The sequence below is a fragment of the Embiotoca jacksoni genome, unplaced genomic scaffold (genome assembly GCF_022577435.1).
Source record: "Embiotoca jacksoni isolate LCO1_2020_lvr unplaced genomic scaffold, fEmbJac1.0.p SCAF_19, whole genome shotgun sequence".
Taxonomy (NCBI): Eukaryota; Metazoa; Chordata; class Actinopteri; family Embiotocidae; genus Embiotoca; species Embiotoca jacksoni.
Genome location: NW_027185329.1, coordinates 1,093,473 through 1,163,951, shown reverse-complemented (window position 1 = coordinate 1,163,951; position 70,479 = coordinate 1,093,473). Strand labels below are relative to the sequence as shown.

Genomic DNA, 70,479 nt, shown 5'->3' with positions numbered 1-70,479 from the left:
AGTTGATGGAAAAATCGACGGAAAAGAAGTTGTGTACAATATTTTTCCTGTAAATTGGATATTTTCATACTGTATGATACGGGTTTCAATTGTTATATGTGGGTATTATTAGCTATTATTGTACATTGTAGAGTCTTTTTTCAGAGATATATTATGAATGATTCGATATTTGTCGAGTATTTTTTGTTGAAGATGTATTTATCGAGATGTTTTATGTGAATGTAAATTTTGTTAAAGACGATATTTTATACTTAAGTGTTTGCACTGCGATGATATTGACGTTTAACGATTGCAAAAAAAATAAATAAAATAAAGCCAGTGGGGGACGTGTCTCCCGGAGTAAGAGCGCTCTTCCTGTGCTCATTCTCACACACACACACACTCACACACACACACACACTCACACACACACACACACACACACACACACACACACACACACACACTCACACACACACACACACACACACTCACACACACACACTGTGCATATGGAGAGGCCATCAAACTCAGTTTTAAAGTTACATAACGGCAGAAAAACAGGAGCTGATGTAAGACGTTGGAGGCTACAAAGTGAAAGTTAAAATGCTTTAAAATGTCTATAATTTTGCTGCAGATTTAAAGGAAGCAGGACGGATATCAACATGTAGAATATCTGCAAAATTACCAGAAACTTTAAAAATAATAATATCCAACGTGATTCCTCTGATGCTTAAGATCACGACAATAAATGACTTGGTTTGTTCATCTAACCAAAGAAGACTGAATTAAATGATATAAAACTACAAAACTGCAATCACAACTTCTTTGAATAAATGACCTTTTTTAAACTCTTTGATTTTCCCTTTAAAAACAAAACAGAAGGTTCCTCAATCCAACAGCTGTTCCAGATTTGTGTCGTTTATCAGATCGTCTTATTGGGACAAAAAGACGGAGCCGCCATTATTGTTATTGATTACAACCTGTGGATTCCTGCTCATCTCACAGCCCTGTCGTCTGTCATCAACACAACAACACTTTAAACTGGAGATATTTCTGTGGAGAGCGTTTCAGACTGGATGTAATTTAACCTGTTTGTTTATTATCAAAACTTTTTTGTGTTTTTTTTCTTCCACATTTTTTTTTTTTTTTTACCGTTTTTACCTCCAATCTTTGTTTCTATTTGGTCGCTGTGTTTCTTCCTTTTTTTTGTTTTTTTGGAGTCACTTCCTGTTTTATTTTGTAGGAACTCCTCTGTCGTGTACTTTATTTCCGACCTCTCCTCACCTGTGCCTCGTCAGACTAATCAGCTCATCTGGTGCATTTAGCTCAGCCTTTCTCTTCCTCAGTTGTCAGTTGTTATTTAACGTTTTTATTTTTTGCCTTTTTGTTTCCGCCTCCTGCTTTTTTGTTTGTTTTGTGATACGTTTTGGGTCCCTCCTTTCATATTGTGTGTCCCCCAAAATTATCAGGTATATAAAAGTCCTGCTCTTTCCTCTGAATACACACGACGCTGGACCTGCTGAATTAATGCGAAAAACCCGTATTAGAGACGACAATACGATCAGTATTATTGATCAAAAAATAATGAAACACATAAACTACATAAGTGTGATAACAGGATGTATTTTTCCATCCGATAAGGCATCAATCTGCTTCTCTTCATCCGTCACCAAATCCCGCAGAGATAATCGGGATTTGCTGACTCGGCGGTGAATGATTGCATCTGAGCTAATTAATCACACGCACGCTGCTTTGTTCACGCTGAGGTTTCGTCACCGGACCGAACCTCACGATCAACGCTTCGAACTGCGATCGCGTTCAGATGCGGGAAAGTGTTTTGTGAACGGAGATGTGATCGCTTCACTTTAATTTCCACCTTGCAGGTTAAAACGGGACCAAACAACTCGTACCATCTTTCAATGGACTCAAATGGATGCAGCGTTTGTTGTGCTTTATTTCTGTTGCAGAATATTTTAGAATAGGTTCGATAAAATCAGTGTTTATAGACTTTGATACCAGGATGTTATTTACTTTTTAGATGGAAGTAAATAAAATCTTCAATTTGACCCAGTGAATGAGACACGGAGGCTTTTTAATTTTTTTTATTTTAAAAATTCTCCCTTAAAGTTGTGGAGCTGCAACTTGTCAAAATTTGAGGATGTTTTTATCAGCAGAACATTTTGAAGAATAGTCGAGGACTTTGAGGAGCAATGTGCAGGATTTAAGAGGCATCTAGTGGTGCGATTGAAGATTGCAAGCAACCTTTTTGAAGTATGTAAGAGAATCACCAAAAAAACAAAACAAAAAAAAAATCACTGAAACTTTAAGGGGTTAAAACTGCTCAGGCGACGGAAACTGATCTTCGAGCTGCAGCCGTGTTTGTGTTTTTGCACATCAACTCTGGTGTTGAAAAGATGACGGTTGTTGTACGATTTTCACACCTGAAAGTCCAAAACAAGGTCTTATGTTTGTTTGTTTTTTTAAGTTCGAAACATTTCATTTTACGTTGCGGTTTCAATTTAACCGGTGAATTTTTCTGTTTGATCGGAGAAGAATTCATGAAAAAAGATAGATTTTTGATGCCACTTTATTATCTGTATTGTTGGCGTTTAAACCAACACTTTTCTCTCAGAAAATACATTTTGAAAATGTGATGTATTTTTGTTAAGCCGATTTATGAATTTTTTTCCCGAACTGAATTACAGTTAAATATTTGTTCCTCCTCCTCTCTTCACGTCTGCTTCCACCTCCCACTTCTTGTCTAAAGAGCAGCGACACGCTGCCACAGCTTCCTATAATAAATCTTCCGTGTTTCCCGAGGCGTCTCTCACCTGCTGCTCTGCTTACTGGACAACACTTAAAAAATAACTCTGAACATCCGGACCGAACGAGGAAAGTGTGAAAAGCAGCCGAGGTTAAGGACCTCAGGGGGTTAAGTGGGTTATGTACAGTGATGATGGCGGCGGTGGGGGAGGAGAGGGAGGTGGGGGGGGGAGGGGGTGGGGGGGGAGGGGGTGCAGAAGAAAAACAAAACAAACGTGGGGTCTTATCATTGTGTCTGTGGAGCCGAGAGCGAAGGGATGTTTCAAGTCCTGTCGCAGGAAGGACCGACGTTCAAACATTCATCAGCGATGTGAAACTGTGTGTTTGTGTTCAGCATCCTGAGTGACAGGTTGTCATGGTAACACAACAAGATCGTGCCCCGACATGAAACCGACAAGGTTGGTGTTTTTCAGCGGGTAAATGCTAAACCAGTTTATACCCCCCCCCGCCCAACACACACACACACACACACACACACACACACACACACACACACACACACACACACACACACACACACACACCCTCCTCCTCCTCCTTCTTATTAGCTTTGTGATTCATGCTGATTGTGTGCAATTACCACAGAGGATGTCAATACTCCACTTGTTGATAACCGAGACATTTACACTACTGTGTGTGTGTGTGTGTGTGTGTGTGTGTGTGTGTGTGTGTGTGTGTGTGTGTGTGTGTGTGTGTGTGTTCACCACCTGCCGGACTCTCCCGATACGATCAAACACGCCCGGCTCACACACTCTTTGAGATAAGCGACGGAAACGGGCCCCTTTTTTTTTTTTTTTTTTTTGGTATCGTGGGGCCTCGTTTTACGGCCGCCGCCGACCGGGACCCTCCGCCGGGTTAACGATAGTTTCACTCCCCCCCCCTCCCCCTCGCGCCCTCCCGCCCCGCCCCGCCCCCTTCGCCCAATGACCCCCGTGTGTCATAACATCCCTTTACAGTAAACCCCGGCTGGAATTTGGACACTGGAGCGTGGGAGGGAAAAAACAAAACACACAAGCCGACTGCCAAACAGTCCTCCTCCGAAACTACGTAGATGTTCACCTTTAATATTTATGTGCAGACGTGTTTGTTTACATCTGTTTGTACATCTGTTCGTGTCCAGGTTTTTAAGTGGGTGCGTTTTTTTTTTGGTTGCGCGAGCTCGACATGAAACCCGAATGACGTCTGCAGAGAAAAAAACAACTGATAAAGAACCCTGAAAAAGTGACTCCGCCACGATGCAGCTTTAAAATACTCATTTCTAAAGCCTTGTATGGGTTTATTAATGGATGAATAATTTATGAAGCTGTAGCTGGTTGACGGGGTCGATTAAACGCTGATGATGTCGTGGGTATATTCTGCTTCACATTCAGTTAGTATTTCTTTTTTACGGGTTTTACGGAGAGTTTGAGACGCTAACACCGGCCCGACGTTAAATAACGCAACGTTAAACTACATCGATAAAAACATCTCATCCATCATCTTGTCAAATATAGCAATATATCTTATATCTTATATCCTCTCTAACTCCCTCTAATAAAACTGTTGTTTTTAAATGTATTTTCCTATACAGAATACGTCATTTTTAGAGGCTATGTTTTGTTGTCTTCAGGTACAACCCCTCCTACCCCCCCCCCCCACCCCACCCCCCTTTATCTGCATATTTAACCCAGACCATTGACTGTATGAAAAGAAGTTTACGTAGCTGATCGGGTCTGAAAAATGGTTCCGATGCAGAAGTGCATGAAGCTGCGATACCACCGAGTGCCACTAGAGGTCGGCTCCAAAAAGGCCTCCATAGACTCAGTTCAACTTCTCTGGTGTCGTTAGTTAAAGTCGTTTCTTCTTATTAGTTTTCTGGAGGTCCATCTGAAAATAATCCCTCATTCATTAGAAAGTCAATTTCAAAAAGCCGTGTTGTCGGGGGGAGGGAGGGGGGTCTGTTTGATTGACAGGCCTGCGGTGCTGTCAGGTTACAGCTATCGGTGGGCGGGACGTAGTATCGTCGTATTCAGATCCACCGCTCGCTGCAGGCTTTTATTGAACATGAAATCATTTTTATTTATATTGAACATTACCGAGGACTTGAAATGACATCACTGTTTCTGATGAGAGCGTCAACGCTTCACGAGATCCATCAAATTGAAAGGTCATCTGAAGTTCAGACATTCGAGGCTGTTTACGCCACTTTTCGGTCGCCCGGGGAAACCGTCACACAGGACGATCAGGTTTAGAGTTGAAGCACATGATTCACCCCGAAGGTTCAAGGTTTGATCAAATCATATGACTCACATCAGACCCAGAAATTTCACAACCGAGCTTCAGGAGCCCAAAAAAAAAAAACCACTCCAACTCGTTTCTGATTCGAAAAAACCCAAAACATCCTCCATGAGATTGTTTTCTCTCCTCAAGGATCCCCACCACCACCACCACCACCACATCCCCCACCCCCACCCCCACCCGTCCCTCTCCCTCCCCTCCAAGTGCAAGAACTGTTATTCTCAGCTTCGTACGTTGTGTTTTTCGTCCAGCGCACAGATACGCGCAGGGTCAACGAACTCCCGCGTTGCGTAAGAACAGCGGCGACCCCGACGACCCCCGTCGGACCGATCCCGCATGTTCGGCCTCTTCCGAACGTCCACGCAGATGGAATGCGACGAGCTGAGAAGAAAACACCTTAAAACATGCAGAAAATGTCATAATAACCTCCCGGAAAAAAAAAAAAAAAAAGCGGATCACGGTGATCTGCAGTAAACTGATAACACCCCCCTCCACCCCCTCCACCCCCCTCCGTGGAAAACAGGACCTGGATAACATAACTTTGACCCACAGACTCACATCAGGAGACACATATTTTTCTACTTAATCAAGTCATGCAGACAGTTCAGGCTGCTTTTTAGGTGTTTGAAGGTTTTTGCTTTAATCCACAAAGAAAACAAGAGATTTTGTATTTTTTTTTAACTCGAGGAACGACTTTAAAGACCAGCTGATTTCTTCTGTGGATTATTAAGGACATTGTTTCTGGAAATTAGGGTGCTGTTGAATATTGGAAATAAAAGTAGTTCGAGGAGGCAGAAAATAACGCTCACCTCTACTTTATTTAGGGTCGAATCATCAACGAATATGAAAATCTCGACACTTTTGACCCAAATTTAGGCATAAGGTAGTGATGCTCAGGTAGTTTCAAAATAAAAGTGGGTCCAAACACCCTCGCTGGTCATTTCAGAGCACCTTGGAAACCACTGCATTCACCTGGTATCGCTGCGTACAGTCGATTCAGAGGATAAAATAAGAGGCTTTATTATTTGTTTAAGCTCCATCATGAAAACAAAAACTAGAGCTGCAAAAAACTGATAACGTGTTATTTGGGTGAACTGATTACTTTTTGTTATTGTTGTGTCTTTCTTATAATCTACGAAAAACTGTCCTTTTTTCTTTTATTTTTTTTAAGTGTAAAAAAAAATGCAACCGCTGTTTACATTAATCCGGCCCTTCGAGAAGATAATAAAGTGAAGAGAAAAGCGGAGTCAAAGAGAGTCAATGCAGTCAACATCACAAAGGTGATGGTGGTGGTGGTGGTGGTGGTGGTGTGTGTGTGTGGGGGGGGGGGGGGGAGAATTATGCCCCCCTCCCCCATCCTCCTCGCTCTATATGATCTTTCGCTTTTTATTTACTGCTGTGGATTCTTTGAAGTGGATGTTCAGGACAGATTGTTCTATTGTGAATGAAGAAAGGATCAGCAGACACAGATTCGGATGGAGGAGGTGGAGGGGTTGGTGGTGGGAGGGCGGAGGGGTGGGGGGGGTGGGGGCAAGTCTAAAGTAGCAGAAACTCCCATTTGGTTGCATGGTGGACATAATAACAGCTAATCCTACCAACACAGATCTCCTGACCCATTCATGAGACTGTTTCCAGTTCACTTTGCCAAGTGCAATCCTCTGGCTCGGACTTCCTCCTCCTTCTCATTAGAGCCGCGGCGAGAGAGGGAAGCACTGCAGCTAAACACACACACACACACACACACACACACACACACACACACACACTCACTCAGAACCAGAGAGAGAGAGGAGGAAACTAAACACAATGGATGCTGGCGCATGGGAGACTGGATTTCCTGGGTTTCCCACACACGAGCGTACAATCACAAGCTCGCAAACATCGACGCTGGTTCGGTAAAAACACGCCGTCCAACACGCACGTGAAGCCGCCGCGCCGCACGCCAAGACGCGCCAAGACGCGCCGGGTTTTTCTAACCGACAGACGCCATTCACGGACCTTAAAGCGAGGCGAGAGCGGCCCGGGACGCCTTCGCCACCGATGTTTTGTTTTTTTTCCTTTCCAGAGCTCAAAATCTACGATCTGCGCTGCCCGTTTGATAAGACATGAATTATCCGATTAAGGAAATCTTGTGAGAAGGAGGAGGAGAAGAAAAAGAACAACTTTGCCGGGGATTAGTGTCATTGTGCCGACTCGCATCGCATTCCTGGCGGCTGATTCTCAGCCCCTGGGAGAGGACGCACCGGTGAACCGGACCACGCCTCCCAAAAATAAAAACAAAAGAAAATCGGAATCGACGCGTTCCTCATCCTTCACGGCTCAACGCGGACCAATTAAATACGTTACGAGCTCTCGCGTCGCCGATCGATTACTTTGCGACGCAAACAGGATGTTTGCGATGTTTACCAAACAACACGTCATCGTACCGAAACAACCGAGCGGGTCGTTCGCCCAAAAACTAGCGTTTGACTGTCGCGTTCGAAACCTTCGTCGTCATGGGCGACGATAATAAACACGCGGTTAACGTCGTGATGGTTTAAAAAGTGTACGTTATTTACGCAAATTAGTTCACGTACGTTAACTTAAATGAAGCCAAACGCTCAACGACACGGGACTCGAACGCTGGTCTCGTCGGGGAAAGTCCTGTTTCCTCCTCACACAGACTTTGTCACTCTTTATATTGCGTCGCCTGACTTCGTCCTTAATCTCCGCAATACTGGATAAGACCACCAGAGGGCATAAACGCATAATGAATGATGTTGTGAACTCGTATTCAGACTTTATGACTTCTTTTTGAGTTTCTACGAACTTTTATAACTCACAGAAAAGTTTTAGTTTTTTGTTGAGATCAGGACTCCTGCGGCGGTCCGAACCAATCGACTGCTTGGGATCATCGGACGCCTTCGCCGACGTTGTCACGGAGATCTAAACAGCTTAAAGCGGCTGAAAACAAAAGGAAAAACATTTGCGTCACGGTCGGAGAAACCTCGTGTAGTATTCACGCAGGTGTGCATTCTTGACGCGGGTGTGAGTCCAAACAACCCTGTTTTTCTGAGCTAATCCGTCATGGATCCCCCCCCCCCCCCCACCCCCCACGCACACACACACACCTTCTTCTGACGCACCCTCAAAAAGGGCAAGGTTTAAATCACCATACATGGATCCCGGAGGCTTGTGTGTATATTTGTGTGTGTGTGTGTGTGTGTGTGTGTGTGTATATTTGTGTGTGTGTGTGTGTGTGTGTGTGTGCGTGTGCGTGTGCGTGTGCGTGAGCGGCCGCTGAGACAACAAGACCGTTTTCCCCCGCTGCTCATGTCGAAGGTAAACATTCCAGCGTTGGGACGTTCAATGCCAAGCGCCGTTTCATCTCCTCATCATGTGACACCTGAAAGAGATGGAAGACCCTTCTCGGTTCTGCGGGCCAGATGGGGGGCAGGGCGGGGGGGAGGGGGGGGGGGGGTTCTCGAGGTCACGACGGGGGTTCCCCGTTCTGTACTTTTGTTGTTGTTGTTTTTTGTTTATTGTATTGCGATAACGGCACTTTTGTTTGAGCGCTCTGTGATCTGACAGCGGGAGGAAAAACAGAAAAACACCCTCTCACACATGCGGCTGCTTCCATGAGACGACTTCACATGTTTTCGAAGCCGCGTGTCTCAGCCTCTTTATATCAACCCGCTGATTACAAAGAGGGGTCCCATGCTGTGCTGCTTTTAGGGCCATGTGAGGCCAAGTCACACATTATCACAGGGATTGTTTTTACACTGCCGGCCTCAAGAAAAAAAGACTTTTAGGGTCAAGTAAAAAAAAAAAAAAAAAAAGAACAGTTGGGTCAGATGAGAAAAAAATAAAAATAAAACGTCCGCCAGCTCCCAGCGGCCCCCGGAGGCCACGTTCCCTCGCAGGCTGCAAACGTCATCCTCGAATTACAGTTCAGCCGAGGACAGACATAAACATCAGGCAACACGTGACCCGGCTCGTAAAATTCAAACTTTTTCTCACTTGAAAAACTTAAAACAATGTAAAAAAAAAAAATAATATTATTCTCCAGCACAAATTCACGTCCCTTAATATCCTTTTTTAACATAAGTAAAAAGATGTATTATAAGTATTGATAGCAACATGCACTTAAGCATTGAAAGTGGAACTGCAGATTTCAGTGGTTCAAAGTACACTGAAAAATAATATAGTTTCCATAAAGATTAGACTGCTATATGCATTATTAGTAATAATCCAGTAATATTAAAAATACTTAGTGCTATTCTGCTGCATTTGGTATACTTTTATTTTGAAATCTTTGCTGATCATCTTAGTTTTTTGCAAAGACAGGGAGGGGTAAAATACAATCAGTTTCATCATTAGGCCACAATGAGACCTTTAAAACTTCAGCAAAATATTTTACATTTTTACTTTGGCCTGATCAAGTCTGTAAATTGAAGAGTAAAGAACCTTAAGTACCTTAAACCTTTAAGTACCTGAAGCTGCAATACCGCCGAGTGCCACTAGAGGTCGGCTCCAAAAAGCCTCCGGCTCCATAGACTCCCATTCAACTTCTCTCATCAAATCCAAAGTGAATAAAATGTGTCCATCAGTTATCTCGGTGTTGTTAGCTAAAGTCACTCCTTCTTATTAGTTTTCTGGAGGTCCATCTGAAAATAATCCCTCATTCATTAGAAAAGAAGATTCAAGAAGACCTGTTTTTGGGGGCGTGTCTGTTTGATTGACAGGCCTGTGGTGCAGTCAGATGTAAAATCAAACCTGCACTTGTATTTGATTGCGACTATAAAGTGAACACAGTGGAGAGAAAGTTGGAATATTTCCATCCTTTTTTGAGATTTAACAGAGTTGGAACTGAAGTTTTGAGTATTTAAATAAAAGTCGGTCGTCTCCGTATGACGAGCAGGAGAAGTGCTATTTTGGTTGTTGTGCGCTGAAGGACTTCCTGTTCAGGGAGAGAAAACAAATAGCATTTGAACATCCCGCGAGGACACGCTGTACATGTCCCGTTTTATTGGAGGACGGATCGAACGCTGCGTTTTTTTTCTTTTAACCCCTCGAAACTCACCGAACGATCGACGATCGAACTCAGAGGAACTTCTTTTTTAAATTCTGGAGATTTCTTAATATGACAGACTGAACTTTAAAGAGAGGAAAGAGTTGTTGATGTGCAAAGAAAGGTGCATCGTTGGTCAATTAAGAACAAGTGTGGAGCCTCAAGAAGCTGAATTTATCCAAAGATCTGCTTTACCATTATCAGGATGTTTTATTTATTATAAAACAGTCTGTCTGTGATGGACAGACGACCTGTCCAGGGTGGACCCTGCCTTCGCCCTAAGTGAGCTGGGATAGGCTCCGCCGCCCCGTGACCCTGTTCAGGATAAAGCGGGTGTAGATGATGGATGGATGGATGGAATATCAGAACTGAAGTGACTGACGGCTCTTTAAAAACACACAAAAAAAATGATCTCTTAAAAGTGTTTTTTCTACTGTTGTAACTTTATTTATGATCATGAACAGGCTTTTATTTTTTGATTATAAAATGTCAGAAAGTAGTTTTAGATGGCCTGCAAAATGTCGCCTGGTTTATGCAGCAGAGGTCGAAAGACTTTTTGAATAATAATAAAGATAATGCGACATAATTGGATGTAACATAATCAATGATGTAGCTGGTTGAATTGGGAGCTAATGACACATATTTTAAAGTAGTTTAATCTTAAATATATAAAGCAAATGCAAAATAAATGTGATAAAAGTGCAAAATGCTCCTCTAAAGTCCAGTAAAACGGAAGTTTAAAGCACTTTAATTGTACTTTTCCACCACTGTTCCATTCACCTGCCCGACAGGTGTGTGACGGAATCCACCTGAACGCACGTGCAGGTGTGAGGATGCCAGAGGGCTCTTTTGACTCTTCAGATTCAAAACTCAAAGCTTAGAGAGAAAAAGAAAAGAAAAGAAATCTGGGCGTCAGTGTGAGCGACATGTTCGCACCAGCTGACAGATGATGCAATCCAGTAGCGCAGTTGCGTGGAGACGTGACAGCGAGCAGCCCGCTGCACCAGAACATCAATCAGACCTGAGGAGGTCCACTCATTCAAATGTGGAAACAGACCCCGGAAATGGGTTGTGAAATGAAACAGGGGAGCACGTACTGAGATCGGAAAGAGGGGTTGTTGTTTTTTACAGATGGATGCAGTGACAGGACGTCAGATTTCCTCGTGAAAAAAAAAACGTGCGGGTTGTCTTCCACCGTGGGATCACCAAAGCCCCCCTCCCCCCCAGAGAGTAGCGAGGCGAGGACGTGTCCGTGATCATGTCAGGCAGCCTCGTTTCAATGCATTAGTCATTTATTATCGTAGGAAAAACGGGGTAATTACAACGGGACCATCTCCTGGACGGTGGCCCTAAAAAAAAAAAAAAAAAAAAAAAAAAAAAAAAAAAAAAAAAAAAAAGCCGGCTTCAAGTGCGCGCGCGATGGCACACAGACAGGGCTCGCATACCACAGAGTCGCGAGCGTAAAACGGCAGGCCCTCGCCATTTCCCGAAACTTGCCCTTTTCTTTTTATGATCCCTCTGCGATTCTCGTGTCAAATTAGAGCCGGTGGGTTGGATCTCAGCGGGCCCACGCTCTCCGCGCGCATCGTGGGCGTGCGTAATGTGCGCTCATTATTAGGGTTTTTTTTTGTTTTTTTTTTCCCACCACCCAAAGTTGTGTAAGATGTTTGGGAAGTACAGTTAATGGGAACCCCATCATGAATGGACGACGTTGTTCCCAAACAAGAGGGAGCTCATTTGTGGCCGAGCAGAAAAAAAAAGAAAACAAGGAGCCGCTTCACTCCTGAGAAAAAAAATAAAAAATAAAACTCAACCAGAATCAGTTCCCGCGTGACGCTGCGTGAACTTATTCTCATTTCAACTTATGAAAACAAAATGAAAGAATATCTCCCTCTGTCTGTCCGTGTTGTTACTGTAATGTGGCAGTTTGGGGCTAAAGTAGTTTAGTTTCGCACGCGGGTGAGAAAAGGGGAGGGGGTTGGGGGGGAAGGGGGTCCTTGATTGCAACATCAAACACTGGCGTCGTCACTCGTCATACGTGCAAAAACACTGCCTGTTCCAAAATAAATATTGACGTGATCGTTGTATTCAAATGAGCTGGCTGACCGGACATGGATGGGCCAATCAGAGCCCATCGTATCATTACACCTTCTTTTCAGAAATCATTCATAACGCCGATGCGTCAAACACTCACAGAGGACCCGGCTATAAATACGGCTGCGCGCAACGCACAGTTAGACATTTTCCCAAAATCAAAACGAAAGACACAACTGAGCAAGAAGCGTGGGAATCCGGCTTTTTAAACCTTCTCTCTACCTTACGCGTTCTATATTTAGTGTCCAGATGACAATGTTGGCCGCGGCTGGATTATATCTGAAGCGCGTCGTGCTGGCAGCGCTGTGCTCCGCGCTGCTCACGGGGACGCTGGGGTCCCCGGTGGTGGGGCCAGAGCCGATCCGCTGCGCCCCGTGCACTCCGGAGCGGCTGAGCCAGTGTCCAGCGGTGGCGCCCGGATGCGCCGAGGTGCTGCGGGAGCCCGGCTGTGGATGCTGCCTCGCCTGCGCCCTCAAGGCAGGGGAGCTGTGCGGGATCTACACGGCGCCGTGCGGCTCCGGACTGAGGTGCACCCCGAGACCCGGCGACCCGCGGCCGCTGCACTCCCTCACCCGCGGACAAGCCGTGTGCACGGAGAGCACTGCGCCGGAGCCCACCCCGGAGCCCCAGACACAAGGTAGGCCCGTCACCTCCACGTTATTCTACATCTGTGTCTCACCACATCCTGCAAATCCTCATAAAATATTGATCACACTAAACAGTTGAGTTGAGTCCGATGTGAAGCCTTTTTTTGTTTTGCAGCCACTCTCATTCATTCATCTTCCCTTTATCCTTCCAGATCAGGGAGAGCCAGAAGCGGAGATGGAGAACGCAGCCATCATCTCGGACCCCGGCTCCAGCTACTACCTCCCCGGTCAAAGTAAGCCCTTCGACCCGCAGGCTGCTGCGGACGCTCAGGAGAGCATGAAAGCCAAACTCATCGCCATCCGCAAGAAGCTGGTGGAGCAGGTACGACGCAGCAGACACAACGATCTGCTTACATGTTGTTGTTTTAAAAAAAGGAAAAAAGAAGGAAATCCTCAGTGCAATAAAAGTTTTTTGGGGGTGGGGAGAAGGTTTTGGGGAAGAGGCCTAGTGCGCCACAAGGGGGAGCTCGTGTGCTGTTTTGAGATGAGGAGGAGGAAAGCGATTGAGAGGGGTGATGCTTGTTATTACAAGTTTTATATGCAGTTTGATGTCAGCCCACGTGCTTCCCTGATAATTAAACGGTGCTGATTGCATATATTTTTTTCTGCGTGTTAACCCCTTTGCGTGTCCTTGTGTGTGTGCAGGGGCCCTGTCACCTGGAGCTGCAGAGAGCCCTGGACAAGATCGCCAAATCCCAGCAGAAACTCGGAGACAAGCTGACCAGATTCTACCTCCCCAACTGTGACAAACACGGCCTTTACAAACCCAAACAGGTGGGCGCACCTTTTCGGAAAGAAAAAAAAAAAATTGCTGAGTGTGCAGGAAATGTCCCCGAGTTGTGTGTGGAGAGAGAGAGATTATGTCTGGATTTGTCCAGCGGTGATGTCACCCATCATCGTACACAAAGTGTGCATGAAAAATGATGTGCGTTTTTTCCTCCCCTCGCAGTGCGAGTCCTCTCTGGACGGACAGAGGGGTCGATGCTGGTGCGTCAACTCCTGGAACGGAAAGAAGATTTTAGGTTCGACCGACCTGCCTGCAGACGCCGAGTGCCCTTAAAAACAAGAGATCAACCACTGGAGCAGATCGCACCAGGAGAAACAAACAAAAAAAAACACACAAAAAAAAGAAGCAAGCCACTGATATTTGTTTTTTTTCATTTCATTTCATTTTTTTTTTTTCATTTTTTTTTTTTTAAATAGCTGTTCTATTTATTGATCCTTTCGTCCAATGGTGGTGTTTTAATTCAGGTACACTGTCACTGTCCCTCCTCCTCAAACACCCTTCCCAAAGAGAAAAAAAAAATCTATTTTTGTTTTTCTGAAAAGGAGATTTTTAATATTGATGCATTTTACTTCTACTCTTCCGCCTTATTTATTTCAATTGTATTTGCTTTTTATTTGTTATTTGTAATTATTTCATGAGTATTTATATCTTTTTTTTTGCCTTATTGTTATTATTATTATTATTATTATTATTTTTATTTGTGTATAAAGTGTATATATGTATCTTGGCCCTGAGGAACTCCACTGCTGAGTTGAGCTCGCTCTAACCCTTAAAGGAGTCGTCTGGAGGTTTGGTTTGTGACAAAAACCAAGCAAGAACAAAAAAGCACTGAGTGACCAAATGTCATTTAGAAGAATTTCTAAATGTTGTTTTTATGATTTATTTTTGTTGCCATGTCTTCTTTTTTTTTATTTTTCATTTCCTGATGTGTGACACATCAGCGCTTGTCAAAGTGAATGCAAAACTCTCAGTCGGGAATCCTCAAATCCTCAAAACAAGTCTCAGAAAACATTTCCCATGGTTCCATGGGGCTGCAGTTTAGCATGACGGGCAGCGCCTCCCTTGGCGCCGCCTCTCAGACGGGTATTTCTACATTTACCTACCTCCGATATTTTACGCGACTGCTGTCCGTTGTGTCGATGTATCTGTCCTGAAAAAAAGAAAACTTTTACTTTTTAAGTTGCTGTTTCTCTTTGAACCAAGAACACATGACCACAAACGAGCGAAAGTCCCGCCGCCAAAAACAAAAACAAAAAAAAAACGTGACGAGCGGCGGCGGTGGCTGAGCTCCGCCCACATGCTGCTGTTGGAGAGAGAATTACTGTCTGATTGTGTGAGTCTATTCCAAAGTGATTAACCGCTCACTCGTGTGTATGTACACTTTTTGTAACGGAGATGTAATGTAAGAAAAAAAAAGGTGATATATTTAATAAAAACATTAACCTCAGCTATGCGCCTGCCCGGCTTCTCTTTCACCTCAGGTGGCGAAAACAAACGCGCCTCATCGGGGGGACGTGATTGTGAAAGCCTCGTGTGTCGATGCACCGCATTTTTCTATATTCGGTGTGTTTGTGAGCCGTGTTATCGCAGGGATCTAAAGTGGAGGTCCTGCTCTAACTTTAGCCGGATCGCCGGGACACGCAGCAGCTCCGCGCTGCCTTTTGACCCGCTCTCTGTTTGCCTTGGTCGGGCGCAGGAATTTCGCCTCAACCTCTCGTGCCCGCTGCCAGCCTGCCTGGCACCACCAGATTTATTTTTATTCTTTACAAATTGAACCTTCACTTTATCCTTATTGACACATTCCAAGACTGAGGGGAGCCTGATTGCGTTCAAGGACTTCAAACCGGGGAGCCGATCCGCGACCCGATTGGAGAGTTTTGAGACCAGACGATCGGCGAACACAGAAAAAAAGGAAAACATCCAGAGGCGGCTTCTTTAAAATGTGTTCACTTTTTTTTTTTTATTTAAAAAAAGACATTAAATATTCAAATTATACTTTGAATCAAAATCATTTAGTTTCTCAGAGAAAATAATAGTTGTGTGATTTCTAGTTAAGTATCATGAAACAAAACAAAAACAAAAAAAACTAAATCTTTGAAGGATAAAGTTGAAATGAAAAACATAATAATACATTTACCCGTGAACAGAGAGAGCGTGAACCAGCAAAGTGACGTGAACAGGAGCGTGAGCGTGGCTCTGCACTGACAGACCGAGGCGGGATGGCTGGGTGTGCCCGGAGAGAAGCGACGTTACCGACAGGCGAGAGGTTCACTGGGCTTCAACGGGCCGTGAACTGTAAGCTGACCGGAGACCTGAGTGACTGACTGACACAGATTTGGCGCCCCGAGGCTGAAACCTACGGAGCCCCGGAGCGGCGAGAGGACAGAACAAAAAATGTAAATGGTGTGCAGGAATTACTACATGGAGGCCACGAGATAGCATTTCGTGGATTATATCGTTGGGAATATGTTAACTTTGAGGATGTTATCGACTTTATAGTTGGTCAACAGACAGTTGATGCAGGTGCGGTGCAGAAAGCCTGTTGTGCTGTCTCTCGATATATAAACTTATCCCGTGCGCACAAATGAATTAAAATGTGGGAACGAAATGCTATTGCGTGCGCACAATTTATATGGCCTCGATTTAGTATCTCGTGGCCTCGATTTAGTAATTCGTAGGGACGATTTAGTATCTCGTGGCCTTGATTTACATGTTTTTTCTCTCTAGGACTACTCCGGAGCTCCGTAGAAACCCGCCTGCTGGGCGCGGAGCTCACCGACGACACTGCTGAGCAACAGAAGGAAACAGTTCATCCAAAACAAAAAACAAAAAAACAAAACATTCATTAGTGATTATATTCCCCAAAGTACACTGAATCATAAAGACTTTGCTGTGCAATCGGTGAGTCACTGAATTGTTCATAAGAAAACCTAGTTTGGATCAGCTTATAGTTCTTTTTTAGATAAATAATTTTTTATTTTTAAGTACTGTACATGATGTCTAGTCAGACACATAGCTGGCCAGGAAATAATAATAATAATAATAATAATAATAATAATAATAATAATATATAAAAAGACACACTTACAAATATTAGGGAGGGAATAGCTTAAACATATTTGTGTGTATGTTCCTCCCCTTACATCAAGTCTTTGAACAGATGGGATGAAGCACCAACGGGCTGGTTGGAAGTTGCTGCTGTCTGTCAGAGGAAGTGTACGGCCGATTCTTTTCATGCTACCGAGCTACTGGGCGAGCATTCTTCGTCGGCGCTCTCTCTCCACTTTTCAAGTCTTTACACAGGATGCGGGAGAGCATCGGGCAGGAAGCTCCTCGAGGAGGACCCCGCCTCCTCCCTCAGACCCCCTACCACTCATGTGAATGCGTATTTGGTGCTGTGTCCACCCTCGTGGAGATTTGTTGGCATTCGATCATACGAAACAATTTTTTTTTTTCCAAAGAAACAAAAACAACAACGACAAAGAAAAAAAAAAAAAAGTTGCATTGAATGGAAACATTTTCTGATGGGTGTTCGCTAAGTTTGCTGTCAGAAGTCCAGGTGTAGCTTCGTGGTTTTTTTTTTCCACTCTAGGTTATTATTGTTTTCTTCCAATATCACGCTATGTCATCTGACATTACCTCCGAGGAAAAGCATGCAGATGCAGATAGGTCCAATTGTCTTTAACTGCATGCATTGACGAGGAGCGGCGCAGCTAAAGTGCTTTAAGTGCTTGTGCTTGAAGCATCGGGGCAGCTGGCACCTGCGGCAGGAGGGGTGGGGGAGGGGAGGGGAAGGGAGGGGGGGTCTCACTGGGCCCGTCCACCTTTCAAACAAGCCTACACCAGGTCGCACCGCTGACAAGAAGACGACCGGAGAGGCTCGGAGGGGTTGGAGACGGGGGGATGGGACAACTTTTAGACCAGAGAGGGGCGGTGAAGACACGAAGGACTGGAGGACCTCAGCACCAGACGAAGGACGAAGGCAACAATCAGACAGAGCGAAGGGGACGGGGGGGACGGGAGGGGGGGGGGGACGGGAGACCGAAGACAGACTGATCCAACTGGACTGAACCCGAGGACTGCTGCAAATTAAAGGAATACTCCACTGAAAATCTGTTTTTATCAGACATAAAAACCTGAATGCGTGAAAGGAAACTTGGCACAGGGAAGGTCAGCTGTCGTTTAAAATGGTGATTCGAGAAGAGTCCGTACGAACGGCGCCCTCTTGTGGTAGTCACGATGTCGGAATTCGAAATTTTCTACAAGCCTCGTGTTTGCTGATGTTTCCAGAAATGTCAAAGATGTCATCTTTGCGTTGGATGTTTAAGCTGATGTATTGTAATTTTAGTCTTGCAGAGTTTATTGAAAATGTTGATCTTCCCGACGGCCTCATCTTGTCCCTCTGTACCTTTTCCATTTCCTGCAACACCCAGCTGTTAGCTTGCTAAATTATTAGCCTCCGAGGCTTCTAGACACCCGTCCACGTTGTATTTTTACCACTTAACCGCTTGACCGCCGAGCCTACGGCGCACGTGACTTTCCACGTCGGAACCACGAGCTCACGAGTTCCATTTGAACGCAGCAACAGTCACAGAAAACGTATCATCTTCATTTTGGTTGGCTTGTAATGTATCGTGGCGTCAGTTTCATCCAATTTTGGCGCCGTTTTAGTTTTAGACACCACAACTCTGGAAAAAGCTGCTAATGAGCCGACCAATTAAAATGTCCGATTTCCAAAACTACAATTCTATCAAGACTTAAACTCTCAGTGAAGTATTCCTTTAATCGAGGGCTGAAGGGACGTTCAAAGCTTCTCACGGTTTTATTTTTCTGTCTATTTCGGTGTTTTCTGCATCTCCTGTCCATCAGACTAGCCCCTCCCCTGATCGGCCCCGCCCCCTCTGTTCACCTGCTTCCACTCTGCTCTTTGTGCTCTGTTTGCCTGCCTGGTTCTTGTAAGTAAAGCTCACTTCTTCTCTTTTTTACAACCTTTCTCGTCACTCGGGTTCCTGAACTCTTGATAAAAAGTTGTTTTTTTAAGGCACTGTAACTGCATGCTTCGCCCTGCGAAAAAGGAAGCTGAGGCGGCAAGGAAACACCGACGGTGCTGAATAAAAATCAAAATCAAAAAATCAAAGCCCTGCCCTTCCCATAATCCTTCACTTCAAAAATGGACCCTGAGCCGGAGAGTGTTTTCTGCATTGTTGAATGGAGCTGGGCGGTCGGACAACCTCTAAAACTGACACACAAACAAGCACACACTCACACGCCATCTTGCACGGACGTACACGTATGTTACACAGACACACACGGACAGACACATGTAATAGGAACTGTGTTTTTTTTTGGGGGGGGGGGGTAGAGGGGGGAGTCATGAAGAAATCCTCTTTTAAGTGAGTGGAAAAGTCCCTCCTTCTTCTCCCTCTAAAAGAAATAGTGCAGGTGATGGGATTCTCTCTGTCTTCCTCTGTCTCAGCTTTCAGCTTCATTTTTATTACTTTTTTTTTTTTTTTTTTAAAGAAAGGATGGAGGTTCCCTAAACACAGGACAGATAGCTGTGAAGGACAGGAGGCTGTGCTCCGCCCCTTTTCCCCCCTCCCTTTCCCCCTCGTTCTCGCCCCTCCCTCTCCGACAGAAATGGGACCTGAAAATCAAAAGGTCAGAGAGTTCCTTCAATGTTTACATAAAACTACATGCAAGAGCAGAAGTGGGCTTTCTTCCTTTCTTTCTTTCCTCCCTCCTCCTTCCTCCTCTTCCTCTTCCTCTCCCCTCCCTCCCCCCTTACGACATCTTCCTCCTCTCCATCCACTCGTCGTCGTCGTCGTCGTCCCTCGGTCCTTCTTCTCATTTGCTCTCCAGGTTGTAGCACTGCGTCTCGCCCCGCTCTCGGCCGTCGTAGCCGGGCAGTGGCTGCCCGTATTTGTCCACGCACCAGCAGTAGCCCCGCCTCCTGCCTTTGGATGGACGGCACTGCAGAAACGTGGAGAAAGAAAGAAAGAAAGAAAGAAAGAAAGAAAGAAAAAAAGAAAGAAAGAAGGAAAGAAAGAAAGAAAGAAAGAAAGAAAGGAAAAAAGAAAGAAAGAAAGGGAGACAATTTTAGTTTGCCTGCTGCTGCTCTGCCGCCACGTGAAGATTATCGTTTCAGGTGGCACCCGGCGGGGCCACCGATGAACACATCAGTCATCCGGCTCCCGCTTCCATCTTTAGTTCAGGGGCAGGAGTTAAAGACTGGAAAGTAGCAGAGGATTTATCACTCTGGGACAGATTGTGAAAACAGATTAGCGTTACCACGGTGAGGAATTATTGCACCCCCCCCCCCTCATCCTCTCTCCCTCCCCCTCTCCTCCCGTCACAGCTTCATCAGCACCACCTCCGGACTTGCATGTCGGGAGGCCGAGTCGTGCCTCAGCAGAAGTTTTATAAGACAAAAATGGCGGGGTGGGGGGTGGGGTGGGGGAGGCGGGGAGGGATGCAGGGAGGTTTTCGTAACGAGAGGTATCAGAGATCGGAGCGGGATCGCTGCACGCTGTCGAGTTTGCACTGATTTTTTTTTTTTTTTTTTTTTTTTTTTTTAGGCGCTGTGGAGCAGTTTACTTTGAGCTCCCAACCGCCGGCTGGGGGGGAGGGGAGGGGTGTGTGTGTGTGTGTGTGTGTGTGTGTGTGTGTGTGTGTGGAGGGGGGTGAACGATGAAGAAGCAGATTATTCCTGATAGAGAGGTGGCGGGGGAGCGAGGAGCGCTCCGAGTGCAGGAGTGTGAAGGTAAACATGGAGTTGCTAAAATATTTGCCGAGGCCCGGTCGGAGGGCTGCAGGGAAACCAGGCGCTTTGCTATTCTGGGAAACTGGCAGACGCTCAGAAATCATCTGGAGCTGATTATGGTCCCCCGCGCGCGTGCATAAACACGCATTAGCATACACAAACAAGAGTTGCATGCACTGTACCGCGTACATGCCCCCCCTCCCCCTCCCCCACACCCCCACACCTGCTTCCACACACGTGTGCAGTAATATCGGATGTCCCGCAGGGGGCCCGGGATCTTTGTGGAGTGGCAACTTTATGAGCTCCATTTGGGATTCACAGGAAACGACACAATCAGTCGAGCCGGGCGAAAAACTCTGGCTCAGAATAATACCCCCCCCCCTCCTCCCCCCGGCTCCATAGACTCCCATTCAACTTCTCTCATCAAATCCAAAGTGAATCAAATGTGTCCATCAGTTATCTTGGTGTTGTTAGCTAAAGTCACTCCTTCTTATTAGTTTTCTGGAGGTCCATCTGAAAATAATCCCTCATTCATTAGAAAAGAAGATTCAAGAAGACCTGTTTTTGGGGGCGTGTCTGTTTGATTGACAGGCCTGTGGTGCAGTCAGGTTACAGCTATCGGTGGGCGGGACGCAGTATCGTCAGGTTTCCAATCAGATCTACCGCCGGCTCCTCCCACCAGCTCGTCCAAATATGGTCACGTCGTGCTCCGAACTAGCAAAGATGGCGACAGACAAATTGCCGAACTCGAGGCTTCATAACGGCCGTTCACAAACCGACGGGTGACGTCGCTGCTGGTCGCCGGTTGGTTAGAAACTCATCAGATGTTTCTTCCGGATTTGGCCGATCCGTAGCACTTTTTTTTCTACACATCGTATCACACGTGGATGGAAGCGGCCTCAAATCATCGGCCCTTTAATCTTAGAGGTCATTGTTTGCGTCCACTCGGTACGTGCAGACGGCATCGCGGGCAGACAGACGGGCTCGGAGAGAGTGCGACCAGGTGTCTGTTTCCGGCGTGGTCGACGTCCGCGTGCAGCCTGAGTGCAATGATCAAAGGCAGCTTTATAGAGACAGAGGCCCATTAAAATACCTCCCCAACAACTACTGCAGCAGTCTGGGGGCGAGTAACGCAGCCCAACATGCCCCGTTCTCACACACACACACACACACACACACACACACACACACACACACACACACACACACACACACACACACACACACACCAACATCGGCTGGTGATTCTTTTCGGTCAACTCAGTTTTCCAGCTTCTTCTTCTTCTTCTTCTTCTTCTTCCTCCTCATCTGTCTCACTCTTGTTTTCTGTCTCACTCTCTCCGTCCGTCCCCCCTCACCGTGCCATCGTCTGAGTCTGCGGACAGCTTCTATTTTAGCCCTGACCCAGCGGACGAGACTGCGGAGAGGAGCTTAACATTGTGTTCCTCCGCTCTGGTTAATGATGATAGAGTCCTGCATGTGCCTGGTGTGTGTGTGTATGTGTGTGTGTGTGTGTGTGTGTGTGTGTGTGTGTGTGTGTGTGTGTGTGTGTGTGTGTGTGTGTGTGTGTGTGTGTGTGTGTGTGTGTGTGTGTGTGTGTGTGTGTGTGTGTGTAAGGGAGGGTTGAAAAGCCAAAGGAAAGGCGGAAGGGAGAGGAAGAGCAAAATGTGCATGTGTGCATTCCCCCTGTTGCTTGGCTACCTTTGAATTTCCGCTCAGTCTCTTTCATCTGTGAACTATTAGCAGTCATCTCAAGCAATCCTTTCTTTACTGCTTCAATCCACACACACACACACACACACACACACACACACACACACACACACACACATGCACAAAATGTAGGACAAAGCAAAAGACAGCCAAACATCCATGAGGCCTGGATGTCACTCCTCAGATTTCTAATGGAGACCCATTAAAATGCAACTCATCACTTGTTGTTTGACCAACAAGTTTGCACTGTTTTTGCAGCAGAAATTGCACATTTTCCGTACATGCTTTACACAATTACAACTTTGTTTCCTTTAAAGAGAATTCAATCAAGTCTTTTCGACCTCTTGAGTTGCAGATTCAATAACCAGGAGCTTAAAAATCCTCCCATAGAGAAATACTACCTGAAAACATGCGTTAAAGGTATCAAAAACTCTTGAAAGATGGCTGTGATGAGTTTGTAGCTTTTCTACTGAATAGGCGGTCACCATCACACATCTGTCCCGGATATGTAGACGTAACGACGGCCTACTAAACCTACTAGTAGTCGGTTCAGGGAGGAAGTTATCATCTATTAATCCTTCCATTATTAAGACTGCACCAACCGAGGCTTGGAGGTTATTGTTCTAGTTGCTTCCAGTTGCCGTAATAATTATGACGAGACCAAAGGATGGAAGGATAAAACGCAGCACTTTCACCCAGGAAACCAACCATGATATTTTCCTTAAACCTCATCAAACTTCGAACCAGAGACTGTATATAAAAGTGTTTGTAGCTTCCAGGTCTAAAAAAAGAAATAGGTCATAAACTGCAATGCCGCCGAGGGCTCCAAAAAAAAGCTCCGGCTCCATAGACTCCCATTCAACTTCTCTCAATAAATACAAAGTAAATACATTGTTTTCCACGAGTTATTATGGCGTCGTTCGCTAAAGTCGCTCCTTCTTATTAGATTCCTGGCGGTCCATCCGAAAATAATTCCATCATAAAGTTGATATCAGGCCTCAAAAAAGCGGTATGTTTGGGGTCTGTTTAATTGACAGGCCTGCGGTGCAGTCAGGTTTCCACCATAGGTGGGCGGGGCTTAGTACAAATATGGTCACTTCTGGCTCCAAAATAATCATTTGTAATTAATAACAGCTCGGGCCCATAATGGTCCATATATTTGGGACACGTTTCATAGTGACCTGCTCAATTAGCCTGATGAAGGTCAAACTGGCTGCTCCAAATCAGATCCAAAATAAATAATGAAGATTCCGCAAAGTATAAAAGTTTTTTGGGGGGGATAAGCTACGTGTCTAATTTTTAACCTGGTATGTTATTTGTAACACAATAAAAGAATATAAGCTAACTGCAGGACCAAAGCCACAAACTTTTCAACCGTTGATACTCAGTACATGAGAACCCCCTTTCATGGTCCGGTACTCTCTGAACCACGGAGTCCCAACCACCGGGTCAGCCGAGACCTCGTGCCCTACATTCGGAGCCCTGCGTGGTCCACATGGCCCATCACTAACAAAAAAACACACACACATTTCATCCACCCTGCACATTCATAATGCTACCTTTATGAGATGTGTGTGTTGTGCGTATGAATGTGTGCTCTTGTGATGCCGGTCTTTATAGCTAATAGCAGCACCGTTGGGCTTCACGGACATTAAAAAGAGCCTGGTTCTGACCACAGGATAAACACAAGCTCATAAAATGTAATGTGTTTCTGTGTGTGTGTGTGTGTGTGTGTGTGTGTGTGTGTGTGTGTGTGTGTGTGTGTGTGTTTGCAAGTGCATCGGGAGTAGCTGCAGGATATGGCTTTTTCTGAAAAAAGAATTTGCTTAATGAATTCAACTTCAGAATAATTTGTTTGTTTTAAAAGAACGGAGCCACACAAACTTTAAAATTGGAGCCTAAATATTACGTTACGAAGTTTTGTGAAGCGCAGGGCTCGACCGGACCGGCTGAGATCGATATCGAGTTGATGACTGGGTGAGGTTGAAAGACTTGGGAAGTAGAGATTGTAAAACATAATGTTGTTTCAATGGAGCACATTTAGTGTGAAGCGTCGTGACGTGCACGGTGGAGGAGGAAGCAATAACTTTCATGAGTAAGTCGTCGAAGTTGCGTCTCTTGATCAACATCAGCAGCTGAGTTACTCACGTTTTTGTGACCACTTGGGACGTGAATATTTGTGATTTCACCGTGGACCTGAAACTGGAGCAGAGAAACATCCGATTTTTGGGGGGAACAGAAAGAAGTCGCAGGGAGGCAAATCAGGTGAGCAGAGTTGATGGCGAGCTGTTTTCTTCGTGCTGTGAGTGAGCGTGTTATCATGTTGGGGAACCCTGTTGCCATGGCGCCACAGTTCAGGTGGTTTGCAAGCGATTGTTTTTCCCTCAGAAGGTCCCGGTGGAACTCGGTGTTAACAGTCTGACTCTGGGGGACGAATTCTACGGTGACACAAAAAAAAACCCCACCTGGTGTCTCCTGTCCTAACGCCCCTTCTTCGGTTTTGGACAGTGAAGCTCCGCCTCCTCTTGAAACGTGATGTCATCAGAACACCTCGCCCGGCTCGTCGCTTCATCGCCGTGGACTTTCTGAAACATCTCAAGGGTCTCTGTTGACGGTTTCACAGAGTTTGACCCGAAATCTGATGTAGTCGGTGATCTTTGGGCGGCACTGCTTTAAAAACAGCCACGATTCTGTCGTGGAAATCACTGCATGGGCTCAGGAACACTTTGTCTGTAAGCGGTCGTGCTGAAGACTTTCTGTTCCTCAAAAATTGGACCCAAAATCTGATGTTTCTCTTCTCCAGTTTCAAGTCCATGAAGTCACAAATGTTCTCGTACTGGTGGTCACAAAAAACGTGTTGAACTCAGGTACTGATGTTGATCAAGAGACGTAGCCGAGCTGCTCCGTGAACGTCACTGTGCTGCGTTGCTCAAAACTTTATGCTCAACCTTTGTACTCATGTGATGGGCATATTTTCTAACCTTTTACAGACTACAGGGTCGGACAGACTTTACTTCACATGAACACTTAAAGCCAAAAGAATATGCTCTGGACTTTGAGGGGAATTTTTGTTTTGATAAAAGCAAATTGGTGGTGGAGGCTAAAAAGTTTTTGTTCACCAAATAAGCTCTAATCTTTAGGTCTTTGCAGAGTTTTTGAAATTTGCTACATGGAAAAATTATTTCTCAAGCGAAAGTATGCAAAAGGTGCTGAACTGGCCTCAATATACAAAAAACAAAAAATGATTACTCTGCTCTTTATATTTTACAACAGCCACTGCAAAAAAAAATGGACTTATTGCATATCTGAAAGTGAGAAGGAAGCAGAGATGGATTAGAAATCCAGGGAGGGGAAGTGAAGCAGAGCGAGAGAGACAGAGTGAAAATAGCTGTCTGGGTCCCCGAAGGTTGGCCGGTTATTATAAAGCCATTGTGGTCGGTGTGTACGTTTCCACAGATCCTTCTGAGTCACGCTCAATAAGTCAGCCCTTATGGGCCTGGCGCTGTCCGGACCCAGTGAGCAAGGAGGCATAAGGGTACGCCGGCACCTGGCTCACATCCTTAACCCACGGCCGCCTCCTCCTCCTCCTCCTCCTCCTCTTCCTCTGAAACACTAAAACTCTAAAAGGGTACACAGACACTGTCGTCCCATTCACAACCCCTCCGCGGGGCGATTCCTGGCCAAACAAGGAAGGAAAACGCCAGGTGGGCGGAAGGGCAGGATGGACAGAATGATGGAGCGGGCGGGCCAGAACAAAAGGCCGGTGGACGACTGTAGGCAGGGCACAATGGGGGTAATGACGGGTGGGGTGAAATGATGAATAAGAGAGAGCGAGAGGGAGAGTGAGACTTTTGAGGGGTTGTAATGAGTTGGGTCAGTGTTGGGAATGCAACCGGGAGCCAATTCATATAACTGCTGCTAAAAATAGGTTTCTGTTGCACCGTAGCCGAGGCGAGGGACCGCCGCCGCCGCCGCTCGACTTCTCCCACCCGGCCTCGTGTTACCATAGCGACACGTACAGAACGTGCTCGATGAGCAAGTTTTCAGGCTACGAAAAAGAAAAAGCATCACCGCTTTCTGTAACTTCGTTCATCTCTTTAACTCTCCCTGAAGCTCTTATTTATTCATTTTTTTAATTCTCCTCTCAGGCTACGTTTGCTGTCGTCAGAGCGACAAACGATGATTAACTTGTCATAGAAATAAATGCAATCGATGATTTGATCGGCTTTTGCTGCAATTGCCTCCTCAAAGTTATCGTCCTCGACTTTTAAATTTGGCTTAAAACTTAAAATGTTCCCACATTGTTTTGGTTTAGCGTCTAAATTCGTGATGTTTACTGTCAATAGATGCTTATTGCAGAGGTAAACAGCCGGTGTATAATAGTGACCAACCTGGTCGTCATTTTTCATCTATACATCGGTCCACATGTTGATTGATTACCGCGTCGTCCTCTATGAGAACAAAAAAACACAGCACATCGTACGAGAGTATTGAACCACTAATTTACACCACACATCCAGTTAAAAGTCAAATATTCCCCAAAAATACAGCTGAATAAAAACTACAGTGACGAGCTCGACCGCCAAAGTGAGTCAATATCATCCCAGAAAAAACGTTCACAGGGAGATCAGCAAGGAAGCAAATGATCTCAGCTGTTGAAATCCACAGTAACCGGCATGAATCTGATCTGAGCACAGCTGCTTTACTCTGAAACCCTTTTTTTTTTTTTAGGGAACTCTGGAACTTTTCCTTTCCTAAAAAGTCCCCGCCGCTGGATGGAGGACTTTCTTGCAGGCCTGGGAACCATTTCCTTTTTTTTTTCTCCCCCATTTCTGATAACGTTATCTGATCCAGAATCAGATCCTCAACAGTTTTTTTTAGATTGCCGTGACAAAAAAACAAAAACAAAACAAGACTACACAAGGAAAACTTCTTAAATGTAATTCCTTGATGCATCATTCTTGGAAACTATTAAATGGGTAAAAAGTACTTCCTGGTACTTTCGTACCAGGAAGTACTTTTTAACAGCTCGTGAGTGTTTCATCACTTTTCACATCGTGTGTATGGGTACTTGTCTTTCTTTTTTCCTCCCGTTTAGTCCTCCACCCACTGTCGCCCCCTCACCCATCCCTCCATCCCCTCCACCTCCTCCCCCACACCTCCCTTCTTTTCACAGTATTGTCACCCTAGACGGTTCACACGGTCTCCTCTTCTCTGTAGTTTCCGGTCATAAATCTCCGCAACACACCGTGAAGGCACATCCCCTCGGATGGATTTAACACAGCACCCCCCCCCCCCCCCCCACTGGCCCTCTGTGAGGGAAAAAAAAAAAAAAGGGCGACAGGAGCTGGCACACACACACACACACACACACACACACACACACACACACACACACACACACACACACACACACACACACTCAGGAGCCGAGCTTGACACTTTCCCAGGTAGATATTTGTTGATGAAGTCCAGGAAAAGACGCAGGAAGACTTTTTAATAACAGTAACAATGAAACCACAATTTTAGAGTGTGGGGAAGGAGTCTAGGCTGATTTTATCCTCTGTGTGTGTGTGTGTGTGTGTGTGTGTGTGTGTGTGTGTGTGTGTGTGTGTGTGTGTGTGTGTGTGTTATGGCTTGAGTTGGACTCTGACTCATGGTGCTCGTGTTTTTTTTTTTTGGTGACTCATGCATTTCTGAGAACGGGCTCCCGTTCTGTGGAAACCCCTCCGATAAGACTCTCCCGACCTCAGGAAATAGAGATGGTGATTATTATTTGACAAGCCCTCCCCTCCCTCCCATCCCTCCCCTCCTCCCTTCAGGTCAGCACATGTCACCCACCGAACTCCTCAGACTAATTTCAGCTTCCTCGTTTCTTTCTTTCTTTCTTTCTTTCTTTGGAATGAGCAGCGTGCGGGTGGCCTGCAAGTCTGCCGCACCACGGACAAGAAAAACCCAACCGGCGCACGGCGTGTTTGTTTTCCTTCAACCTCACCAACAGCACCCCCACACCTACACACCCTCACCCAAAAAAAAAAAAAAAAAAAAAATACCGCCATCAAACGAGCGCCATACGTGCAGCCCCCCCCCCCCCTCCTGCCGCCACATCTACTGTGCCACACACATTCCCAGACCACATTCTTACAACCCCCCCCCCCCCCCCCCCCCCCACACACACACACACACACACACAAACACACCTGACCGACTTCATTTCCTGTGAGGGCATGAGTCAGACTGGCTGCAGTGCATTTACCGGAGTAATACATGGTTATTAGCCATTCTGATAATATAGTGTTGATGTGGCTGTCAAGGCAACCTGAGCAGCAAAAAAAAGAAAGAAAGAAAAGAAAGGGGGATGGAGGGGGGTGGGGGGTTATGCATGTATGGGTGGTTGGGGATGAGTCTTTGAGGATTCTTTGGAAGTGTTTGGGCATGCGGTGGGTCTGTTTGCATGTTTGCAGGTATGTGTGTGTGAGAAAGAGACAAGAGTGTGTAAGAAGGAAACCTGCGAGAGAGGAAACAGGAGGGAGAGCCATTCACCTGTTTTTTCTTGTAGAAGCCCTTTCTGTCACAGTTGGGGATGCGGAAGCCTCTCGGGTTGAGCACGTTGCTGATCTTAAGGCTGTTCAGGGTGCTCTCCATCTCCCGCCGACACGGCCCCTACAGCAACGCAGAGAAAAAAAACACACAAAAAAACACTCTCGGTCCTTAAACGATCACAAAACACGAGAAGAAACGTCAGGCACACACTTCAAAAGTCAATAAAAGGTAGCATTTCATTTTATGGCTGAATTATCACATAGAAAGTGAATATTCTAACATCTTTTGCATTATTTTTAATGCACGCATTTGACTAGAATATCAAGCAACCTTCTGTAAATGAAAGCATCGCTTTGTTGAGCTCGCAGATAAACGACAAGCTGTCGTCGTCGGGTCCACGTCGGAGAGGGTAAATCCCAAAATGAGACTTGTCACGAAGTGTTTGTAATCAAACTTTGACGGTGTTTAAAGGATGCTACATAACATGAAGGTATCCCGTTGGAAAATCTGGACCACAAATTGCACCGTATAGAAATGTTTGGACGAGGGACTGTTTGAATATCGTGTGTTGAGGCAACACAGGCAAAAATCACCTACCACGGAGGTTTTGTTTTTTGCCAGCTGTATATATGGAGCTGCAAAATCATCACATGTTCTCCCTTCTTTACACAGACTATAAATCACTTGTTGCACCGTCGAAGAAAAAAAACTAACTTCAATGTTGTGATCTGTTCTTCTTATAATCCTTATCCACTGTTGGTTCAATACTAATGAGCTGATTTCCAGGTGAGATTGTAAATGAATAAATGTAAAAAACAAAATGTAAATAAATCTTCAGTGTGGGACATTTGCACCTACATGAATGTGCAAATGCTAAACGAGTTCACACAATGTTGATTAAACCCACCATCAGATAAATCTGTCTGTACTTCACATTATAAGGTGGTGTTTGTTTTTTTTAGGAATAAGAACTTTATTGAACAAGATGTAAATGTACAAACAGTGTAGACAAGCACTCATTGTTTCGTAGTTGTTTATAATAATAATAATAATAATAATTTAAATACGTAAATTCCCTATAAGGTGGAAAACGTCGATTACCTGGTGTGACGTCACCGCGCTGGACGGCCGGAGACTTTACAAGCCGGGCTCACTTCCGGTTTAGCCTAATGCTAACCTGACCGGATGAAACAATTCACTCGTGCGGCTCCTCTACATCCTCCAAATGTTATAAGACGCCGACATCAGCTTCGCGGCGGTTGATGCGCCATTTAAAAATATATATATATGTATTTTTTTTATAATTTAATTCATCCATAATTAATCCACCGCGACGCGGCCTCGGCGGGCTGCGGCCTCTGGCTCACCGGCAGGCGGGAAGAAAAGCGCCCCGCCGCAGGTGTAGAGCCAGAGAGGACACCTGGTCGAGACTTTCTTCTGTCCACAAAGGTAAACTTCATCACGGAAACTCTTCACACAACTTGTTGTAAACAGTCAACTTGTCCCAAAAGTTGATTTAAGTGCGCGTGTAAAAATAAAAGGAGCTAGCCGGAGAGCTAATTCGTTAGCACCGAACTGTTTATAGTTTACGTGATTTCCATACTTCCTGTTTCAAACTTTTATCATTTTAAAGTATATTTAAAAATAAATAGCGTGCAAAAAAAAATACAACGTAGTAGAGAGCGCTGACTGATATTTGTTTTTCCTCTCCAAGTTTAAAAAACGTGAAGTTTGTGTTTGTTGAAAACTAAATGATGTTTACAAACATCAAGGATGTAAAAGTTAGACTTTGTCCTGAAGTGTGTGTTGTCTTTAAAATCCACCACAGTTGGAGGACGAGTGAGTGAACAGATTGATCAGAGTTATAAAACCTGGGATCATAATAGTCTGAGTGACGTCATCAACAACAGCCTCCACGCACCTGCCCGCCCCCCCCACCAGGTGTGTTTTTAAACCTCTGCTTTGTGACTTACATACTCGGTCTCCCTCTTGTTCTCCAGGGAGAAGTTGTGGACGTCCACGTTGGCTCCTCCGGACACCGATTCCACCTTGTAGCTCTGCGTCTTCCTGTTCTGATCCTTCTGGATCAGCTTGTTGTGCGGCGGCGGCGGCCGGGTGTCCATCGACCCCCGACCGGGCCCTCCTCCCTTCTCCGTCTCCAGACCGGGCAGCGCCGTCGCCGTCGTCGTCGCCGCCGCCGCCGCCGTCGTCGTCTGGGTCACGTTGGCACTGTCCTCCACCTGATTTCCAGCGTTTTCTGCCCGGACAGACGGTAAGTCGTCAGCGTGCTTCATATGTATTGATTGACACTTGGTAATGACACGTGGTGACTTACAGCTGCAGGCTGAGTGTTAAAATATCGTATTTTATGCCTCAAGTCTCTTTAAAAACATGAAAAATCTGGACTAAATCCGACTTAAATCGTCAGATAAACTCCGGAAAGTGTCATTTTTTGCTGTTTCGCAAATCTGAAAGCTTTTTTTTTTTTAAACGGTTTACGGTGTCTTCTTGTCCATCAAGTCCTGGTTTGACAATTGCCTTAAAGTTGACCTTTTAAGTTTCTAGGAAACATCTTAAACCATATGTTTACCCCCCCTCAACTTAATCCTTATAGAAAATTATATGCATTAAAGTATCCTATACAATACTATCATACAAAATGCTGAATTGCTGCTTCTCCTTCACCGAATCCAGCAGAGATTTCTTTTGACTGTGTACGTGAGGCCTGTTTTAAAACAGACAGAATAAAGTCGGCTCATTTTGCCTTGTGGGCTGTTTGGAGCCCCGAAACGAAGCCAAGTAATAAACAGAAACACGACGATTTCAGATCCACAAATTATTTTCCACAGCGTGCAGACCAGAGATATAGAGTCACAAAAAGGAGGGAACGGGGGTGTAAACAAGACATTTAAGGACGCCGAGAAAAGAACCATGTCGTGTGTATGTTTTATATGCGTGTATGGGGGTGGGGTGGGAGGGGTTGGGGCAGGTAAAGTGGAAGATGAGGCAGCAGATATATTAATAGCCTGCGGCGTTGGCAAAGATTCCTGTCAAATCGTTAAAGACGGAGCAGAGCAGAGACTGATGGGGGCGGGGAGGAGGGATGGGGGGGCTTCAGATACTCCTCCCTAATATAGGAGAGGACCAAACTACCCGCCATGTGCCACCCGCCCGACCACACCACCGCGAGGCCACAGCTGAAGGAGCTAACCCAGTTTGGAAACGACGTCCCGGAGAGGCAGAGGGGACGATGGGAACACACACACACACACACACACACACACACACACACACACACACACACACACACACACACACACAGTTTTAAACCGTTTAACTGAAAGCAGATTTTTGTGTTGGAGAGCTGCGGCGAGGGCGGTGGACGGGCATGTAGGGGTGTAGCTCGTGTGGGCAGGCGGGCTGGCAGCCCACCCCTTTTTTTTTTTTCTTCTCCGTGACCACCTGATCAATTAGTGACGTGGTCGGGGCTCCACAGACTCCACCGGCTCACCAGAAACTTAAGAATAACAAAAACGGCGGACATCAACAACAGCGCCGAGTCACAAAGCGCTCTTCGACCCCCCCGACACGGACGCCACATGGTTTTTTTTTTTTTTTTTTTCTGAGCTCTTCGACAATGTCCGTAAATGTCCACAAAACCAAGCGACCGAAAATACGGAGCCCTGTTTTAGATTCCTGCAGGCATTAATTTTTATTGCCAGTATAAACTTTTTATATAACCTCTCTAGGAAGTCTGGGGTGTTTTATATAAACACATTACGCAATTTGTTTGTATAATGGCACATGGGTAAACAGCACAAACTGCGGTGAGGAGAGCTTGTTAATGTCTGGGGAGGAGAGGATCGCTCTCGGAGGCGCACTGACACACTCTGACCAGCGGGGGCGTTTTGAGCTCATTTCCCTCCTTTATTTTTTTTCTTTCTTTCTCCATCTCCAGCAGTGGTGATACAGTAAATAACGCATGCATTGATGCATGTCACACTTGCTCCTATTGGTGTTTTTTTTTTTTTTTCCCCACATATTTGAAATAATGTCCAATTTAGAGGCTGACAAACATAAACTGTTACAGAAGAATAGGAGAGAGGTGGCTAAGTGAGGGGAAAAAGTAAAAGAGTGACAATGTTGAGTGGTTTCTTGCGTGCACTCCACACATTTCTGTGGCCAAACCAAACAAGCAGGAATAAGAAAACACGTACACACACACACACACACACAGGCCTGACGTCAGCAGCGCCTAAAACACACAGCCGTGTGTATTCACATGTAGGCGGCATGTGTGGCCGTTCGACCGGTGTGAGCAGCGCTGCATCTCATTCACACAAACGCCGTGCAGCAGGACGTCTCTCCCGTGTCGTACCGGCGCGCAGTCGTAATGCGGCGGCTGCTCGAGATGTGTCGGCTCGCATCCCGGATCGGGGGAAGCGGCGGCACATATTTTCATGCTGTGCACAAAAAAAAAAAAAAAATCCACGAGCTTTTTCTTGAAGGGAAAAATGAGGACGTTACAGAAGACAAGGACATGGTGTGCGCTCAGCCTCGGCTAAATACTGTATACTTACAGTATGTATGTGGCATTCCTTAACTATTGGTTTGAGGGAGCCAGGCTCAGTGTGTGTGTGTGTGTGTGTGTGTGTGTGTGTGTGTGTGTGTGTGTGTGTGTGTGTGTGTGTGTGTGTGTCAGGCAGAAAAGGGAGAACGAGCAGTGTTGTCCTTTTTTTATTTATTTATTTATTTATTTTATATATACAAAGAATCTGCAAACGACAACCTTTTTAAAATTTCGTAATTTGTTTTTTTGGTGGGGTGTGGGGGGTATTTAAAGCACGTGGAAAAAAAAACCCGGATTAATTTCTGGCACGCTGGCTCCATGTTTGTGTTTCATCTCAGGGTTAGCTCGCTGTGATTCAGTGTGTGTTCAGGGGTTAAAGCCTTCTCCAAACGCAGCTGCAGATAAGCCCGGCTCTTGTTTTGGCCTCTCTTCTGCTGTCCTACTGATCGCACTTAAAGCTCTTCACGGTTCAGCTCCCGCTCTCAGATCCTCCATCGGGACTCGGCTGCTCGTCCTGATTGCCGGCTCGAGACTGAAGGTGATCAGGGGCTCTGCAGACTCTTTTTAAATGCCCCATTTTATTTGCTTATTTTTCTTAATTGCCTGATTTTTTTTTTTTTTTTTTTGTACTCTCAGGCCTGAAATGTTTGGATTCTTCCATGCAAAGGACTTTTATTTTGAAAAGGGCTGCAGCCTTATAAATAAACATACTTCTTATTTTGATTGCAGCTCCCATAGCTGGTGTTATCCAAACTTTCAGGAGCCTGTGGGATTTGTTTAACCCAGGCGGAGCACAATACTGTGCAATGTCAAAGCTCCCCCCACCCCACCTGCCCCCCACCCCCCACCCAGCTGCCAGGATCGGTGATTTACATTGTGGTGGGTTGCAAAACAGCCCAAGAGAAGAAGTTTGCGCATGTTTTCTGTGTGCTTTAATCTTCAACAGATTAGTCAACGTATGTCTGTCTCATCCACTTTCAATACTATGCACTTAATCGGTGTGTTTTCCATGAGGAGGGAAACACCCCCCCCTCTCCACCACCACCACCCAGACCTGGACAGCAAAGAGCAGCACCTCCTCATGGAGAGAGAGTGCCTGTCAAAGCCACCGAATGACACCACACACACACACACACACGCAGTAACGCACCTACACACAGAAGCAACAAAGATATCTGCAAACCAATACAAAATTAAAATAAATAAATCTCTTCCTACCTTGTTTTTGCGCCGGTGTGAGAAGGCTGCTGAGTTTTTTGGCCGCGGGGCCGCAGCACACTCCCCGTCCCTCCAGCAGCGCTTGCAGGGGTCGGCTCTCCCCCGGCCGGTGCTGGCAGGTCAAGCCGGAGCCGCAGCGCGCCGTGTACACTCCACACGCTTGCCCGTCGCCGAGGGCGCACGTCATGCAGCAGCCGCAGCCGGGCTCCCTCACCCGCTCCGCGCAGTCCTTCGGCAGCGGCTTGCACTGGAGCAGCGCGCCGGCGTCGCACGGCTCGCATCGGACCACCGGCCCCACCGTGCCGGCGAGCCGGGCGAACGCAGCCAGCGCGGCGGCGAGACAAAGCACGCAGACACCGGACATTCTGCCGATTAAGCTGGTCACAAAGGGACAGTATGTGAGTTGTCACGTAGGCTTAAGGGGACTCTCTGTGACACAGCGAGCCGGCTAGCCTTCTCCATCTGTATTTTCTTTTACGCGAACTTCTCGTTTTATACAGGCGGAAAAAAGAGCCAACAAGTCACACCCTCCTCCGTATGAATAATGTAAACGGAGAGCCCCGATATGAGGGACCGCTGCATCCAGTCTCAGCGAGAGCTCCTCAAACACTCAACTCTTTTTTTTTTTTTTTTTTTTTTTTTTTTTTAATCCTTTATAGTATTTTAGTGAGGGCTGCTCATTCCCGTTCAGGGAGGGGGGGGAGAAAAAAGAAAAGTAAAGGTGTTTTGTTTCCATCTGGAAATTTGGCCGCTTGTCACAGGACAGACAAGTTATGTGATCCTGCAGATCAATGTAGCTTCAACATGTGAGGCTACACTTTTCTCTCTTCAGTGTTCGCTCACATGATTAATTGTCATTTTGCAGATGAAGATGCACATCTGCAGATTTCAACAACACGAGGGGGGAGGTTGGGTGGGTGGGTGTGTGTGTGTGTGGGGGGGGGGGAATGTAAGCTGCAGCGGGAGAGTTTTCATGTGTGTCGAAGCGTTCCCAAACCTCTGGAGGTTTCTGCACCACTGGCCACATCCCCTGCTGGCATCAATGGTATGTGAGTAAAAAATGCCATTGGCGGTATCTCCCCCTCCCCCCATCACCCCCCCCCCCCCCCCTCCCACACACACACACACACACACATACATGCAAACACTGATAAAACATTCTTCATGGGCAGGTGTGTAGGTGGCCTCCATATTAACTTCACTAAAACAATAATTTCATTGCCATATAACCTTTTGTGTGTGTGTGTGTGTGTGTGTGGGCGTGTGCGTGTGTGTGTGTGTGTGGGCGTGTGTGTGTGTGTGGGCGTGCACACGACCTCGACCGCGTTGCTCGGCGGTGGGTGCAGCCCTGAAGTGGTATTGTTTTACTGTTTTAAAGCTGCAGAGTTTGGGATGCACATGTCAGTCAGAGGCAGCGGCCAGCTCCCGAGCACGTGCCCGAACACCCCCCCTCCTCCCGCCCCCCTCCACCCGGTGCTCACCTTTCACATACCCCAGAAGCAGACCCCGGCGATCTGGCACTTTGCATTACACACACACTCCCTTGCAATCCGACAAGCCTCACCCCCCCCCCCCCATCTGCACCTTTCCCTCCTCTACGCCCCCGCCCTCCCCCACCCCATCACCGACTCCTACAGGATTTCAAATTATTAGAAAGAAAATGTTTCAGATTGTGCCGGCTCAGCATCGCCCCCCTGTCCGGCATATCCTCCCGTTCTGCAATAACAAACGCGAGAGGGGGGTACACACTGAGAAAATAAAGCAATCAGTATCGGCCATTGTGTGATTTCCACCACAGAAGCAGAAAAAGTGTTGAGACTGCATTATGAAAAACAAGCAGAGGGTAAGGAAACACCCCCAGAATAGCAAGAAAACGTCTCCTGCTAAGATTAGTTTTCTTATTACTTGACATTTTTTTTTACCTCTTTCGGCATTTTTTCACGTCTGAAATATTCAACGTCTGAACCCCTTTTTGGCTTGTTTATTGTCTGCCCGTCTGTCCGATGGTTTGATTTACCTAAAGCGCCCTTACGGTTTAAACTAATTCAGCAAAAAAATGTGTACGAGCGCGGGATCGGCTCCCGCTTTGATTTGTCGTACTCGGAAAAGGTGACGGGGTTCATTGTGACGTGTTTTATTTTCTCCGGCTGCTTAAACGATAACAAAAAAAAAAATATATAAACAGCTTTAAAATTGATGTGCCACTCTTGCGTTTTTTTTTTTTTTTTTTTTTTACGACAAATTCCTCAATTGGATATATTGCGCAACGCAGACGAGGAAAAAGTAAACAGATGAGGACATCCGCAAGGCATCCTCCAGACTTCCAGATTCCAGAGTTAAGGAGCGGAGTATGTTGTAATTCGCCCCGGGACAGTTTGGGTATCAGATAAAAATGAAATCAGATAACTGCTGGCACAAACCTCCACGTCTCATTTCCCAAATCACATGCTGGAGTTGCCTCTGTTGCCGTCTCAGCAAGCAGCAATAAGAGACACTATTTGTCTAACTCGACCCGTCCTTGTCTTCATCTCTGCATCTGCACTTTTGTCTCTTCAGCCTCGTGTAATCTGATATTCTCTCATTATTAATCTCTTCTTCTTCCTTTTTTTTTTTTTTTTTTTCTTAACATGTCTCCGTCCCAGTCGACATTCCTCCGCGTTGCGTTCCCACAACACATTTCGGAGGGGGGGGGGCATAAATCATTAATTGGAAACACAAAGTCGATGACGGTCCTCAGTAACGTTGGCACAATGCACTTTATAATTTGAGGTTTTTGCGGGAACGAAAAAAGGTTTCTGGGCTGATTTATTTGTTCCCTTCCCTCCGCGAGCCGTTCGAGCAGCAAATTTCCTCTCTTGTCAACATGCGGCGTCTTCGTACGCGAGCCGTACCGTCAGCACCCGCCGACCACGTCGTGACCTCCGTATCACTCTCAAAAAAACAGCCATTATTTTACACTCTATGCGCCGCAGCTCATGTTTAAAGTGCCGTTACTTCGTGTTTTGTAAGTTGGCTGACTTTCAAATCGGCCAAAGGTCACGCTGCAGTCGGCGTACAGTTTGCTGTGAGTGGATCTTGTTTTAGGTTGTTTTGTTTTCACCATCACAATGACAGATATTAACTCAGAGCTTGAGGATGAAACTCTGGTTTGGTTCATCTATAAATTTAACACACAAAAAATTAATGACAAATTTGGCAAATGATGGATTTCTTGTCAGGTCAAAACGACACATTTTTCTGTTTTCTGTCATCTGTTTGGATTTTAAATGACAATCAGACAAAACAAGCAGTTTGGCTTTGTGTTTTTTTTTTTCTTACATCACTCTTAAAAGCCTAACTTAACCTAATTTCTGCCGACATTCTCCAGAGCCTTCAACCGCATCTCCCAGCTTTCATCGGTGGAGGGAGTTTGCTCTGTTGTCATGGAGATAGCTCAGTTGTCATCTGTGGAGACCAAAAGGTCCAGCTGAGCAAACTCTGACTGCATATCACATGTTGTGGTCGAAAGCCTGGGGGAAAAAATTAAAAAAGCTGATAAGTGGACCTTGAATTAATGTTTTTTTTGGTGAGGGGTTAGTTGGAGCTGGAGATTGACGGGTGGATCGGTGCGGCATCGGTGGTGTCAGCAGGCAGTTTGTACTGGACCGTTTTAGTTAAGAGGAGCTGAGCCGGAAGGCAAAGCTTTCGATTTACCAATAGATCCACATTCTGACCCCGTGGTCAGAACTGCGACCCCCTGCTGTGACCCAACGGTCATTAGCTTTGGGGTATTGACCGAAAGAATGACATCGCAGATACAAGTGGCTGAAATGAGTTTCCTCTGCAGGGCGGCCGGGTTCGGCCTCACTGATAGCGTGAGGTGGTTTGGACATCTGATGATAATGCTTTATGGACATACCTTCAATTGGAGGTTCTTTGGTTTCGTCCAACTGGTCGGAGACACCGTTGTAACCAGTGGGCTAACCTGCTCAACCTGCTGCTGCCGGGACCTGACCCAGATAAGAGGCAGAGGATGGATGGATGGATAAACTGATGGATAGATAAACTGATGGATGGATGGATGATGTATGGATGGATGGATGGAAGAATAGATAATTGGGTGGATGGATGGATGGATGATGTATGGATGGATGGATGGACGAGTGGATGGATGAATGAATGAATGGATGGATTGATGAGTGGATGGATGATGGATGGATGGAAGGACGAGTGGATGGATGATGGATGGATGTAAAATTTGGTGTAAATTTATTTCACTGATAAAAACAAAGCTATTAAAGAAAAAACAACATCTGAATTGTCATAAATGGAAAACCTCCCCGGTCCAAAGATGTGAATGGCTTTCATATATAAAAAGCAACTCATTCAAAGTGGAAAACAAGAGCAAGCCCACTAAAACGCAGCCAAACCTTTTTTGACTCTTCATCACAATCAAATTAGTTCACAGCTTCCTCACATGTTTTCTTTATAAAACATTTTTCTTACGGCATCCAGTGCATTCCGATGCGCTGATAGAATCGAAATAAATCAAGCGAGTCCTTCGGGCGGCCAAACGACGGGCCCGTCTTTATCAACAGAAATCCATTCCAGCTTCGTAAACATCCTCACGATGCAGCCCAAATATTTCAAGATCGTCTGCTTTTCGTCGCTCGGCTTGTCGTCGCTCTGCTTTTATTGTGTTGTCTCAGCCAGCACAGCCACTTTCAATCTTTTTTTTTTCTTTTCTTCTCTCTTATTCATTTATTTATTTTTTATTTTTTTCACTCCACCGTGCAATTGAGTTGCTTTTCCCATAAGGAGAATGATTAACATGTAATTTTGTTGAATGATGTTGACTGTGGCTTACAGGCAAAAAGCATAAATAATGAGCGCTGCCAGCTTCGCGTTGAGGAAAATCATTTGGTGCTCCTTAACTCAGCCGGCGCGCTGACAGCGAGGACAGGCCTCGTCCATCATGGGGGGAACGTGGAGATCGGCTAATGAAGCAGGGATCATTTCTGCGGGCTGATAATTGCATCTTGGATGTTTATTTTTTTGGGGAGGGGGGCTGTTTGAATGACAAGACTGTGCAGCATGTAGTGAAACAAATCTGGTAAACTTGTAAAAATGAAAGGAATTAGTTGGATGTTGGGAATCTGTTATTTCCATCATAATCAGAAGTGACATCTAACATTACCACTTAATGCCTTTAACTGCCTTTTAACTGTAGTGGAGCGTAGAAGTGAGGGATGTAACCATTTGTAGGATGCCAACTTGGGTGGCAGACATCTGCCTCTGTTAACCACCATCTTCAGACCCCAATTCATTTGGCTGTTTTTTTTTGTTTTTTTTCAGGTCAGGACCGTTGATAATCGTTTTCCAGAAAGTTCAAGGGGGCCTTCCAGTTGCTGTCGAGTTTCTCTTCGGGCTCTCGGTGTCGAGCGAAAGCAGGTAAATTACCGCGTCTTTTTTTTAATTTTTTTTTTTTAGACATTTTATGTGTTTTCCACACGGCGGCCATAAAAGCGACACAGGGCGTGCACTTTCTTGGAAAGCGAAAGCCTGACTCGAGAGTAAATGTAGCAGAAATCATAAGCGTTCTCATTATAACATTTTGCGACTTTTACAATGTGGGTTTTTTTCAGCTGCCGTAACACGATGCCGTCCTTCTCCTAGAGACAACGGCGCAGCTTTTATTGCGATCTATTAAATGCCACGCAGCGCTTTATAAAACCAGCCGTTTCTTTATTGATTGTTGCTCCGCGGGAATGAACTCTTCCTGTCGTATCTGCTTTCAATGAATCGATGGAATGAGCGTTGGCCTTACTGCTCTCTGTCGACGCCTGCGTGACACGGTTAGAAAAAACATCTGGAGGCAACAATAGGAAGACGAGGAGAGGAATGCGCCGAGCTGCAAAAGGTGAAGAAAGAAAAAAAAAAAAAAGAAAAGTCAGCTAGCCTAAGGTGGTTTTTTTTTGGTTTTTTTTTAATCAAGGCAGCTGCATGTGGGAGCCGAAAGAACGGCAAAGAGGTTAACGGTTCGAGCACGTGTTACGATGTGTTTGTGGTGAAGTCTTGCGTCTCTCTCTAGATATGCCTGGCAGCTCTCAGCAGGAGGTCTGCAGGAGGTCTGCAGGAGTCCTGCCCAGCAGAGGCTCGCTCTTAATTGCTCAAACAGGCAGCGTGGATTTGGTGTCACGCCCGCAGGCCAGGTACGCAGCATATCCAGGAAAGATCACAGTCGCTGGCGCCCTGTGGTCACCGACTGTGTCCGGGTCTGCGGTCCTCCCGCGGCGAGCCGAGGAGGAGGAAGAGGAAGAGGAAGAGGCTGCTGCTGCTGCTGCTGCTGTGGGAAGGAGATACAAGGCTAGACAATCTCACCAGGCGCTCTCAGGTTGACCAACTCAAGTGACACTTTCCTGAGAGTGGGCCAATTTCAGGCCGCTAAGAGGATCAGTTTCCTCTTCCTGTCCTGACACACATACTCGGCGGTCTTCGGTGCTCCGCTGCTCGCCGGCCGCTCCGAACGCTCCGCCGCATTTTTTTTTTTTCTAAAACCAACGTGGTCCTGCAGCACGGACGGGGATCAGGGAGCGTTTCTCACTAAGAGGATTGAGATGTTAAACCCAACAAGTCTAACTGCGACCGCTGGTAGGCAGCAGGCAAAAAAAAAAAAAAAAAGGCCTGCGTGGCAGCGAACCCGGCGACAGACCAGAATAGATTTATGAGGGAACGCGTTGGGATCGAGAAAAGAGAAAAAGACAGACCGAAGAAAAGCGTGATGCAGTGGGGGGAGGAGGGGGCAGGTGGAGGGGCAGGTGGAGGGGCAGGTGGGGGTGTGGAGTGGACGGAGAGGTGTCTAATCTTGGATGTCGAAGCGGTGCTGAGCGTTGTCGCATGCAGTGATGTCACCTCCGGAGAGGCAGGCGGGGCGTCTCAAGCCAACAGATCCTCGAGAAGAATCTGTGAATGGACACCTGGGAAGAGTAATGGAAGGATTAACCCCTCCCCCAACATTTTTTAAAAATAAAAGTCCAATAAAAATTGGGTCGTTGTTAAAAAAAACAAAACACAAATGAAATCAGATTCTATTCCAGTTTCGGTCTTGTGGCATAAATCTCGTAAACACATGCATCAGCAATTCCTAACATTATCGTGTTTAATGTGAAAATAGGTTTCACATTTCACATTCAGCTCGACGGAAGATTTTAGTGTCTTTCAGCTGTTGTTTTGGTTTTACAGTTGTTGTTTTTCTGGCACACGGCAAAGCAGCTGTTTTATTGGAAAAAGCCTCAAATAAACCAACCGTACACAAACCTGTACGGCACTAACCAGCGAACAGACAAAACATCGTGGAGCATTTAAGCAGCTGAAGAGACGGGAATTTTTGGGCTTTAAGGAAATTTCAGAGAAATATGTGATTTGTCGAGTTTATTTTGTGGCGCTGCTTGTGTTTGGCAAAAATAAAATAAATGAATGCAGGTTTTATGTCACAAAAAATGAGATTATGAAAGACTCTGCCACCCGAAAGACTTAAAAAGCTTAAAACATTCACGTTTTGTACTTGGAAAGACACTAAACCAACACGGCTTCGGGCATCGTCTGACCTGAGCGCTGCCCGTTGTGTCTGAGCGTGTCATGCTTAGAAAATAGTTTTTCCCTTTTAAATGACCACATTTGTGTGCGTTCCCACCGCAGACTGGACATAAAAGTGTTCGTCAGCTTCCGGGTCTGAAAAAGTAGCTGCAATAAGCTGCAATACCACCGAGTGCCACTAGAGGTCGGCTCCTCCGGTTCCATAGACTCCCATTCAACTAGTCTCATAAAAGGCAGTAAAATAGAAGAAAGAAGTAACTCCTTCTTATTAGTTTTCTGGAGGTCTTTTTGAAAATAATCCTGTCATTTTGGAGGGAGGTGGGGGGGGGGCGTGTCTGTTTGATTGACAGGCCTGTGGTGCAATCCGACTACAGCTATCGGTGGGCGGGACGTACCATCGTTATGTTTCCAATCAGAGCCACCTGCTCGCTCTTCCTTCTCCTCCAGCTCGTCCAAATATGGTCACTTCCTCCTCCGAACTAGGGAGATGATGAAAGGGAGGGAGGGGGGGAGGGGTGAATGAAAATGTAATCTCACTCCAGCTTTTTTTTTTTTAAATATATCTCCCCGGGCGAGACCTTGACAACAACACGTTTCCCATCAAACAGCTCGGAGCGTACATCATATCGTCTGATTTGTGTGTGTGTGTGTGTGTGGGGGGGGGGGGGGGGGGGGTAATAAAGATGCCAGGAGTGAAACCAATACGACTTCTCTGCAGCCTCCTATAGGTCGGTGTTTCCTTTCCTCTGCAGAGCTGCTGACAGGACAGTCTGCAGGCAGATGCTCACACCAACCTCTACATGGATAGTTTTTTATTTTATAATTTTTTATTCATCTTTATTTAACAAAATGCAGTAAACAAAAACAAAATACAATCATGTGCAGTTCACGTTGAAGTTGCGTAGACGTTACATACAGTTCAATGTTTAGAGTCCGGTACAAAAAAGTCATTCATAGTTAATTCAATGACTATAAAGGGCTGAATTTTTGTAAAAACACCCGTTTGAACTGTGTTAAGGACTAAATTTGGGAGGAGCTACTTTGAGTGACAGGCTTCAGAAATCAAACTTCCTTTAGCCCCGCCTCAGGCTCCACCTCACTGACCATTTTTTTGGATCAGCCGGAAGTACGTTGACCGTATTTGGAAACCCACCGATCCTGCGCCCCCGCCCTCCGATAGCCGTAACCAGCACCACAGGCCTGTCAATCAAACACGGCTTTTTGAGGCCTATTTATTAAATAAATGACAGGTTTATTCAGGGCGTTGTGAAAACCACGCCGCGCGTGTCGGATTCATACTTCCAGACCATATAGTCTAATGTATCGTTGCCACGGCTACCTGTGAAATTCCTCCTGTGAACTTAATTTCTGACACAAAATATTTGGGAGCTATTCGACATAATGAAGACAAGAACGAGAGCGAGAGGAACAAAAACAAACACACACACACACACGTATATATCCTTTCTTGGAAAGCCACAAGTTTCTAATTATATCCTGGGTTTCAAATAAAAAGCGTTTACAGCCAATTCGTTTGCGTAAATGCCATTCCTGTCTGCGTGGAGATGTGTAACCATTTTCTAACCCCGAAACAATAAATAGTTTATTGCTTTTATTTGTCATGGCTTTATGTTGTATTGCCAAGCCCTCAAAAGAATAGACAGAAGAAGAAGAAGAAAAAAAGGGCATATTTTGCCTTGCTAATGACTGAGTGTGATTTATACAGTCTGTCTTTGACATGGGGGGGTGTCTGTACTTTTTTATTTTTTTTATTTTAACTGAGCATAATTAGACCTCTGGATGCTTCGTGCATCACAAAAACACATTCGACAGGAGAAAAAAAAAAAAAAATGTCAGCGCATGAGAAGGAATTAAAAAAAAAAAACGCCTGGAGGTCCCCCCCCCCCCCCCCCCCCCCCCATCCCCTCCCCCCATCAAACAAACCACAAAAGGTCAATGATATCTGAAACAAACACAACGATTGGGCTTTGACACACTTTCAGAATCGGATACAGGAGGGGGTAGGGGGTGGGGGGTGGGGAAGAAGGAGCGTATAGATTGCCTCGGGGAGGAGGGGAGGGGGAGGAAGGGGGGGGGTGGGGTCGTCGTTGTCCCAAAGAGTTAGTCGAGCATGAGCTCGTTCCCCTCCTTCCTTCATCCTTACTGACCCCGAATGCTCAGCGAGTGGTTTTAACAGTAGCAGGAGTTCACACTTTTACCCCCCCCCCCCCCTCCCTCACCCCCACCAACCCCCCCCTCTCTCTTTGTCTGCCTCTCTGGATGAGAAAGAAAGAAAAAGGAGGAAGACCGGTTTTCTTCTTTCGGATCCCCCGTCAAAGTGATTTCTAATGACATGCTTGCGCTCGTCGGCCCCCTCCTGCACACCCCCCCTCCTACACACCCCCCATCCTACACACACACACCACACACACATTTTAGAGTAAATGAATCAAGCAAAGTACGCGGTGCCTCGTTAAGTTGAAAGTTGCCGCTTCTCTTCGCCCGCAAGAGTACACGGCGCTCCGCAGCCGCCGCGAGGAAAGGCGTGTGTGCGTGTACGTGTGCGTGTGCGTGTGCGTGTGTTTGGTGGTGTACTCGGGTAGACTTTGAAGAGCGCCGTGTTGAGCAACAGGGTTGTTTGTTAACTTTGGGGGGAAAAGCAGTTTCAGATGTACGTCTTTCTATTTCCACATTTGTTTACATGGGGGGGCTTGCGTTTTCCAGAACTCAAATACTTTCCAGACTTGTTGTAAGCCCCCCCCCCCTTCTTCCACCCCTCTTCCCCCCCTCCACCTTTTTTTTTTGTTTTTGCGATAAGTTGCGTCGAACGTCTTAACCTTCACTTTAGTGGGATTTACGGTCCGTTGAATGGACTCCCCTTCCTGCGATACCTTTATCACAATTATCTGTAACTCGTAGTCATGGAAACCGTTAATTCATCTTTAAGCAACTCGTTGGGGCACTTTTCTTGTGTATCAGTGTCTTCGGAGAGAGATTTGTCTGAAATGTGCGTCATTACTCCCGTTTTTTAAACAATATGGCGTCTCCACCGTCGTCTCTCTCTCTCTCTCGCTCCACCTTCCAGATTTCTTCCGTTGACTATTTAACACATTTGATTCCCGGACATCAAACCTCTTTAACTTGTTGGTTTCTACTTTTTTATTTATCTTTCCACGAACAAAAAGACTAAAAATGTGCAACTTTTTTTTTATGAAACATATTCTTAAATCAACACTTCAAACTGGCACTTTACATACAGACACGTAATCACAGAACACAACCTGCAGCTGGTTGGTCGACGGCTGCGGTCGGTGCGGAAGATCGAGACGTTTGATTGGTCGACTTTTCGCAGGAAAATTATATTTGATATTATTTATTATTTTAGACAATATGTTACGTAATGATTGAATTAATGGTTCTGAAGATGCACGTAAATATTTCAACGGATCAAAGCGAAAAGACGCACATCCCACAATGTAGAGCAAACGCACACACACACACACACACACACACACACACACACACACACACACACACACGTGAACGTATTAGTGTGGACAGTCAAAACTAATATATTATAACATAATATAATAGCGGGTTTTTGCCAGATTTCTGGAGGGCAAAAACAAAACTATTGTAGTACCCTGACGCATTATTTAAATATTGATTATTCTCAGTGTATAGCCATAGTGTGTGTGTGTGTGTGTGTGTGTGTGTGTCTGTGTGTGTGTGTGTGTGTGTGAGTGAGTGCAGGAGAAGAAAAACAACGCACCAGGTCTGACTAACTCTGATGTCTAACTGAGATTAAAACAGTGCCTGCATTGTTCAGGAAACCACAAATTGTGCAGAGCCGAGAAGTGATAAAGGACGTGTGCTGTCACACACACACACACACACACACTCCCAAAACAGGTGGCTAAGTCATTGCATCGTTCACTTAACGCCAAACCAGTTCAAAACAACATCGTTTATGAGGCACTTTTGCTTTATTGCACTTCATTTTGTTTATAAAAAAAAAGGACGAGAGAGAGAGAGGAGGAACGACGACGTCATGCGATGAGTCAGATTGAAAGCAGTGACGTCTCCAACCTGCTGTTTTTCCTCTCGGCGGTGCCCGATAATGATCTTAATTGTCTAATGGTGATTGCAAGGACTGCGTTCGTGAGGCCGAGAGTTAAACGGCAAAACAACAGAATAAATCTCAACCACAAACAATCTAGACGAGGTGAAATTCGTTGTTTTTGTTTGTTTGTTTTCTCCTAACGGGGAGCGATTTGTCGCATTGATAAAATTCAGCGCTGCTCCTGCTGATCGTGTATGACAGATTGATAACATGGATTTCTTCTTTTTTTTTTTTTTTTTTTTTTTTGCTGCGTGCGTCACCTGACCGGCGAGGACTGGTGGAGACGGATCAGGAGGTTTTCAGCAGCCAATCGCGGCTCGGCCGTGCCGGGCTGTCAGTCATCTCCCCCGCAGCCAATCGCTTGCGCCGCAGCTGGGGCCGAGGCTCCCGCCTCCTGAGCTGTGCAGTCAAAGGGTTAAAAAAAGAAATTGACTGTGGTCCAATCATCCGGTGGGGTTTGACAGCAGCCTGTTCTGTCCCTCAAAAAACTCAACACAGAAGATGGATTCACTCACGTTTTCCTCCGTCGCCGTCTCTCTTTTGTCGTGTCGCTCGATACGAAGCGCTACGTTTATTTATCTCGTCGGTTTGACCTTTATTTTAATCAGAGTGGTCACTGCTAGATGAATCCTGCTCACCGCGGTCCAAAGTTTCATGAACCCGTTGACACTTAGAGAAGAACACGAGAGACAAAATCGGAAATAATTAAACAGAAATATCAGAAAATAGAAATGAAGAGGGAAGACAAAAAAAATGAATGAATGAAAACCTTCCTTAGAGATAGAAAACGTTCATTCAAGCTTCTAAACAGCAGTAACATGTATGTTTTGACTGGACGTTCATTTTACATCTAAATGTTGTTGTTTTTGTTTTAGAGCATCTTGTCCAAATTGGCGGCGTGATTACGTCACAAATCAACACGCTGGAAAGTGAGGAAAAGAGGTATAAAATGTATGAAAAGAAAACATCACGCAAACAGAGGAGTGTGAGGCCGGTCAAGGTAAAAGATCAAATAAAATAAGACTTTATTAATCCCACAGTGGCACAGAAACCCAGTTAGGAAATAAAAAAAGGTGCACAAAATTACAAATACGTGTACAATAAAACAAGACGGATGAAAAGATTCGTGGCCCTGATCTGATAAGATGATGCAATGATCGGCGCCTACCGGAGCCGCGGCCATCAGACGGGTTATAACCCCTGTTAGCTCAAAGCGTACAGTCATGAACACATCATTAAACACGTGTTCTCACCCCCCCCCACCCCTCCCCACCCTAAGTTGGCAGGTGGGGACATTTAAAATGTTGGGAGGTCTGGAGCTCGCGGACATCAAAAGGATGAGTCACCCCCACCCGGCTCCAGATCGCCGGCCTGCATCGTGAAAACCGAGCGGGCGGCGCGTAAAACACAGAATGGAAAGTGGGATACGACCGGTCACGGAGGAATGTAATCAAAGTGCCTCTTTTTTTATTTCTTTTATTTCTTTTATGATGCTTCGCAGCGGGGGAGGGGGGGGTGGGGAAGGGGGGGGGGGGGGGGCACAGGACACTGAGGCCGTTACCTCGCACGCCATTCCACCCGGTCGCTGCATGTGGGACGCATGCTTGCTTTGATTTACCAAGTGTGTGGATGAGTGTGATGCATGCGTGAATTCCTTCAGCGCGTCGTGATTTGTAGTTTCCGCAGTTGGAATAACTTTGTTTTGTAAATCTTCCAGTAGAACACCTTTAATTCAATCTTTTTTTTATTATTTTATTTTTTTTACCATCAGCGTTAACCCGCGAGGCGTTCAGGGAGCGTTTCGTAAAAATGATACGTTTCAGAAAACAACCAGGCTGCCGCTCTCCCCCCTCTAAACCGCATGAAAACTGGAGATTTCCACTGTGATGTTTATTCAAATTTTCTTGGAAAATAAATGTTATGTAAAATTTCTCCAAAGTTTCCTGAGGAAAGTTTCTGCCATGGAAACACGATTTAAATCAGGCGTTGGTTTTGGGTTTTTACAGGTGTTAAAAAAAAAAAAAAGGTCTCTGAACTTTTTGATTGCGCCTCAAAATTCAACCCAATACATTCACTTTTTTGTTTTGTTTTTTAACCATGAAGTAATGGAAACTTTTTTGGGACGGACAGTTGATATATGACATGTTTCAGATTAGAACAGTTGAAATTAATTATCCCACTCGCATCCCGGCAGGATCCATTTTCGTAAAAGCTGACTCACTCTGGTCCAACTGAAACCAAAGGTCGGACTGTCCTTCTTCCATTTTTTATTTGTTTTATTGTCATCGTGTTATGGTGATAGCAACGGATGTGAATCACCGACATGTGACTCGCCCGTCTCTGATATTCATTTAAGCACTTTGTTTTTGTTGTTGTTTTTTTCCACTCTCGTCCAGATATTAGTCACCACCCCCCACACCCCACCTCACACACCCCCACCCCACCCCACATCCTCCCAGACCGAGAAAGGTCTGAAGATTCATTATCTCCTAAAAAAAAATATTCAAAAGCTCCAACGTTGACTGAACGTCTACACCACTTTACACACAACACCTCTCTGCTGTAGACAGTTTAATGTGCACGAATGCTATGAAGGGCCAAAGACGGGTGGAGGAGGGGTGGAGGAGGGAGAGAGAGAGAGAGAGCGAGCGAGCATAGGGGGTTGTAGACAGTGCCATTTATAAAGCATGGCCCTCTGCCTGCCTCATAAACTAGGCATTATTCTGGGAAAGCAGGAAACCGGCTGGACTTCAGGAGAGATGGAGACTGAGTAAAAGACCCAAAAATATACATGTGTGCATATATACATATATGAATATATATGCATATATGTATATATGAATTAATAATATGAATTAATAATTCCTTTTTACCATCATTCCTGAGTCTAAAACCTTCACAGCAGACGTGACACCGACCCACAAACAGGGACGACTATCACTTCCAGCAAATTCAGACGTGTCAAATCCTGCGTTTGATTGGAAACCTGACGATACTACGTCCCGCCCACCGATAGCTGTAACCTGACTGCACCACAGGCCTGTCAATCAAACAGACTAGTTAATGATTTTCTAGTTGATGACGGATTATTTTCAGAAAACTAATAAGAAGGAGTGACTTTAGCTAACAACACTGAGATAACTGATGGACACATTTTATTCACTTTGGATTTGATGAGAGAAGTTGAATGGGAGTCTATGGAGCCGGAGGCTTTTTGGAGCCGACCTCTAGTGGCACTCGCTGGTATTGCAGCCTAAAGCACTTCCGCACTTTCTTTTTTGTTTGATTAATGAGGTGCAACATTTAACGATGCCAAATTGACTTAGACCCTGATAAGTGTCTAAAAAACCGGAGAGATGAACTGCAGAAAGGATTTCCATCTTGTTTGGTTTGGTTTGACTTGATGCCGCTGCTAATTTAATCAGATTTTCAGCGCGACGATGCTCGACTACTAAATATATTATGTTTTATACAGATTATAAAGATGTTCTGAGTGCACGCTGGAAAAGTGAAGTCACGAAAGGATGAAAGTTACACCGAGAAGAGCGGCGTGAAGTCAAAGGAACGTGGGGATGATGACGGCATGGCAGAGAGGGAGAAAGACAGCTGATCTCTCGCTTGTTCTTTCTTCCTTCCTTCCTTCCTTCCTTCCTTCCTTCCTTCCTCCCTTCCTCCCTTCCTCCTTCATCTTCCCCCCAGTGTACCAGGAGGTCTATGTTTAGACAGGATAGAGTTCTCCATGGATAAAGCTCTCTCTCTCTCTCTCTGCATGGTGAATGTGTCAGCGGGAGAGAGTTATAAGCCCTGCCCCCTCCCCCTCCACCACCACCACCACCACCCGAACCTCCACCCCTCCCCCCACCCCATCCCATCCCATCCCCACCCACTCCTTGGCAAGTGGCAATCAGTCAGCTGATCTGTGCTGCTGAGGGGATTTGGTGTTCCACGTAGGCTATTTAAAAAGCACCACCACCTCCTCCTCTCCTCCTCTCCTCCTCTCACCTCCTCCTCTCCTTCTCTCCTCCTCTCTCCTCCTCCTCCTCTCTCTCTCTTTTCCACACTATTCACTTTATTTCACCCTCTTCACGCGCCAGTTCTCCGACAACCACACAACATACATACCCCTCACCCCATTCACCCCCCTCCTCCCCAACCCCCCTATATATATTGCTCTCTGCACTTCCTCTGCCCATCCCCCCCCTCTTTTCAATCTTTTTTTTTCCTGCTCCCTCCTGCCTTCACATCTATTGCTGATTTTTTTTTTTACATCTTTTTTATTCCCCTTTTCTGCTGTCTTTCAGTGAGTCCAGTATTTTTGCGGGTTATTAACAAATTTGAGGAATTTGTTTTTTTTTAGTGTAATAGTTGTTTTATTTAAATAACTGTGGATTCTTCTCGGCGCCTTCTACAGCTCAAAGATGACGGATGAGTATATTGGTTGCATTCAGGAAACAAAATCTTTTTTTGGTGAAGGTCAAAGGTTATTACAATTCATGGTTAAATGTTTATCCACAAAAACACACCAGAAAATGTCACATTCGCCTCGTTATTACTGCGTGAATATAAAAGTCTGGCTGCGATCCAGCGAGTTGTTGTTTCCACTTGTTGCGTCCTGACTTGATCTGATTGGGAACACGAGGACATCACAACCCGGCCACCTATAGGAGAAACGTAACTGCACCATAGGCCTGTCAATCAAACAGACACGCCCACAAACATACCTCTTTTTAAGGTTTAATATCTAATTAATGACGGGATTATTTTCAGATGGACCGCCAGAAAAACAAAAAGAAGGAGCGACTTTAGGGAACAACAACATAATAACTCGTGGAAAACATTTATGGACTTTGTATTTTAGAAGAGCAATTGAATGGGACTCTATGGAGCTGGCAAACCTCTAGTGGCGGTCGGTGGTATTGCAGTTTAAGGTCTCACTTGACTACGTCCAATTTTACATAGTCCATGGTTCAAAAGAGTCATTGCTATGGCGAATCTTTGGTCTGAACTCGTGAAAAAGTACTTTCAACTTTCATTCCTGAAATGTTGTTCGGGAACAAATGACTCCAAACTGTCCAGGATAAATTTAATTTCCACCACTTCCTTTCACGCATATTTTATAAAATTATATGTGCATGTGTGTTCTGGAACTTCCATTGCATTCTTTGAATTTCATGAGCAGCACATGGGATTATATAAACCCCACCGGTCATTGAATCGTCCACACAAGTCATTATGGTGTCATTATCTAAATTCCATCCTACTGATCAGTGCTGTGATTGTCCTTTTGAAAATATCTTCCTTATTAATTAGATATTCGGCCTCAAAGAGAGCTCTCAACTCTCACTCGTCCAAATATGGTCGCTTAAAAAATGAAAGAAAAAAAGATGGCGACGGCCAAAGCGTCAGACCGGAGGCTTCACAACAACAGTTTATAAACCGATGGGTGGTTTACCACCAAGCATAACACCGGTGTCTCAGTATCATCAACATCTCTGCAGATATCTGATCTCCAGTGAATCCTCAGACTCTTAAGCCTTTTACCCGAAACCTCTTCACCTCCTGAATCATACTTACAGTAATCTCTTCTCTACTTGTGGCAACTTGCCCACACCAGCGCCGCCTTGGTGTTATTATTATATTTTTGATCCGTCCATGCTCCTGACGATTTTTACATCATTCCTTTCTTTGTCACTGCTGCAGGAGTAATCGCTCACAAGACGTTGGCGTGTCAGCAATATGTAAACTAGCGGACCACCGCAGGACTCGGTGGATCCTGCCATCAGGAAGATGTCCTGCATCAGGTTTTAACTAACGTATAGATCAACTTTAATAGCAGTGTTTGATTTTTGCTGGATCATAAATTGCACATTTAGTGCTGCGGGAAGCTTTGCCCGTCTTAGTTGCTGCAGGCTGAGATGATGTCATAGTTTTTGAGAGAGATGCACAACTTCCACCTTCAACACACTTATCCAGTCGTTATAAGTTTGCTTTAAGATCTTACGCGCACACACACACACACACACACACACACACACACACACACACACACACCCCTTTCCCGGTGAGTGTAACCATGCAGCATTGCAGGCCTCACATTCTGGGAGTGTCTCCAGCTCCTCTGTCAGCAACGGCTGATTTCACCCTGTTACATTTACATCGGAAACAAAAACATGGCCTTGGGACTTCACGGCAATATATATATATATATATATATATACACACATACATACACAGGAGTGTGTCTCAGTGTGTGTGTCCTCTCTGAATGCATGTTTAGAGGTGTGTGTGTCAAGAGAGAGTTATGTTCTAAAAAAAAAATAAAAAAAGTTAGTGTAGATTTACTGAGAGTGAGACGTGAGAGAAAAGAAGGCTAAAAGATATCTGGTGAAAAACACCGGAGATTTTTTAGCAACTTGAAGCAGCAGAACGACTCCGCGATGCTTTTTGCTCTGTTTTGAACATCAGGTGAAAAATACATAAAAAAAATTTTTTTTTTAAAAGTACACATCTTTCTTTAATACCGAGGCAGCTTCACGGGCTCGTAAGCAGCTCCGTGTCCTTATAAGGTCCAAACTGGACTGTGCCGAACCGGGCGGGGGAGGAGGGGGTGAGGTATCAGCTTGTGTTTTAGCTACATGCCACATGCATCTGACTCAGGTCACAAATTTGATGACTTCTGACTTGGGAATCACAAAAAAAACAACCCGAATGACTCATGACTTTACTCTGACACCAGTCCCGTGACGTGAAATATGTGATACATCCCCCACCCCCAAAAAAGCCCAAAGTGGAAGAATCTTGGCTGGTGCTCAAGGACCAAAACAGATCATTAATTATAACTTGATGGTTAGATAAGAGGTTTCATTTCAACCTTCCACTTTTCAAATAATATCATTGCTAATAAATTTGTGTTTGTAAATAATTATTTTGTGAATAATTGCACTTCAGTTTTAATCTTTGTTTGTGGCATTTGGCTGAGATGAAAGTCAATCAAAGAGTTCAGAGACTAACTGAGTGCAGCACGATGATGATGATCATTTTTTTCGCACTTTTAATTTCCTCTTCTCTTCACTCGTCTCCCTGATGTAAAATCTTTGGTTTCACCCTCTGTTCTTTTTCACACTTTTTTTTTTTTCCTTTCTCTTCCAATTTTTCTTCCCTTCTTCCCCGTTTTCCTCATCTCAACATCTCATTGTTCTCTTTCTTCTTCCACCCATTTTTCTCCACTCCAAATCTTCTGTTTTTAATTTATTCCCCACGTTTCTTCAGGAACGATCTCCTGTATCTGGAACGATCTCCTGTATCAGGAACGATCTCCTGTATCTGGAACGATCTCCTGTATCTGGAACGATCTCCTGTATCAGGAACGATCTCCTGTATCTGGAACGATCTCCTGTATCAGGAACGATCTCCTGTATCAGGAACGATCGATCTCCTGTATCTGGAACGATCTCCTGTATCAGGAACGATCTCCTGTATCTGGAACGATCTCCTGTATCTGGAACGATCTCCTGTATCAGGAACGATCTCCTGTATCTGGAATGATCTCCTGTATCAGGATCGATCTCCTGTATCTGGAACGATCTCCTGTATCAGGATCGATCTCCTGTATCTGGAACGATCTCCTGTATCAGGAACGATCGATCTCCTGTATCAGGAACGATCTCCTGTATCAGGAACGATCGATCTCCTGTATCTGGAACGATCGATCTCCTGTATCAGGAACGATCGATCTCCTGTATCTGGAACGATCGATCTCCTGTATCTGGAACGATCGATCTCCTGTATCTGGAACGATCTCCTGTATCAGGAACGATCTCCTGTATCTGGAACGATCTCCTGTATCTGGAACGATCTCCTGTATCAGGAACGATCTCCTGTATCTGGAACGATCTCCTGTATCAGGAACGATCTCCTGTATCAGGAACGATCGATCTCCTGTATCTGGAACGATCTCCTGTATCAGGAACGATCTCCTGTATCTGGAACGATCTCCTGTATCTGGAACGATCTCCTGTATCAGGAACGATCTCCTGTATCTGGAATGATCTCCTGTATCAGGATCGATCTCCTGTATCTGGAACGATCTCCTGTATCAGGATCGATCTCCTGTATCTGGAACGATCTCCTGTATCAGGAACGATCGATCTCCTGTATCAGGAACGATCTCCTGTATCAGGAACGATCGATCTCCTGTATCTGGAACGATCGATCTCCTGTATCAGGAACGATCGATCTCCTGTATCTGGAACGATCGATCTCCTGTATCTGGAACGATCGATCTCCTGTATCTGGAACGATCTCCTGTATCAGGAACGATCGATCTCCTGTATCAGGAACGATCGATCTCCTGTATCAGGAACGATCGATCTCCTGTATCTGGAACGATCGATCTCCTGTATCTGGAACGAACGATCTCCTGTATCTGGAACGATCTCCTGTATCAGGAACGATCGATCTCCTGTATCTGGAATGATCTCCTGTATCTGGAACGATCGATCTCCTGTATCTGGAACGATCGATCTCCTGTATCAGGAACGATCGATCTCCTGTATCTGGAACGATCGATCTCCTGTATCAGGAACGATCGATCTCCTGTATCTGGAACGATCGATCTCCTGTATCTGGAACGATCGATCTCCTGTATCTGGAACGATCGATCTCCTGTATCAGGAACGATCGATCTCCTGTATCAGGAACGATCGATCTCCTGTATCTGGAACGAACGATCTCCTGTATCTGGAACGATCTCCTGTATCTGGAACGATCGATCTCCTGTATCTGGAACGATCGATCTCCTGTATCAGGAACGATCGATCTCCTGTATCTGGAACGAACGATCTCCTGTATCTGGAACGATCGATCTCCTGTATCTGGAACGATCGATCTCCTGTATCAGGAACGATCGATCTCCTGTATCTGGAACGATCGATCTCCTGTATCTGGAACGAACGATCTCCTGTATCTGGAACGATCGATCTCCTGTATCAGGAACGATCGATCTCCTGTATCTGGAACGATCGATCTCCTGTATCAGGAACGATCGATCTCCTGTATCTGGAACGATCGATCTCCTGTATCTGGAACGATCGATCTCCTGTATCTGGAACGAACGATCTCCTGTATCTGGAACGATCGATCTCCTGTATCAGGAACGATCGATCTCCTGTATCAGGAACGATCGATCTCCTGTATCTGGAACGAACGATCTCCTGTATCTGGAACGATCTCCTGTATCTGGAACGATCGATCTCCTGTATCTGGAACGATCGATCTCCTGTATCTGGAACGATCGATCTCCTGTATCTGGAACGAACGATCTCCTGTATCTGGAACGATCTCCTGTATCTGGAACGATCGATCTCCTGTATCTGGAACGATCGATCTCCTGTATCTGGAACGAACGATCTCCTGTATCAGGAACGATCGATTTCCTGTATCTGGAACGAACGATCTCCTGTATCTGGAACGATCGATCTCCTGTATCTGGAACGATCGATCTCCTGTATCAGGAACGATCGATCTCCTGTATCTGGAACGAACGATCTCCTGTATCTGGAACGATCTCCTGTATCTGGAACGATCGATCTCCTGTATCTGGAACGATCGATCTCCTGTATCTGGAACGATCGATCTCCTGTATCTGGAACGAACGATCTCCTGTATCTGGAACGATCTCCTGTATCTGGAACGATCGATCTCCTGTATCTGGAACGATCGATCTCCTGTATCTGGAACGAACGATCTCCTGTATCAGGAACGATCGATTTCCTGTATCTGGAACGAACGATCTCCTGTATCAGGAACGATCTCCTGTATCGGGAACGATCTCCTGCATGAAGGATGAAGAGTCTCCTCGTCCTCCTTCTTGTAGACAGCGTTGATGTTGGTCTGCTGTCGATGGAGCAGCAGCATCACATTGTGATGTGCGGAGGCCGGTGAACTAATAAACCTGTTGAAGAAACAGTTTAGCTCATTCGCCCTCTCCAGGTTGCCAACCGTTGTTTGTGTGGCGTCTCGGCTCGTCTCTCCGGGCGGCGGGACAAGACGGGACGGGACGGCCGCTGCCTCCGTCCTCCGTCGTCCCGCCGGGCAGAGCAGCTGAATGAGCTCATTGTCGGCCGTTGGAGAGTGCAGGTGCACCTCCTTCTTTTTCACCTCCGACCCTCGGCCCTCGACCCCACAAAGCCCTTTGTGAACTCTATTTACTGGCGACTCCAATGAAACCGCAGTCCATTACCAACATCTCCTCTCGGCCTTTCTCTCCCCCATTTTTCTACTCCTCTCAAGAAACCAATTAGCGACAATACAAGTAGGTTAGACTCTCCATTCAGAGTGGGCATTGTCCAACACAATACCAGGAAGCATTGTGAGCTAACAATTAGTGGCAATGGGGCAGTGTAGAGTGTCACTGACATTGTTGGGAGTCGCACAAGGGCTGGGTTTGTTCCCAAAGAGAGGGAGTCGGACGGGGCGGAGGACGGGAGCGGAGGACGGGAGCGGAGGACGGGAGCGGAGGGGTTCCCAGGTGCTGAATTGGCCCAAAAGCTTCGGCACCAATGTGTCCCGGTCACACAAGACGCTTATCGGAGGCTCAAGGATACAGGATACAGGAATGTGTCCCCGAGTTGTTTTTCTCCGGGTGTACATGTTTATGTTAGAGGTAACCCTACCTGGATTGTGTGTGTGTGTGTGTGTGCGTGCATTCCTGTACGAGCCAAAGTGTGAATGTGTATCGAGTTCCCTGGTATTTCGTGTTTTTTTGTTTGTTTGTGTAGAAATGCAGCTGATCGGGGCTTTTGTCTGCACGTGTGTGTGTGTGTGCGTGTGCGTGTGTGTGTGTGAAGGAAGGTGTCCGGGCTCAGCGACCTTCCGGCCTTCGAGGTCAAGAACCCCCCGGGGTCATTAGCCTCATGCTAAGGCTAGCAGCAGGCCAGTTGCCACGTGAGAGGAGGGTGGGGGAGGGGAAGGGGGTCCTGCCATGAAGAGGCTCCACCCGGCTGGTGTGACTCTGTGCTGGAAGGTCACGACCAGAAGGTCAAAGGTTCAGTCCATCATTGTTATCCTGCCATCCCAAACACACCCCCGCTGCAGCATGACATCATAGCGCACGCACACACACACACACACACACACACACACACACACACACACACACACCTACACACACCTTTGAGGAGGAGGTGGCAGCGTGTGGAGACAGAGCTGCTGACAGCTGACACTGGCTGGGCTCGGCCTGAATGCTCACCTCTGTTCAGTAATGAGAAAAGTGAGACGGCCGCGAGATTTCATCAGTTCTGTCCGATACAATTAGCCGTTGCAGGTAAAAAAAAAATAAAGCAGAAGTTGGGTTTTCATTTGGAGGTCAACAGGAGATGAGCTCTAATCGAGTCACCTCGTAGAGGAATTCGTGACATAAATTAGCCATTTGTGGGAGCAGATCTGGTAATTATCACGGCGAACCTCGAGTAAACTCAGTAAAATCACAAAGACGAAGGGCACTCTCACCCCTGCAGTTTTTTTTTTTTTTTTTTTTTAATCTAAATCATGCCGCAGCGTCTCAAAAGGGCCAAATTATGAAGTCAGCTGGATAACCGAGTGAGAAACTATTTTTACATCAGAGGACTCCGAATCCAAACCTGATAATTTAGTAATCCTAAATTTAGTAATCCTAAATTTGTTGCACAAGTCCCAGTTTTACACACCAAGTCACGAGGACTGACGACTAAACCCACTTTGGACTTGGTACCAAACCTCGACTTGTCATTTTGGTACCAAAATGACCCGGTGGCCGTCAGTGGTATTGCACTTTACGGCATTTCATACAGTCTAACATTGTTCCCTGTCGTGATCTGCACCCGGTGGAAGTCTGGATCCTCCGTCTGCGCCGGAGGAGATGGGCACAGAGCATGGTGCTTTTGGGACGCCTTTGTTATCCACGGTTACCCCGGGCAACTCCTGGTTCATTTCGAGGTGGAGTGACAGCAAGGATGTGGGGCAGCGAGCGCGGACACTGGAGCCTCTCCAGACCCGGTGCCCATTGTGCAGCCATCCCGAACGACCCTGTTTCTATTTCTGTCCGCCCTTCTCATTCCAAACTCTCGCTCTCACCCTCTTTCCCTCTCTCCGCTCAGGATTGTTTGTTATTCCTTTTCTCCCAATTATTTCTTCTATTAATTAGTTCATTGATTTGGCCTCCTTTTTTTTTTTTTATGCAGTTCTTTTTTCTTTTTTTTTTCTTCCTGGAGAGACAGAAATCTGGGTCACAAATACAAAAACAAAACTCATGAGGTAGAAGTGCTGAGTGGGAATACTGATTGAGGGAAAAGACAAAAAAAAGGGGGAAAGGAGGAGGAAAAGATGGATGCAGGGAGCCAAACAGGACGGACAGCGGGTGTCACATGCACTCTCGACTTTGTTCCCACATTCTGTCAAAGTTTTTTTTTTTTTTTTATGTGTGCAGGAGAAACCAAATAAAAGACAGGAAATAAAAGAGAAAGGGAGAGAAAGAATGAGACTGAAACTGAAGATGGAAGAAAAAAAACAGTTGAAACGTGAACCAGAGGTTCTGTCGGGTCGAATGAAACACTGTGGAGAGAAGCAGGAAACGGCACAAAGAGACGCACACAAAACACACTGAAAAACCGAGGCGGCACGCCGACATGGAAATTGTGTCAGTTTGGAACAGCTGTCCGTAATAAAAAAAAAAAAAAGTTCTCCCAAAAGTAGTGTGACGAAGTAAGAAACACAACAGACGATCAGAAAAGTCGTAAACGAAGCAACAGTTCATCCAGATTATCTAAAGTGCACCTCAAATGCCAAATATGATCTCATTGCACCGGAAAACTGCGCAGGTCTAAGGCCAGATCAAAAACGTCCGAGTCTGTTCATATTGAGCAGGAGGGAAGCGATAACCTTCGTGAGTAATTATTCCAAGTTACGTCTCTCGATCAACATCAGCAGCTGAGTTCAACACGTTTTTTGCTACCAGTTGGTACGAGAACATTTGTGACTTCATCACGGAACCTGAAAATGAAGCAGAGAAACATCAAATTTTTGAGGAACAGAAAGTCTTCAACGCAGCCAAGTGTTCCTGAGCCCATGCAGTGATTTCCACAACAGAATCGGGGCTGGGTTTTTTTTTTTTTTTTAAAGCTTTGACGTTGCCGGGATTTGTGTCACCGTAGAATTCGTCCCCACAGGGTCAGACTGTCAACACCGAGTTCTACCGGGACCTGCTGAGTTGCCATGGCAACAAGGTTCTCAAATAGTTGTTTTTTGCAGCTCGGGTGGCGTAAAGCGGGTTTATTAGAGCTTTTATTTACTGAAAAACATCTGGCAGCTGCTGGAAACGCGAATGATGACGGAGGTGATACGAAACAAAACAAAAAAAGACTCCGTTTGAGGGCAAAAACAACGAGCTTAAAAATGGAAACTGCAGCAGGTTCATCGGGGTGTGGACATCTTTCACGTCACACGTAGCAATAATTTGATCCGTAGTTAATATAAAATGTTAATCGGAGCCGCTTCAGCGAGGCAGAATATATGTTAAGATATGCACCGGTGTGTGTGCTCGTCCCATTTTCACGCACACTGAATCAGCAAAAGTGAGTCATTGCATTTAATTAGTGATGCAATGGCATGAGAGCCAACACACACACACACACACACACACACACACATAATCCCTCCCTCATTAGGTGTATTGTGGGGATGCTGATGTAATGCAAGTTAATCTGTTGGCCTCTGGTTGGCTCGGTGGCCCAGCGGGAGCTCTTTGTGTGGGACATTACCCCGGCCCCGCCCCCTGGAGACAGGTTCATTAAGACTGACGCTGATACCCAAGTACCCAGACCTTTTGTGTGTGTGTGTATGTGTGTGAGTGTGCGTGAAACAGTGTGTTTCAGTCAGTAATACTAGAGACAATACAATGAGGAAGACGGCCATAAAGGCACTGTTTTCTCAGCATGTGTCAGAGCGCACGTAGGCCAGAAATCTTGATTGGCATGTGTGTGTGTGTGTGTGTGTGTGTGTGTGTGTGTGTGTGTGTGTGTGTGTGTGTCTGTGTCTGTGTCTGTGTGTGTGTGTGTCTCATAAGGCTCATATCTCTGGGCGATATCCTCGCGCCACACTCGCCAACGCTTGAGTTTTCTGTGCGTTGGAAGTCAAAGTCCCATGATGCGTTCATGGTTACGTTTTTAGCATGTAAATCCGAGCGAGTACACTTGTTAGGGGGGCTTTCGAGTACTTACGAAGTGCATTGGGAGTGTTCAGGAAAAAATACCAGTAACACCCAGTTACTGATAGATGATGCGAAACCGTTTGTCAATCAATTGACCTTTTTTGGGGGGCTAAATAAGTGACGAATCAGAGAAGTTCATTACACAGATGCAAAGAATCTTGTAAATTCAGTGGGGGATGGGATTTCCAAATATTCAAATTGTTCATTAAAATATAGAAAAATGTGCGACTATCGTTCTTCTTTTTCCCCTGTTTTTTTTTTTTTTTACCGACGCCTGGTTGTAATGCGTTACTCCCGTCAGAAGGTGGCGGTAATTCACCTAAAAGCTGTCCGCCATTAAACAACGTAAGAAGAAAAAACACGTTGCTCTCGGATTCGGTTTCACAAATTTTTATCCCACGCTGTTCAACATGTACAGTATTTCATTCAGTATCATTTTTATAGAGTTTATAGCGAATTTCTGTCTCAGAACGAGTTTTTTTTTAAATTTGCAGCAAATAAGTGTGAAGAAGAAAAAGGAAATGATGTAGTTGAGCACCTTTCAGTACAAATATTTGATCAGTATTAGCGACGCATTAACGTGTAAAACAGTATTTTCTATAAGAATGTAACATTTTATGACCTGATTATGTTTTATGCACAGTACTTGAATAAAACTCTCCACCTCTATATATATTTTCATATCACGACAACAAAGCATCAAAAGAAAATCCATAATTTTCCTCGGACCGCCCTGCAGGACCCTTCAGTGCACCAAACTTAAAAATAGGTTGGTTTTTTTTAGTGTGTGTGTGTGTGTGTGTGTGTCCCGGCCCTCCTTGCAGCCTGCAGCGCACTTAGCATGGGCTTTAAATAGCTAACTCAAATAAAGTGTGAGGAGGTCGGGGATCAGAGGCTAAGAGCGACTCTGTGAAGGAGGCATTCCCGAACGGAAGCCGGAGGCCTTTTGGATTTCAAAACACCATTCGGAGCGAGCAATGCCGGGAATGTGATGTCGTCCGGCGGCGGCGGCGGCGGCTGTGAAAACCACAGGGGCCACCGAGGTGTGCTGGTGGGTCGCCTGACAGGAAGTGCAACAGGAAGTGCGAGCAAAATGGCGGGCAGGTGACAGGAGAAAGCGGGTTGCTCCTGTGAGTCTCGTCAACCCGGAAAATCTGTGAATTGCTGAAAAGGGAAACACGACTCCCCCCCCCCCCCCCCCCCCCCCCCACCACCACCCTCGGCACTTTGCCTCCTTTTTTTTTTTTTTTTTTTTTTTTTTTTTATTGTTGTTTTTTTTACACACTGTGTTAAATTTCTATTCTTTCTTATCCTTTTTACCTTTTGACGGCCTTCTTTGTGTGCAGGCTGTGGGAAAGTTTCCCGTAATGGTGAGGTCATCCTCCACCACCAACAACCACCCCCGCTCACACACACACACACACACACACACACATACACACACCCTCGCTGCACCCCCCACTCTCCATGCCGTCCCTCCAGGCCAGGCAGGACTCTTCAATGTGTCCCCAACGTCTCTGTCCCACTTCCAGTTTCCTCAAGGCTCCCCACAGAGACCGGGAACCTGAATAGAGCCTCATTCAGAGCCCGTATCTGCCGATCCGGCCTCCGAAAAAGCAAGACAGGAGACAGACGGCCATCGGTCGATCTGTGAGCCACCTGGAGACCCGTTGGACGTTTTCAACCACCTTTTTTTTTTTATCTTCTTCTCTGTCATGCTCTTCGTCGTTCTCAAACACACACACACACACACACACACACACACACACACACACACACGCTCGGACACACTCTGACGCCACCAAGTTTATTCAGGAGGGCGGTTCTCCGAGCGTGTGTCGGACCTGCTCGGGTTCATCTGTGTGTCCAGAAGTGAGAAGAGGAACTGGGGAGGCTGGAAATCAAACGAGAAACTAATTATGACTCAAAATACTTCAAAAGTTTTGGATGGGGTGTGAAATGTGGTGGCTGATCGCTGCCATCTATTGGCCGGACTGTAAACTGCGCTGCAGAATTTTTTTTTTTTTTTTTTTTTTTTTTTTTTTTTTTTTTTTTTAAAGGATTGGTTCACCTGAAAATCATAAAACCAAGATATTTTCTCACCTTTTACTTCAGAAAGTAGAAAATTATTACCTGAAGTTGCAGCTAGAAGGAGGCTTTAATTTGTATTTTAGATTATTGTTTTGGTTATTTTTAGGACATTTTCAGCCCTCATTAGAAAGTGGAGCTCAAAAAAGGGTCACAAATCCAAATGAAAGTTAATGTAACTGTTTCTCTGTTTGCTAATAATTGATGACATAACCAAAACATTTATTAATGCACCTTTTAAAAAGCGTAACCTCAGTTTTTTGTTTCGGATAAATCACAAACCTCAATTTAAACGCTTATTTTTTTTAATCTCTTAAATATTATCTAGTAAAGAAATAATTACATTTTTTACAGCGTTGTGAGCGCCACAAACAAAATGCTGTTGATCTTTAATGCACTGGGACGGATATCTTTATACATAAAAAAAAATTGTTTTGTAATTTACCACTTCAGAGTTATTAATTTACAAAAAAAAAAAGACATGTAAAGAGCAAAGAGGCTAGAAAAAGGTGTTAAACTTTTTACATCTATCACAGTCCCTGTATTTAAGAGAAAGGGCCTCCATAACTGTACACCAGTAAAAGGAACATATTCACAACTATATTAGTAATAACACAGGTATATGTGGACCGATTATGTTGTAACTTCCTGTTATATAATATCCGACATATTTCTTCCACAATGTGACATAATTGCATAAAATTCTGAGGTACACATCGTTTAATCCTAATTTACAGTATGTGTTAATATACAAAAATATATGACACGTATATATATCTAGGAAACAGAAACACTTTTACACATCTGTAAAAAGGGATAAATATCTTTAAGCAATATATAAACACAACAAGAAAAAAATCCATCTGAAGTACAGGGTGACCACGTTATCGGCTTTGTCACGCGACACTATTGTTGGTTTTGCACCAAACTGATGCTGAAACCTGATTCACATCTTCATACAGATAAGAAAAGGTTTCAGAGTTATAAGTATTTAATTTTTTTTTTTTTAATGTTTATGTGCAGAATATGTGATATCCTCCAGGTTCGATTAGAAGTAAGTGTTGTTATATTCGACAGCCGGCAACAAGCGCGGTCGGTGTGACGAGGAAGATGTAGTTTCAAAATAAAAGTCCGATAAAGTTGACAAAAACAGATTTTCATTATAAATCCTTCTGTGGAAAAGTTGTTTCAGCTTCCTTAGTATTCTTGGCTCCCTCTGGTGGCGACATCCTGCAGTGCAAGTCAGTACAAGTTCATCCTGCTGGAGTGTCGACGGTTCAACCTTTTTTTTTGGGCTCCTGATATCTTTCAGATCAACGTTGAATGTCGCGGTCAGTTATTGATCCCTTGTCGAGGTCCTTTTTTTACGCTCGCCTCACTTTTTGTGCGACCCAATCATGACCTTCGAGACGAAGTTGACGATGGCGGTCGCCGGCTGCTCGGGGTCGTGCTCGGCAAACAGATGGCACATATTTTCGGTGTCGCTCTGAGATTTCCGGGCTACGAATCCAAAGACCCTGGAAGAAAGACACGGAGACATTTACACCAAGAGCAGGGAAACCTTCAAGCGATGCTTTCAGTATGGAGCGAACAGCAGTGTTGCTTCAACTGATACTTCCTCTGTGAGCTCGAAAACTATAAAAGCTTTGCAGGTTTCCTGTCAAGCACAATCATTTTTTTTTTACAGAAGAGAAAAATGAAAATAAACAAAAAAAATATGCAGCAGTTTCGGTAGCTGTTTATTTACATCAGCTAGGTGTACCACAGGGATCCATCACGGGTCCTCTTCTGTTTTACCTTTTATATTCATGACGATTGTCTCTGTCGAATTGTAAAATCTACTTTTATGCCGATGATGCTGTTTTCTATTGTCGGTTTGGTGCTGTTCACTTTGCGACCAACCTCCTTACAAATTAAAAATTTGTTTTTAACAAACTTTAAAAAAAAATCATGCTGTTTTCCAGATCCAAAAAGCGATCATATTCACCTTTGTATCTCCACTGTAACTGGTTTTATGATTAATATCTTGGCACGTGGCTTGATGAGAAATTTAAGGAAGTGGACTGTTAGAGCAGCTTCCTCTCATTCTTGGATGTCCTACATTAATATGTGGCAGCCGGAGGGAAACTTCCTTTTACTATTCAGTGACACCCGATGACCTCGATGGCGTCAGATCGCTAATTTATTGCATCAGACTTGTCACATTTTCGTACTTAATCCAATTTCAGTGTAATTATAATATGATTTCTGTGTGATATAATGACTCTACTTAATGCAGAAATTGATCCCGCAATATTTTTCTTGATTAATTAACCTTGAATAATTCACAACCATAAACACGCTTGGATGAGGCGAAGGAACTTTCTGAAACCGGACTTACTTTGCAGTGGAGCCGCTGCCTCTGGTCCACCTGTTAGACAACAGAAGAGCGAGTTAGTCCAGCGGTTACTTCTGTTACCGTGACAACTCTGCATGTAAAAACCACCATCTAAACAACAAACAGTGTGTCATATCGGTCTCAAAGTCTGAACTCTAGTATTTCATCATCAGCAGGGTCATTTAAATGGCTGTAACTTCATCTGTACTTGTTGATAGATAGATAGATAGATAGATAGATAGATAGATAGATAGATAGATAGATACGGTAAAAGCAATACAAATTACAATAAAAATTACAATATAAATAGAGGTAGTAAAAGAATAAATATAATTTTTTTTTTAAGATGCACAGAATGTACAAATAAAATAGAATAAAATCAAATAAAATGAATATCCTTCAGAGGTCTTTTCTGCCATCAAAGTCATTTAGATGTTTTGTAAAAGTGTGACACGACTCACTTCCTGCCCTGCGGGTCCAGAGAGCAGAATATGACCGTGTTGACAGCGTAGTGTCTCCTGAAGAACAACCTGCAGAACCAAACAGAGACCGTCTGTTTGTAACGTGTCACCTCAATCTGTGTGTGTGTGTGTGTGTGTGTGTGTGTGTGTGTGTGTGTGTGTGCGCGCGCTGCAGGACACTCACTTCCTCTGGTTGTCGGTGAGCGTGATTCCCTGCGCCGACACCTTGAAGTGGACGACGGTGGAGGCGGGCGGCGGGTCCATGGCGAGCGTCAGCGTGGTCGCCTTCTGAACCGCCTGGTGTCCCGTCAGAGACTCCAGCTCCACGGAGCCCAGGTACCACACGTTACACGCTGCACGTTAAGCACACGTTAAAAAAGGAGCAAAAAAAACAACTTAAAAGTCTCCATCTGATTTGATCCGAGTGGCGTACCTGCTCCCTGTTTGAGGAGTTCAGCTGCTGAGTTCGTCGCCGTCGGTGCAGACAAGTCGTTCAGCTCCTCCACCGGGTCTGCAGGATAAAAAAAATTAAATAAATAAATTACATACACATACATGCACGAAAGGCTCAAAATCACACAAAAACTCATTTCAGTCCCAGTTCAAATTTATGTTGTTTTTACTTTAGTAACCAAAACTTTTGCACAGTTCTTTCCATATTTATCTCTAAACTACGATAAATACCACATTTAATGACCACAGTTTTACTTAAACTTCTCAAAAGCATCAGTATAAATGTTTTTTTTTTAACACAACAGCTTTACAAAAATAGTTCATAATCTGCAACACTTTTTTGAAAAGTCGGTTTGATTCCCAGCTCACTGTTCAGTGACATGATATCGCCCGGACGCTGCTTACCTCTGCTGGGCAGGATGAGTTTACACGGCAGAGCCAGAGGAGTGATAGAGTGCTGACACACCAGAGCTGTGAGACTTCCTGTCAGGAACAAAAAACATCATATTATATTATATTATATTATCATGTTAACATTTTAAAAACAAAAACGACCGAACAGCTCAGAAAAAGAGCCAGTCGCACCGCAGCGGGCCGACCAGCAGAGGGCAGCAGAGGAGATAGTCAAATGCAGGGCCACTTTGCTGTTATTATCACCTCACTGCTGGACTATTAACAGATACATTTCTGTGCTTTTTTATTTGTATTCTCCTGCTTTGATTCAATCCCAGCTGCAAATATCAAGACTTTAAACAACACATGAAACGGGAAGTTGCAGCTGCAGGTTTCTCACCGAAGTAGGGCTCGTTGGGGCAACCTTTCAGACGGACTCCCTTCTGCGTGCACTCGATCAGGAAGTGTCTCACAAGCTCGTTGGACAGATCCACTGCAGAGACAAAAGTTCAGTAAAGTTTTAGTTTATTCACAGCTGTGCATGATGGGAAAACACGTGCGGGTGTAAAGACAAAGTTCACGTGGAAAATGCCCTTTAATCTTGTTGGATTCACACCTTAAAGTGTGCAAACTGCATAACAGAGCATTTTGCCCGTTGCATTTTTCTAACCCACCTTTTTTACTCTGCTGTAACACCGATGGAGGGGGCGTGGCCACCTTCATGGCCAATCCGTACGCCCCGCGGAAGGAATGACTGTCTCTGACGATGAACGAGCCGGGCTCTTTGTCCTTCAGCACGGCGATGGCTGTTTCAGTAGGTCAGCGGGAAGAAGGAGGAAGCAGAGATAAAGCTAAAGTTAGACTCGCGTTCACGCTGTTTTTACGCGGCCGTCCAAGACCAATATTTACCTTGGTCTCTGGAGATGTCGGGCTTGTACCAGAACTTGGAAGTGTCCTGAACAAACTTCACGGTGTCCTGCTTGCTGCCAAAGTCTGCGAGACACAGATTAAAGGTTTCAGACCGTCGTCAGGGCCAAATATGACGAGGCAGCAGAAAAAAAGGAAAAGCGAAAGAGAGAGAGACTGTTTAAAGGGTCACTTCACACAAACTGCTCTTTATCTTTAGTTATCAAGATTTTCCAGATCTGAAGTGAACGAAGGTGAATTAACTTTTGTTTGTGGAAGTAAAAAGTACTGAAAAGTTGAGTTAAACTACTTATTTTCAAGGTCAAGACCAACTTTTTTTCAGTGTTTCTTGTAAATCCACTGAACCGACTCTTTTTACAAAAGAAAGATGAAATAACCGGCGCTCCATCCGGGTCGGTGTACCTGCTCCGGGGGACGGGGCCCCGCTGAGGCCCCGGAGGGGGTCGGGCGTCATGGAGGACGAGAAAGGGATGCTGAGGCTGCTGCCGCTGTAAGGGCTGGAGAAGCCGCTCAGACACGGGGAGCGGGAGCCCGGCTCGCCCCCCTCCCCCCCTCCTCGCCTCTTCTCGGGCAGCAGCGGCGTCAGACCCCCGTCGCCCCCCAGGTTCAGACCGCCGAGGCCCCCCACGGCCTCCAGCAGGCTGTGCTCCAGGCCGCCGTTCCCCAGCAGCAACAGCGAGGACAAGTCCGCGCTGTCCGTCCCCCCGCGGACTCCCGGGTCCCCGCCCGGGCCCTTCGGAGGCCCCCGGGGGGAGCTGTGGGCGTTGGGGGTGCTGAGGGAGCAGGGGGACGAGGGCTGGAGGGGAAACGGGGAGTTCAGGGAGGTCGGAGTCCGGTCGTGCCACGCTGGAGGAGTGGAGCTGACGGAGGAAGGAGAGAGAGAGACGGAGGATGAGGGTTGGAAATGGATCGACATTTATCGGCGTGACGTTTAATAACTTGAGGAGGAGGAAGAGGAGGAGGAGGATGAGGGGGAGGAGGAGAAGCAATGGAGATGCTGATGTTTTGATTTTAAACAGAATCTCAAACGGTGTTCCTAATAAAGCGATCAGAGTGTGTGTGTGTGTGTGTGTGTGTGTGTGTGTGTGTGTGTGTGTGTGTGTGTACCTGTCTGTGTGGGGGAGGGGGCTGCTGCCTGACGACACCGAGCACATGGAGCCGAAGATCCTCTGACAGGAAGCGGGAGTGACGGACACGTCTGATCTGAAGAGCTCTCCGTCCGCGGAGCTGCCGGCGTGGTTCATACCGTCCAGGAAACTCCGGGAGTCTGACGGGAAAAAAAAACAGAACAAGGAATTTATAATGAAGTTAGTCCTCTTTTAGTCTCAAAATAATTTAAAAAAACGAACCAGGTGTACAGCGAGGACTCCCAGGATGTGATAAGTTCCCTCATACTGTAACCTCTGCTAGCTGCTGCTTGTGTTTACTTGCATTGGGACTCCACCTTTGTTTGGATTAAAGAATTAAAGCGCTGAGATGTAATTGATCGTGGGAGGAATTCCTGGAGCGGAAATTTCCTCTTTAAATCACTTTGAAATATAAAAGAGGCCGAAACATCATCCGAATGTTGCGTACAGGCCGCACGTAGTATAAATCAGCAGCAGGGTGTGTGTGTGTGTGTGTGTGTGTGTGTGTGTGTGTGTGTGTGTGTGTGTGTGTGTGTGTGTGTGTGAAGCCCCCCCCCCCCTCCCACACACACACACACTCCACTCGGGAGCATCCCAACGTGACACCACTGAAAAACGCAGTGTGTCATTCAGCAAACACGAGGGGCAGGACGGGACTATGAAGTACGATGAGTCACCGTGAAAGCAGGCGATCGTTATAAAGAGCTCCTTGTTCGGCCAGCCACACACACACACACACACACACACACACACACACACACACACACACACACACACACACAAATACAAACACACACACACACACACACACACACACACACACCTCTTCCGCTGTTTTCCCTCCATTCAGGCGCTCGGACAGATGAAGGAATTTTGGACCTTGTTTGCGATCATATCAGACGAGCGACATCATCTTGGATTATTATATAATCCCATGTGCTGCTCATGAAATTCAAAGAATGCGACGCAGAGTTCCAGAGCACACATGCACTTATAAATATTTAACGTATGTGCGAAAGGAAGTGGTGGGAGTTAAATTTATCCTGGACAGTTTGGAGTTGTTTGTTCTCGACAACATTTCAGGAATGAAAGTTGAAAGTAATTTTTCACGAGTTCAGACCAAAGATTCGTGACGAGGTGATTTGAAAGTTTGCAACTTACTTTCACTTCATCCTGAAACCAAAGCGACAGGATCATCGCCATAGCAACGACTCTTTTGAACCATGGACTGTATGTAAAAGTGGATGTGGTCAAGTGAGGCCTTAAACTGCAATACCACCGAGCGCCACTAGAGGTCCGCCAGCTCCATAGACTCCCATTCGACTTCTCTTATATAATACAAAGTCCATAAATGTTTTCCGCGAGTTATTATGGTTTCGTTAGCTAAAGTCACTTCTTCAGATTTTTTTTCTGGTGGTTCTTCTGAAAATAATCCCGTCGTTAATTAGATATCAGGCCTCAAAAAGTGTGGGGGGCGTGTTTGTTTGATTGACAGGCCTGTGGTGCAGTCAGGTTTCCTCTATAGGGTGGGCGGGGCCGAATCACCGTCCAAATATGGTTTATTTAAGCAGATGATCTGAATACTTCCTCCACCGCTGGTGAGCCTGACGTGACTTTTCCCACAGTTTAAAGTTTCTCTCACACATTTCTACCGTGCCGAACATTATGTACGGCGTATCGGATGTCCACAAGTCTACGAATTTACTGGCAGCTGCTCTGAGCAGGAATCACTTAAACACACTGGAAGTTAAGTTTTGTATGTTCAGCGTCTGTCTGAAACTAAAGAAATGCACTTTTACATTGATGGTATTTAATTTGAATTATTTCCAGTTTTCTTACGGCATTTCTGGAGGAAAGTTTGTACTTTGTAAAAGATTTTACTTCGTTTTATTGGCTGAAGTTACAGCGAAGATTAGTTTTTAATACAAAAAAAAAAATATATATATATATGTATAATCAATCACAAAAAAAAACTGCGAGTTAAAATTTGTACAGAGGCTGTATTCATTTACCATTCTCCAGGATTCATACTCGTACATCCGTCTGATTTGATTATAAACTGACCGTCAGAGGGCTCTTCGTGTCTCGCTCAGCTTGGAGTGCGTCGCTATGGAAACGGTATTGAGCAGAGTGAAAGGTGTGTGACGGTGAGCAGAGTCTTATCTGAGGTCAGAGGTCAGGCAGCGGTCAGCCGGGCGGTGCCGCAGCCTTTTTTTTGGCCGCTCTGTAATTACGCGGCCGAGCCGGGA

The 70,479-nt window shown here is 45.4% G+C and overlaps 3 protein-coding genes across 3 annotated transcripts in view; 1 reads left to right on the top strand and 2 right to left on the bottom strand.

Moving 5' to 3' along the window:
• The first annotated feature begins 12,198 nt into the window (after nucleotides 1-12,198).
• On the top strand, nucleotides 12,199-15,100 carry LOC138200356 (insulin-like growth factor-binding protein 1). Its single transcript, XM_069152942.1, has 4 exons — nucleotides 12,199-12,863; nucleotides 13,026-13,195; nucleotides 13,519-13,647; nucleotides 13,823-15,100. The coding sequence occupies exons 1-4, from the start codon at nucleotides 12,476-12,478 to the stop codon at nucleotides 13,931-13,933; spliced, it is 798 nt and encodes a 265-aa protein (XP_069009043.1). The 5' UTR covers nucleotides 12,199-12,475; the 3' UTR covers nucleotides 13,934-15,100.
• Nucleotides 15,101-19,276: 4,176 nt separating this feature from the next.
• On the bottom strand, nucleotides 19,277-35,036 carry igfbp3 (insulin-like growth factor binding protein 3). The gene is made up of 4 exons (XM_069152941.1): nucleotides 34,465-35,036; nucleotides 30,650-30,933; nucleotides 28,677-28,796; nucleotides 19,277-19,630 (listed from the first exon to the last, which is right to left on the bottom strand). The coding sequence occupies exons 1-4, from the start codon at nucleotides 34,826-34,828 to the stop codon at nucleotides 19,505-19,507; spliced, it is 894 nt and encodes a 297-aa protein (XP_069009042.1). The 5' UTR covers nucleotides 34,829-35,036; the 3' UTR covers nucleotides 19,277-19,504.
• Nucleotides 35,037-62,779: 27,743 nt separating this feature from the next.
• Nucleotides 62,780-70,479, bottom strand: part of LOC138200354 (tensin-3-like) — a 39,545-nt gene continuing 31,845 nt past the window's right edge. The window contains exons 17-27 of the mRNA XM_069152940.1: nucleotides 68,211-68,370; nucleotides 67,506-67,963; nucleotides 67,086-67,169; nucleotides 66,851-66,982; nucleotides 66,577-66,669; nucleotides 66,189-66,266; nucleotides 65,764-65,841; nucleotides 65,515-65,683; nucleotides 65,331-65,399; nucleotides 64,873-64,902; nucleotides 62,780-64,009 (exon numbers count right to left, since the gene is read on the bottom strand). Coding sequence (XP_069009041.1) covers nucleotides 63,868-64,009; nucleotides 64,873-64,902; nucleotides 65,331-65,399; nucleotides 65,515-65,683; nucleotides 65,764-65,841; nucleotides 66,189-66,266; nucleotides 66,577-66,669; nucleotides 66,851-66,982; nucleotides 67,086-67,169; nucleotides 67,506-67,963; nucleotides 68,211-68,370 — 1,493 coding nt within the window. The 3' untranslated portion in view covers nucleotides 62,780-63,867. The remainder of the gene's footprint in view (nucleotides 64,010-64,872; nucleotides 64,903-65,330; nucleotides 65,400-65,514; nucleotides 65,684-65,763; nucleotides 65,842-66,188; nucleotides 66,267-66,576; nucleotides 66,670-66,850; nucleotides 66,983-67,085; nucleotides 67,170-67,505; nucleotides 67,964-68,210; nucleotides 68,371-70,479) is intronic.

Coding starts and splice junctions, on each gene's coding strand:
- igfbp3 (XM_069152941.1), bottom strand. CDS start 34,828: ATGTCCGGTGTCTGCGTGCTTTGTCTCGCCGCCGCGCTGGCTGCGTTC. Junction 30,934..34,464: donor CACACCGGCGCAAAAACAAG/GTAGGAAGAGAT, acceptor CTGTCCGGGCAG/AAAACGCTGGAAATCAGGTG. Junction 28,797..30,649: donor ACAAGAGGGAGACCGAGTAT/GTAAGTCACAAA, acceptor GCGTTGCTGTAG/GGGCCGTGTCGGCGGGAGAT.
- LOC138200356 (XM_069152942.1), top strand. CDS start 12,476: ATGACAATGTTGGCCGCGGCTGGATTATATCTGAAGCGCGTCGTGCTG. Junction 12,864..13,025: donor CCCGGAGCCCCAGACACAAG/GTAGGCCCGTCA, acceptor TTATCCTTCCAG/ATCAGGGAGAGCCAGAAGCG. Junction 13,648..13,822: donor GCCTTTACAAACCCAAACAG/GTGGGCGCACCT, acceptor CTCCCCTCGCAG/TGCGAGTCCTCTCTGGACGG.